The 72,089-nt window shown below is 37.4% G+C and overlaps 3 protein-coding genes and 1 long non-coding RNA gene across 8 annotated transcripts; 1 reads left to right on the forward strand and 3 right to left on the reverse strand.

The window, feature by feature from the left end:
- Positions 1–26,782: 26,782 nt before the first annotated feature.
- LOC149240671 (uncharacterized) lies at positions 26,783–37,784 on the reverse strand. 3 transcript variants are annotated; one of them, XR_016246539.1, is made up of 5 exons: positions 37,573–37,784; positions 28,547–28,574; positions 28,238–28,345; positions 27,447–27,827; positions 27,161–27,285 (listed from the first exon to the last, which is right to left on the reverse strand). XR_016246539.1 is itself a non-coding variant. In XM_089373773.1 (4 exons), exons 1-4 carry the CDS (start codon positions 37,782–37,784, stop codon positions 27,154–27,156), a joined length of 480 nt encoding a protein of 159 aa, XP_089229899.1. In that variant the 3' UTR covers positions 26,783–27,153. The 3 variants fall into 3 exon arrangements, 1 of the variants encoding a protein (XP_089229899.1); XR_016246538.1 differs by having other exon boundaries at positions 27,447–27,850; XM_089373773.1 differs by lacking the exon at positions 27,447–27,827 and having other exon boundaries at positions 26,783–27,285.
- Positions 28,599–30,708, forward strand: LOC149240672 (uncharacterized). The gene is made up of 2 exons (XR_016246540.1): positions 28,599–29,581; positions 29,720–30,708. It is a non-coding gene; the product is annotated as an uncharacterized LOC149240672 (long non-coding RNA).
- A 2-nt stretch (positions 37,785–37,786) lies between the features above and the next one.
- LOC149240673 (cysteine-rich receptor-like protein kinase 2) lies at positions 37,787–43,592 on the reverse strand. Of its 2 annotated transcripts, XM_089373772.1 has the most exons (7): positions 39,554–43,589; positions 39,171–39,305; positions 38,938–39,077; positions 38,617–38,827; positions 38,285–38,519; positions 38,060–38,204; positions 37,787–37,948 (listed from the first exon to the last, which is right to left on the reverse strand). In XM_089373772.1, exons 1-7 carry the CDS (start codon positions 40,404–40,406, stop codon positions 37,787–37,789), a joined length of 1,881 nt encoding a protein of 626 aa, XP_089229898.1. In that variant the 5' UTR covers positions 40,407–43,589. The 2 variants fall into 2 exon arrangements, with proteins under 2 accessions (XP_089229898.1, XP_089229897.1); XM_089373771.1 differs by having other exon boundaries at positions 38,938–39,305; positions 39,554–43,592.
- A 679-nt stretch (positions 43,593–44,271) lies between these two features.
- Positions 44,272–47,293, reverse strand: LOC149240674 (cysteine-rich receptor-like protein kinase 44). 2 transcript variants are annotated; one of them, XM_089367349.1, is made up of 8 exons: positions 47,096–47,293; positions 46,378–46,691; positions 46,051–46,188; positions 45,818–45,957; positions 45,497–45,707; positions 45,165–45,399; positions 44,934–45,078; positions 44,272–44,819 (listed from the first exon to the last, which is right to left on the reverse strand). In XM_089367349.1, the coding sequence occupies exons 2-8, from the start codon at positions 46,643–46,645 to the stop codon at positions 44,484–44,486; spliced, it is 1,473 nt and encodes a 490-aa protein (XP_089223475.1). In that variant the 5' UTR covers positions 46,646–46,691; positions 47,096–47,293; the 3' UTR covers positions 44,272–44,483. The 2 variants fall into 2 exon arrangements, with proteins under 2 accessions (XP_089223475.1, XP_089223474.1); XM_089367348.1 differs by having other exon boundaries at positions 46,378–47,293.
- Positions 47,294–72,089: the final 24,796 nt, after the last annotated feature.

A 72,089-nucleotide genomic window follows, 5' to 3' on the forward strand; every position in this document is an offset into this window, starting at 1 on the left:
AAATGTGGCACAAGTCAAATATCAAATGTTATTTTCATGTGCAGAAGAGAAGGACAAGGAGTAAAGGTTTTCTCTAGGGATTATATTTCAATTATTTTGGTATTAATCCTATCCCTAAGTTTTCAAAAAACCAAAGTTCCCACTATGCTCATATTATCCTCCACCCACTTATCCCTAAGTTTTAACGCCCCTCTCATACACAAAATATTCCCCTTACGCATTAAGTATTTAACTCCCGCCGGCCCCACCAAGTGTCCTGTCACGTCATAAGTTAATCCTATGTAACTTCTCACTTCATCTCCACCCATCTCCCAAGATCCAATGGCCCACATGACGTTCCCCCCCCCCCACCATCTGAACTTTATCGTTGAGGGGGGGGGGGGGGGGGGGGGGGGGGGTTCCGAAATGGGTGTTATACGAAACCGCGTCTTCCCCTACGTGTCAACAATAGATCTTGTTGGACCCCCCTCAGATGAAACTACTAACCACCCTACCTCTCTCCGAAAAGTTGTTTCCCTCACTCCCGATACTGCTCTCCTACCTATTGCGCTCTCGCCACTTACCTTCTGCCACGTCATTCGCCCGTTAACTCCATCAAATCACATCCACTCCCTCCATAATTAAGCCATTAAGAAATCAATTGGTTTAGCCATTAATCCAATGGACCCGTGCCACCTTCAACAAAAAAACCAAATTGATTATATAAACCTCCCTTCCACTTGTGAACAGGTTACTGAATTCATGCATTGTCATTGTTATTGATTTTTCACAGGTTTTTTGGACTAAAACTTCGACTTTCTCACCTGCCAGTGACACTGTTTGCTCATTGTTTTTAGCCTATTGCCTCTGTTCTTGCCTCCAAAACTTGACTCTTTTATGTGTATTCAAACTCCCAATTTAGTTTTCACTCTTGTTCTTTGCCCTATCCATGAAGCCTCTAAAGGACAAAGGACCAGAGGAACCTATCAGTCCTCTGATCTATCCTACCATAAATCTTCATCATGTTCCTTTGGCTGATAGAGACTATAAAATCCATGAATTTCTCAGTGAATTCAACCTTTTTGAGATGTATTTCTGGCTCGAGGACAAGTATGTAGACAAATCTGATGACATTGAGTAATGGGAGTCTAATTTACCCCACTATATTTTTCCTCATAGCCACAATACCCCAAAGTTTGTTAGAAAGTGTCATACATCTTATTTTCCAAGCCAAAGGGCCATCAGTAACCCCACTGGAGAATTTTTTTTTACCATTACTCCTTAGGCCATAGACTAGATGATGCAAGCCCCCACAATAGAGAATTATACCCCATTTTGCTATGAAGCACTAATTGAACTGTACCAGAAATTGGACTTTTCCAAGAGGGTCAAAATCTTGGAACTTTTCTTGATAGGAGATGCTTCATTGCCAAAGAAAAATCCTTCTTACCCGTCCTCCATTTTCCCTAAGAGATCCAAGAATATTATCACAATTGTATCCTACCTCCTTGGCTACTACTCATATCAGTGAGTAGATGAGGCCATCATAGGACTTCTGTCCATTTTCTCTGTTGATTCTAAGCCCTCCATTGTGTTTAAATTCAGCCAATTTCTTGCAGAATAGATTCATCAGTAGCTTATCAAATTCCCAACTGAGGAGGTATTCAAGTATGCCTCTGTATTATTTTATATGTTCTTATACTTTCATGGAGACAACTTCAACCTTCCTTTCTAAAAGCTAGATGCAAAAGGGAACCAATAGTCATTCATCTTTCGGACTACTCTGGTGATGAAGGAAGAAGAGGAATATACATATAAACAATTTACAAAAATGTTTGTTCATCCAACAGTCAGTCTCCTAAGCAACAGAAGATGAACCGAGGATCAGTGAGGAAATAAGAAAGGTTTTGTAGCTATCAGACCAAGTTCAGACAGGGGATTGGTACCTCTACCAAAACTATACAGAATTGATAATATTTGGATGTGAGCTTGCACCTTACAAGATGCCTAAATTCCTCCCAATGAGGATTTTTGCTCTGGAGTACATAAGGCAGATGCTCAATATGGATGAAATACACTGTGTTGCTGCCAAGAAGAAGTCCGAGTTCAAAATCAAAACATAGATTAGGCCTTTCACTTGCAACATCAGGGTAGCAAGGGAAGAAGCAGATAAGTTATTAAAGGAAATGCAGTTCAGCCTTAGCTTTTCCTGGTCATATGATCCATTAGGGACCATTTCTAAATTAAGAGTAGAAACCAAGTCTACTCCTTATTTTCACATAGCTAGGCCAGAGATAGAGAAATACAAAAGCCAGCTAGAATGGGTTGAGAATACCCTACAAGAGGCAAATGAATAGTTGGTATCATCATCTACAATGCAGACTCCTACCATGCAAGAGAAAAAACCCAAGAGAACTAGGGAAGAAGAGTCCCCTTGAGGGGTTGAAATTTTCAATGAAGGATTCAAGATCATGTATAAAAAGAAGACCAAGCTTAGTTCCAAACTAAGCTTCAGGAAGGACTTAGAGTAGGAGAACATTCTCACCGCTAATGAGCCACTTGTTTCCTCATTAGTGGGTGATCAGACCACACTATCTCCTAGTATCTCTACGACTTCACTAGAGCATCAACAACTTATGCAGACCAACACATCTACTATAGGAGAGACAAAGAAGAGTATAATGGACATCTCCAAGGAGATAAAAGTAATAAATGAAGCCTTGAAAATTAATGCCTACAATCAGTTCTGGAAGTAGACTTTCGGTGCCCAAAGCAAGTTCCTGTCAGCCTTTGATTCAGAAAAAGGTAAAATGCAAATGGAATTCCTCCATGCACAAGTTCCCTAGCCCAAGGAAACACCAGACTACAAGAAGATAGCTTTTGAGTTTGATGTAAAAGATATACATCCAATTGACCAAATGGAGATGCATAAGAAGACTGGGGAAATGTTCTTTTCTACTGTCGCCAACACTACTATGAGTTCGTCTAAACTGCAAGTTACATTAGCAAACATCCAGTCACAGCTGAAGATGGAGAAGGTCTCTGCACTTTCCAAAGACACTAGGATTAAAACCCTGGAGGACTTGGTGATCAAAACCTATTATGACCCTTCAAACATCAATACTAAAGAGGAAATTGTAAAGAAAAATAATTTAGACATAGTAGCATTAAGGAACGAATTAAAACTACCAGCTACAGAAGATCCTCTAGCTAGGGATATTGAAGAGATAGAGACACAAAAGGTAGATATGATGAAGCCCATCATGGAGCAGAGTGCACAACTCAAGAAAATGGAGACATAGATGGAGAAGTTGATTAAATAAAATGAGAAAGTTTCTAAAAAGATTGTTGCCCCTTTGGAAGCACTTCCTATCATAGCCATTCCCACAACCATATCTGCTACAACTAATATAAGTGATGCTACAGATTAGTTGGTCTGTGCAGTACAAAACATGTATGTCCATACTGAAGAGATCAAAAAGTTGTAGGATCAAGTCAAACTTCTACAGGATCATCAAACAAGGACTGAAAATTTTCATGCAGCAGAGCTACAGAGAGCTCAAAATCAGATAAAGGCATGGAAGAAGTCAACATCTGAGTCTTCTATTGGCTACACACTAGGTCATGTTAAATAAATCATCTGGAATAATATCATTGAAGATATAGATGAAATCTGGCCATGTATCCAGATTATATTTGAACAGAAGGAACTTATGGAGAAAGCTAAGAAGACCATTGTCACTATCAATGCTCAATTGGGAGAAATGCCTGCTACAACCAACATCATCATAAAGTTCCTCAATTCCAGAAACAGATATGAGCTGGATGATCTAGGAGTAGATGATAGAACAGGAACCATCCTAGAGATGAAGAAAGTTCTATCAAAGAAGAACTTGTTTGTGCAGCTGACAGAGAAGTGTCACACTCTAGAGGTAGCAGTTAATACGTTTTTCAATAGATTAGATGCATTGAACAAGAAAGGTCTGCCTTCACTGTTTGTAATCAATGACAAGTTAATGACTAGAGAAGACTACATGAAGAAGCTTCATGACATTGCCAAGGATACAACTAAGTCTTCCAACATCAAAGGTTCTATGACCGACAGAGCTTTTTATAAATAAGCTTTATCCAACATGAGATCAAACACATTTTTACAGTTAAACCCACTTTTGTTCGGTATACTGAGGTAGATGAGATCTACCACAAAGTAACAAAAATTGTTATTCCAGATGAAGAGTGGTGGGATAAATTGTGTGAGTTTCAGGATTGAAAGACAGGTCAGCTTCACCAGCGCAACACCCAAATAGTGGCCACTCAGCAACTGTTCTCCTTCAAAGCAGGGCCAGATGTTCCGATTCATTCCTTTTGATCGTATTACTTATTTTATGTTAGTTCTAAGTTAATAATAGAATGTCGTGTCACTCAGGAATTAATTGTAATATTTTTGTAATTTTGTTTAAATACTTCATTATGTCGAAGTATTCAGGGTTGAACCCTTGAACCAGTTATCAAGCAGATTTGTACTGAGTTGGAGAATTTTTGAGATAATAAAAGATTCTAGATTTACTTCATATGGTTTGTCTCTCAGTGAGTTGTTTTCATCATGTTTATTCATTATGTATTCTTCATATAAATTAATTCTTTTACAATCATCCGATTGAAAATTTAATTGAATATCAATTTCATTTTGAATCCTTTGTGAAGTTGTAATTTAAATAAGGGATTAATTTACAGGACTATCTGTTATTGTAAATTCCTCTTTGAACCTAAATTACAGTAGATCTCTGTAATAGTTTAATTATATTTTGTTGATTAAGAAAACATAGTTTTCTTAATTTCTGCTTGTAAATGGTTAAATACTCAGTTTGAATATTAAATCACTTATACTTCTCCATATTCTACTTATCCATTCCACTAAAATCAAAATAACCATGTGCATTTAAAGAAAAACCTTTATTTTATTAAGAATCTATCTAAGTTTAAAGCACCCATTTATAAATAGTTCATTGGTCATCCAATCATTTAAACAACAAAACATTATAGGTGCTTTGGCATAATGAATTGACCTTAGGTTATCTCAAAGGACAACAGGTTCAATAGGACTTCATTAAGGTAAACTCAAGCCAATACATGGATCCAAATGTTCAAGGGGTAAATCAAGCTAACCTCAGAGAGAAATGTCTGGCTCTGGCGGCCGAAACACAACAACAAGCAACTTAATATTGACGTTGCAGTAGAGTGAAGAGGAGGAAATGGAGGAGGAGATTCGGTGTGTAGGGCTGATTGCAATACAAAATCCTAAGCAATGATCATTCTGACAGAAATATGGAAGAGGGAGGAGATGAAAGAGTTGAAATAGTGGAGTGAAAATTAAGGTTTCATGTCATATACCTCATGGGTACCTTTATCACCAAACAACATGAGTAAATTTGTGCTCATACAGGTACTACAGGTTAATCAAATAACGCAAGTAAGTCTGTTTTATACACAGGTACTGTAGGTTATAGACTAACAGAAGTAAATCCGTCTTATACATAGGTATTGTTCGCTATTTAGCAACCTAGATAAATCCATGAATCAAATAGAAAATGACAACTTTACCCCACTATTTTAGAGAAAGAAAAACATATATGAAATGATATTTACAGAGGGGAAAACATAATGCGCATTGCCATGATTGGAATCACCAAAGAGTTTCATTAATATTCAAAATGGGTTTCATTCACCAATCCATTTACATCCAGAAATCTACAGCTCAAGTCCCTCATGAAAAAGAAATTGGAACTGAAATGGAACCAAAGAATTTGGGCCACTGCGGGTTCAGAATTCCAGAACCCTTATTAAGTGTTTCTTCCCCCATTTATATAGAGAAGGGGAATGTTTGAATCAACATTTACCAAATATCTCATCCAAGGGGCCCTCTTTTTGATTGGCCAGTTGCCTCAGACTGCAATAGCTCTGCTGCCTAAAATGATTCTAAAGGATTCGATAACTTTCTTGAAAATACATAAAAATTATAGGATAAACAGAAATTACAGTGAAATAGAAACGAGGGAAACTAAATGATGATGGAGGAAAATGTCCTTCTATTGTTCCTGTGAAGGCACTTGATCGAGCCACGTCTCTCTCACAAAGTGTCCCACTATTTGCTCAGTCAGTTGTTGTTGCCTTTGCCATAACTACCTGCCTTCTCCACTCTCTGGAGTTGGTAGCGATCAACTATGTTTTCTTGTCATAGAGCAGAAGTAGAGTTTTTCTGGGCATTCCTTTACATTTATGATTGAGTGGAGCTCCACGCTGAGGCATTAAGTCTTCCTAAGTGCCCATACTGATTTACCACTGCACCATGCCTTCATTCAATGCCTCAGTTTCTGACCCATCCACCTTCAAAGCCCTGTACCATACTGTCGGGGCATCGATGTATCAAGACTTTTACTCTAAAAAGTGTTATAGAATAGTGAGCCCTGATCTCCTTAGGCCCCCTTTGGTTTAGCCCCTTTCCTTTTAGTTCCTCTAGCGACCACGTGCTTAGCCAAATATCAGAGCTCCTCTTCATCAGATGTTTCCAGTTGTGGTTTTTATATTGGAGCCGCAACATGTTTGTGATCTCCGATTGTGATAGCCCTTCAGTGCTTACCCCTTGGTTCCTTGGCTCTTTATATGACTACGGGCTAGCCCCCTTATAAGAGCCCCCTAATTGTAAGTTCGCAATCGGTGATTCCTTTTTGATGCACAACACACCACAACTATCAATCGTCGATCGTCGATCACCCTTCGTGCTTAGCCCCTGGTTCTTTTAGATCTTTATGTGATTATTGGCCAACCCCTCTATCAGAGCCTTTTTATCGCACTTTCTCATGTGTGCTATACGTTTCAAAGTGCCGATAAGCCTCAACCTATGATTTGCAATTGCTGATGTGATGTCGTCATCGTCATGTGGCACTTCCTGAGTGGTGACATGTGTCACCTGGATATGCCCTCTTTGGACCCTTGAAAATGCCATATCTTCATGCGACGTGTCCTCCATACTACCACGTCATGATGATGTTAGCTACCTTGTATCTTTATTGGATCCAATCCTGTGCTACCATGTAGCCCCTGGAGGAGAGATAAAAGGCTTGCATGAACTTGGTTTTGCATTGAATTTATTTGTTAAATTATTTTCGGCCTTTCCCTGCATTTTAACACCAACATATCGCAACTCGAGATATCAGAACATTTTGGAGTTATCACCCTATCGACCCGCCGATATGTCGATGTCTCTCTAGACCTCTGATGTGTGGGCCCTTAATGCATGATGTATTTGTGTTGTTGTGATCGTCGATCGCCGATTCACCTTGCCAATACAGGACCTTCAATATATTAGACATCTGACATGCGATGTGCTGATATGCCATGTGCCATGGACCCCCAATCGTCGATGTGCGATGCTGCTTGATCCTTCTGATATGAGAGTTGTGATGTCGATGATCACTCTGTTGTTGGTCCTCTGTCATTTGTGATCACCGATATGCGGGATTGCTAGAACCTCCGATCTCCGATGTCAGTGATCGCTGGTTTTCTCTACCCTCCCCTGCTGCTGCTTTCAAAAAACTCAGATTGAAATTTGCGATATGCTCCTGAACCTCCGATCTGCGATTCTTTCCTCCTTTTAAAGGTGAAAAAACCCCCATCTTTAATAGGCCATATCTTCTGATTCTGAGGTCCATTTGAGGAGTTTCGTATACCGTTAGAAAACTAGTTCCAAGCATTATGCAATAGAGATGGTCCAATTTAGCTTTGAGTTCTTTTGTGGTTTTGGAGATGACTGATAATGAAAAAATGGCACACGTTCCAAAATAACGTCACCAATATGGATCCGAAACTGAATTGTTTCAGCCTTCCTGACTTACACTTTGTAAGTTGGAACTTCATAGGACCAACAAACCCTAACACCAGTTAGATACTATGGAACTTAGACAATCGATTGCGTACTGGAAATGAGATTTTGTTGCTTCGTGCAACACCTGAGCCCCAGCTATTTGGGCCATAGTATGCAAAATTGTTGGTAGTGGGAGATTTTTGATGGTCTTTAAATCGATCTTCCCACTTTGGGTCTTTTTAGTCCCTCTGAAATACCTTGTAATCAATGTGTCTTTGCTCTCCCCAAAATCATGAGAACCAGATAGCTGAATATGTTCTCCTCTTCTGGATAATCCAATGATGAAATAAATGTTTGTGACATCTGTTTCCAGTTCTTGGTCACCAATCATGAGTATTTGGTGATCCACATCCCACCGGCGAATCAAATGTTGTAGTAACTCATGCTAAGATCTAATCCCAGGAATCCTAAAGAACTTGAGCAACTCGCATGCTCGTAGGGCATCAATACAATTTGGATCCCAAGCTGCTTGATTGTTTTCAGCTTTTTGTACTTGTTCTTTCCATTCAATAGCCATTTTAGACTGATTATCCTATGGAAAATCAATAAAGCAACATTTCATGAGATTCCATGGAGACAAAATTGAAGAAAAACCATTCAAGATGGAGGATTTCACAATAAATTTTTACCTCAGTGCCAATATGACTATGTGTGAATTTTTACATGCTGCTAGTGCAATATCCTAGTTGAACGCAGTGTGATCAGCAGGGGTTCAATGGGTAAAACACGCATTGATTGCCCTCGACATAAATTTTTTGCAAATCTTATTTGCAACTTAATCTATTAATGAAAATGCATGAAATGAGAACCAAAATGAAGGGAAGGGACAAATCTCTAACCTGCAACAAACAGCTTGGCGAATGGTGTCTAGGATTGATCGTACTCCTTGCCTAAAAATCGAGGTAAAATGAGGTAAAATGCTCTCAAATTTGAAAATTGGTGAAATGGTAAAACTCATTTACTTTTTGGGATTTTTATAAGTTTTAAAAAGTATTTTTTACCAAAATTAGGGCATATTTCACTCATTTTTTAATATTTTTCCTCAAAATCAGTAATGAGTATTCCTTGTGCAGTGACAGGTCATCCATACTCGGTGAGAGTAATTTTTTTCTTATTCAACAAGTTTTGTTTTATCACTTTTTCGAACTAGTAAAAGACAAATGAAAAAGTGACCCGTTGTCGTCATCTTTAATGTCTTTTCTAAAATATTCCTAAGGAATATTTACAGTAAATAATAAATCAAACAGAGACATAAAAACCATGAAAATCAAACACATGAATCAGTCAATGCAATTGCACAAAAAACTACTTTGTTGAGCCATTTTAATATAATATGAAGAGGGTACAATGAGATGTTGGAAAGAGTGCACCTGGGCTTGCTCTAGGCAAGCTAGCTATGCCTAAATGAATAATAAGAAGTCCTCCAAAATCTGATGTGGCTCTCTCCTGGCTCTGCGCTGAAACTGTCAAGGAATATGTTGTTGGTTGTGAAGAACTGCTACTAGTGCCTCCTCTGGTGCTTGGAAAAATCCAGAAAATTAACCCCAATCTCTCCACCAAAAATCCATGAAAACCCACGAAGGAATTAGCCAAATGTTGACCTAGAAATTTCGGCCCAAATTTCCCCTAGCTCTTCTTGCTGTTAGGAGAGTTAGGACCCCTGTTTGACCCCTCAAATATGCCCAGAAAATTCTGTAATTTTGAGATATGATATCCTTATCAAAAACCCAGAAAAACCCAAAAAGGGTTTTCGTTGGTTCGAAACTTAAAAAATTGACCCTTCAAAGCTTGGCCCTCCACCAAATTCAAATTTTGTTATGATGGTTTCTCCTAGCAATCTATGATCTCCAAAATACAACAATCCTCCTCTAATGTCCCTCCAAATGAAATCCCAACAACTCAACTCCTAAATCCTTCTCTCAAGCCTCCCCGCAATCAGCTCCACCAATGATTGTGCAGTCGTAGGACAAGTCTGCATAGGGTCAACCAAAGAAATATGTCTTGCTGAGAAGGGAACCCTCAACTCCCATAAACCATCTTCCTTCACATGCAATTTGGACAAGGAATTTCCTAGTAATGGTATAGAATCTAATTCATTACCCCACTTCACCCAAGAATTGTGTGGTTCTTCTTCTACGTCCAGGAAGAAGCTAAAGTAAGTCCTACCACCTGATATTGGTCACCCAAGTCTCCACAAAGTCGTGAAAATACCTCCCTGGGTGAGATTTACCCTTGGAAACCTCTCGTTCTAAAAAACACTTGTGACTCAGCTAAACAACTAGAGAAACAATGTGTAAATGTCAAATTATCAAAAGGTCCACAATGTTGCCTTCGAAACTCTATTTATAATTGTTGCCTCACCTTTCCTTGTGGGTTCCTCATCCCAATATTTCGACCTCCTTTCCACAAAATAAATTTTTCCTCCAAGGGGTGCATATTGCATAAGGGGCAGCCTCCGTATTCCATTAATATTGAAGTTTTTGATTTCTCCTAAGTCCCATGTACCAAAAATGTCTCCAATGCTTAGATTACAAAATTTTTCTATGCTTAGAACTTCCCAAATAAACTTAGTTAATCCTATTAAATAAAAAATAAAAATTGGGGATATCACAGTCCTCCCCGCCAAAAGTTTCTTGTCCTCAACCAATTCCTGAACAAGCACACCCTTTGGTTATTGACCCCCACTTTCACTACAAAATATGCTAGTGTCCAAGATGCGCCACTCAATCATCCTCGACCTCTGCATTGTCCTGTCATGAAGGAATCCCTCAATACCAGGATCCCAAGCCATCCTGTCCAACATGAAGCTCCCCTTGCTCCATTAACTACCCTTCCAGGTATAAGTACCAAAAGCCCTCTGCATACCATCAATGAGTAGGAAATCTTGATAATGTCGCACCATGTCCAACCCCTCATGAAGCGGCCCTACCAAGTAGTCCATCTCATACACTCCAAGAGTAAACTCCTGAAGATGCCACCCAATCCCTATCGAGATAAAGTCTCGCTCACATGAGCTTCTCCAGATATCATCCTGGTGACCAACCTTCCATGCTAATGAAGTTACTAACGCCATCAATGACTCATTAAAGGCCAATGGAAAATCTAAATGATCTCCCCATGTAGTATCCAACTCATCCCTAAAGATTGCTGAGCTGTGAAGTACTCTATTTCTTAGGTCCCCTGCTAGTCTCAAAAGGGTGCCACCATGTTGGCGTTGCGCCACTCTAACTATGAAATACTCCCCATCGTAACCAAACAGTACCCTCCTCTCCTGGGACCCAATGACAACAAATCTGTGAAGGCCAAGCTCATCTTGCCTAGGCATCTCCATGATGCCAATGTCTACCCATCCATTTCCAATCTCAGTCCTAAGCAACAACATGATAAATCTACCTCGCCATATAATGGAGGTCTCAGTGATCCCCCATGTGTCAAATCCAAGGTGAACTAGATCACCCTCTACCATGTCTCTGATCATCACAAAGTGGAGTGACCTATCAGCTCGCTGAATCCCCGGATCCCATAACAATATTTGTTGTGACATAGTCCTGATGACTATTGGAACCCTACTATTCCATATCTTTGCTCCCTGTGTGTAATCAATGTATAGACTGAGCATGTCATGAATCAACCAGGTGAACTCAAAATTTCCCTGCGCCTGCCATACCACATCATGAAATCTATGATCCTGCCTCCTCAAAGCGCACCCTGATATTTCCTAGAGTCCAAACATATTCCTGTAGATGAGGTCTACCATCCACTGCACCTCATGCTCATATAACGCCTCGGATTGTCTCGCTACAAGTGCACCATGCAACTCCATCGCAATCATTCCCCCAAGTGTGAGCCCAAGGGTGGAACATATGCTACCTCAGCAGTAAACCATGACATCTCTAAGTTTGTATCTCTCAGCTCGTGCACCCACCAAATGTCTCAACTAGAGAGTCTCCCTCTTGCCCATGACACATTGTGTCTCATCCATCTGCCTAGGGTGAGCGTCCCATTTCTTGCTTCCTATACTGAGAGCATCAAAGGGCAACAACCAAATGCCCTGCGACTGTAAGCAATACTGGAATGTGATATGTGGGTAAGTCCCCAAGGGTATGACCAAGATTTTGTTGGGATACTGAAGAGTAACCCCATGGACATCCCTCCCTTCACCTTGGATATGTTGATAAGCTAATCGAAGACCTGTTCCAACTGAACATGTTGTTCCTAGATGCTCAACAACATCCCCATCGATCCAGGGTGAGTTGCTCCTGATGATAAATACAACGTCCATGCCCATAAGTCTCCTTGGAGGTAACACTCCAAGAGTCCATTGTGTCCCACCGTATGTCACTACATACCACCAATTATCCCTATACTCAATGTGATGTGAGTTGCTCCTTCTACTCCACAATACAATCCAGCACACTATGACATGCCACAATGCACCTCCATGTCCACCTACCAACCACTGCTCAACATTGGATGCTCTTACACATCCTTGGGTGTCATGGCCTAAAGTTGTTATAGTACACTTCAGCCTGCACCTGAATGACATCATCACATCTATAGTCACATCACCAAGTCCTTTGATGAACGGATCTCCATAATCTTAGATAAGTGGATCTCTCCTCCTGATCCTCCCTAAGATATCTAACATGTGAATCTCCCTATGTACCTGTGGGGGTGCCCTTAAGGTGATGCTCCTCGGTGACCATTGTGCCCCATATATACATGGGAAATCCTCCTCTCCATACAAGGAACTATCTGGTGGCTTTTCGATTCCACCACCTCTGACAACCTCCTGCCAAGGTACACTGATCATCCTATGCCCCCAGACACGACCAACATGCCAAGACAACTCATGGAGTCTTCTTGTCCCTCTGTTAGCTCGACCCTTCATGGGTGTTGCCCAAAACTCTGGTGGGAATATGAAAATGGGGGTGATTCCAATCATTGGATCGACCATCCTGCTACTACCCTGACTGACGCAATCCATGGAGTGGTGGGGAGTCCCACCTGGGTCCCAACGATGAACCAAATGTCTAGTCAATTTAACGTCTTAAATTGCTCTACATAAATTATCAATCCGGGTATCGTAAACTGATGAAGTGTGGTGCATTATATGTGCTTAGCTAACCTTTCTCTTACTTCGTTGTTTTATAGTTTATGTGCAATAATCAAATAATGAGAGAATGACTATGAGACCCAGTATCCTTGCTGCTTCAGCAAAAGGACAAGATGATTCTATCACGTCATTAGTTCATTAAAAGGCTATGTGCATCACTAATCTACAATCAACTTGAAAGCAATTTATGTACAATAATATACATGTTAAAAAGAAAATAAAATGCAGTAATTCAAACTGTACATTAATATACATGAAAATCAGAAAAAGAAATGCAAGAAATTAAAGTGACAACTATACAAGGCAGGGGCCCCCTACCACCTATGAAATCAAAGGCTTAAAGGAAAATAAAGACATCAAATAAAGAACTAATGACATCGGCCCAGTATCTATGCTGCTGATTTAAAATGAAAATGAAATGTGAAATCTAAGTGACACTACATAAAGGAGACAAATCACACTACTTTAACCTTTTCTTAACCTTTTTGCCTTTCAGCTAGATTTATCATGTGATTACAGTTATGAACAAGTCAGCAATGTGAGTCTTAAAGCAAACTAAACCAAGCTGTACTAAGTGATATTTTGGCTCCAATAAAGTTATTTGATTATGGAAAAAGAACCATCAATAGATGAACAACTTGATATCTAAGAGCAGAAAGTAAAGTGCAAGTTAAAGAAATGATACTAATGAAAATCAAACTAGAAAAAAATAAAGGTCAGCAACATAGACAAGATGATCACATATGCCATTAGTCATGAAATCAAAGCAAAATTAAACACACTTGCATGAATTAAAATTACATGAATGAAAAATCTAATCTACCTTACATTCTACAAAGCAATATTTACAAAATGAAATCTACTCTACTTACATCCTAATATGCTCCATGACATCTACTTCACATCTCCTTCTATGTTGAGAACATCAAAGCTTTATTCAGTTTCTTCAAAAGTACAAAGTACAAAAGCTTTCAAAAGCCATGGGACTAACAAGCTAAAAGGACTAAGAAAAGACTAAAGGAAAGACTAACAAATGAAGGAGAGAGATCTCCTATTTATACAAAAAGATGAGAGCCATCTCATTAATGAGAATCCATGAATCTCTCCCTCTACCTCTAGAGTCCTAATCAGAATAGGAACTGATAAGACACATGTCTTTTTAGAGTTACAATACAATTAGGAGATGTGACACATATCCTCATGATCCCATGATTCTTTCCAACCAAATTCGAATTTGGCCTTAGAGTGCCACATAAGGATCTTCTAGAAGCCTCCTTTCAACCTATACATGTCAACAATCTCAACCCATTTGTTAGGTATAAGCATATGCACATTATTTTCTAATGTTTAACCACAAATTCACTTAAAAGGCTTAGAAATAATAAATATTGGAAAAACATAAAGGTGGCCCAATGATAATGAAAGTGGGATGAATGTGGTGACATAATAGTGAAATGGAGGTGATATAATGGACATAATAGTGAAATTATAATGCAAATGAATGACATTTTCAAGGCTCAACATACCCCCCAACTGAAGCTATTGCATGTCCTCATGCAATATATATTACATTAACTCTTTTGATCCTTGAGCTTTGGCTTAACTTTGCATGATATCATTTGATAACTTCATATTTCTGCAAAGTGTTTCACTTGAATTGCAACATGGTTGGTTCTTGTGTTACAACCATTTTTTTTTTGCCTTCTATTCTGATCTTTGAACTTTGCATAATGATATTTTGATTATTGTTGCAAAGTATATCTTTATTGGATTGCATGATGGTTGGTTCTTGTGTGACAACCATGATTTTGTTTGTATCCAATTTATCCTTTAAGCACTTTTTCAAAAGCCATTGTATGCTCATAATAGCAATGTAATAATTAATATATGTTGGAAGTATGTGAGCTCCTGAATATGATATGGACATGGAAAGATATGAATATGAATGTATTCCCCCCCCAACTGATGGTATTGGCAATTTTATGAAATGAGGAAGAGAAATGTTTTTCCAACAATTATCATTCTAGCTTTTTATGGAATTCTATGGTTAAAAGTTAGAAAATGCCGTACCTTCACTTACCCTTTGGAATGGATGAGTTGTATGTGTGGTGGCTGAAAACTTCTAATCATATTCTTCTTCAAGTGGCTGAACAAGAGGAGTCATGGATAGAGAGATAAGATGGCTTTTTATTGCTTCTACTAAAACTTGCTGAATCTGCTCCAAAATGCTGAAAATAATAGTCTTCATGTCTTCAAAACTCATTGGCACAATTCCTACTATGTGAAAAGATGTTCTGATGTCGAACATAGTAGGAAATTGTTGGCTTAGTGGCCATTAATGGACGCCACTAGTCAACACGAGAACTCTCACCATTGATGACAATGAGAGTCAAGATGCCCAAACACATCTTGCTAGGTACGAATGAATTTGCTGATGTCGAGTCACCTAGAAGATCTAACGAACAAGGGACATTAATGTATTCCCATTGTTTGTCAGCATGAGGACTTGCCATTAAGGCATGCAAGCCTCAAGGTGTTTTTACAAAGAACTTAGACTCAAAGGACTATGGACTCAATAATTTGCATTGAAGCAGGGCTTATTTGCGGAATGAAAATGACAAGGAATGGAAAATGAAAATGGAAAATGGCAATGGCAATAAGCATGTGAATGAGCCTCTTGCTTTTATTTGTGGGTTATGAATGGACAAAAAGAGATGGAAAGTGTATGTGAATGTAAATGGAAAATATGGAGGAAAATGGGATGAATGGTTTATTATGAAGTATGGATGTGATGGAGACAATAGTATCTGAAAGTTTTTCAAGTGTTTGGATCTGATTTTACATCAGCATCTTTCCTCTTTGTTACTGATTATCCTTTTATGAAACAAATTGGTCTCTTAGAAAGACACCATTCTCTTGTAGTCATTTGTCCTTCCTCCTGAAACCTGCAAAAAAACTAATACTTCTTCTGCAATGGAATGTAAGATTATCAAAGGAGAGAGGTGATCAATCTCTCTAATTATGATATTTACACACAAAACTAAGAATTTGTATTAATGAAACAAGTTCTCAAAGGAAAAATCAAAAGAATTTATACATGCTTTGGAATTAGTGCCTCAAGTTGATGTTGCTTCTTTTTAGCAATTTATTTCATTATTTGCCATTTCAAACTCTAATGATATATTTCTCACTGTATAGATCTTGTTGAGATCTTTCCAATGGTACTTAAATCATCAAAATCTGATTTTGTATGAGAAAGATAAGCTGATTTGAACAATGAGGTTTTTCTGGCTGCGGAATTAGGGAACAGCTCTGTAGCTAAAAATCTTGAATAAAAAGTTAGTCATTCATCTTTCATTATCAGTCCAAAATTAATCAATACCTTCAGAAAAGTGAGAAAATAACTTGTTCATTTCATTGATTCAAAATTATTATTTTTTCTTGATATGCAGCGACTTAGTGTGGCGACTTTATGATAACACACAATTTGACTTCCCTTTGACCGGGGTATTTTTCATCAAATTTGATCGAATGAATAGGACACCATCCATGTACTGACATTTCTCTAGCTACCCATGTGACTTGTTTTGCCTGATGACACCTGCAACCTAGAGTTTAACAAAACAACTGCGGAATCTAGGATTGGCTGCGGAAACGCTGTATTGGCTGCGGAAAGTGCAGAGTGTAGAAAGTACTGTGAAATGGAGTGGCTGTGTGCGTGGAAGAGGAAAAAAAAAAAAAAATGTGTGGAGGAGTGAAGGCTGTAACAAATTGCTGTCCAACCTCAATAGATACTTCATATCCAACAAGATCTTGCAATCATTCCAAAACTTGTGATGACTCTGTTTACAAGATCTGGTTTCAACATGCGTATAAACATTGTCTTCTGGCTATAGGCTCTAGCCCCTCCCTGGATATCTTTGCATATGATCCTCAACATATTTAAGCCAGCAATGAGACCAGCATCCTTGGTCGCCTGCCTCTGCGAGTCATTGAAATAGGCAGGAACAGTAGCCACAGCATTCTTTACAGCCTGACCAAGAAAAGCCTCTGCAATCTCCCTCATCTTGGAAAGGACCATAGACGAAATTTCTTCAGGAGAGAATTGCTTCTTCTCGCCCTTGTAGCTGACCTCAATCGTAGGCTTATCCCCAGGGCCGGATAATACCTTAAAAGGCCAGAGCTTCATGTCGTTTTGCACAGGGGCATCGCTGAAGCGCCTGCCGATCAATCTTTTAGCATCAAAGACCGTGTTCTGAGGATTCATGGCCACTTGATTCTTGGCAGCGTCCCCAATTAGACGCTCCGTATCAGTAAAAGCAACATAGGAAGGAGTCGTTCTGTTACCTTGATCATTGGGAATTATTTCCACACGGTCGTGGTGCCAAACACCCACGCAACTGTAGGTTGTTCCCAGATCGATTCCAATCGCCTTCCTTTCGCTACTAGCCATCGTCAGAACTTCAAATCACAGCAAAATCAAAACAAACCACACAAATACACAAGAAAATTGAAACAAGACGTTCTGTATTCTTCGCTTACTTAGCAAAACAACGCTGTTGAACTATGCAATTTACATGTTTGAGCTGCAAAACGGTTGCGGATATTATGGTTACGTCTCAAGAGTACAACGAATAATTAGGTTTGAACAACAGCACATGGATGACTCCTATTTGGATTTCTCCTCCTCAGACACGCGGAGTTAATTAATTAATCAAACTATCAGTTAATAACTCAACTCCAGTTTTTTTTTCACGCGGCAGCAAGAAAGAGGCTCCAAAGAACCGAAGATTTCTCCCAGACCGCCATGAATTTCCTCAAACGGTTTCTGGGTTATCTAATTAACCCACCTGGAAAAAAAACCCATGTTTTAGTTTTTTGAAATTCATCTCTGTTTGGGCAAATCGAACGTTTAAAATATGACGTTTTTTAGCTGTTTACGTTTTTCTGAGTTATCAATTTTTACTGTTCTGAATTGTTGCATTCGGCCTTTGAAATGGTGGTTTTATTTGCTGAACCTCACGCCATGCAGCACTATCGATATCAAAAGTCCAAACATTCAGAGCATCCACAATCACGCCTTCAAGGATATCTCACAGGCTTCATTATTTGAATTACGTGGAATATTCTGTACAGAACCATTCCGAATTCCATTTGCTGGGAAGGTGGATATATGTTGCTTTGACAAAACTGGCATTCTTACAACAGATGACATGGAATTTCGAGGAATTGTTGGTCTTGATGGCAGTTTGAATTTAGAAACAGACATGAATAATGTGCCAGAGCGTACTTTGGAAGTTTTGTCTGTGTGCCATGCTCTGGTGTTTGTGAATAACAAACTGGTTGGTGACCCTCTAGAAAAGGCAGTACTCAAAGGAATTGATTGGATATATTCTTCTGATGAAAAAGCAATGCCTCGGAAGGGTAATGGACAACCTGTGCAGATATTGCAAAGGCATCATTTTGCATCTCACTTGAAACGAATGGTTGTTGTAGCACGAATTCAAGAAGAATTTTTTTTTCTTTTGTAATGATCATTTTCTGCTAATTTTTTTTTTTGTCTACACAACAAACAAACCAAAAAACACATGTATAGGGATAAACAGTATGCAATGTTGTTGCATACCGCTGCTCTCTCTCTAATTTTAGAGCCCACACAGAGATGAAATTGATTTGATGCTGCTGTTTGCAAGAGACATGAAAAAAACTAAAGGGGACGTAATGCTTTTGCAGGTTCGTTTTAAGGCCAAAGCTTGATCAGGGAGGCAGATTTTCTATTGAAGCCACAGCGAAAACTAGGAATGGAGATAGCCATAGATTGTTTTTCTTTTTTTTTCTTCTCTGAAATTGTAAAATTTTATAAAAAGGATTAATGATTTTCAATTTCAGGCAGCAAATACTTCAAGAAAAACATGTTAAAAACAAGACTTTGACTGAGGTCTTAGGCTGGTTTTTCATCGATCTGAGCTGGATGACTAGGATAGGATCCATGTCGGGACAATTCTGGAGATGCCCATGTAGTCGGTTTTTTCATAGGTGCCTGTAACCTGCTAAACCTTGAAACAGTTGCGGAATTCACAGCTAGCTGCGGAATCAGGGCAGTTTCCGCAGCTAAGTTGCAAAACCTTATTAAAACAGGATACAGTGTTTTGAAGACCACTACAAACCATAACCAGGCAATTTTGGACAATTTAAACCTATCAAAGCAGTTGAGTTTCATTTTTTTATTTTGTTTTTTCATTTTTTTTATTTTTTATTTTTATTGAATCAATTGAAATGTTTAAGTTTATTTTGTCTCCTATTTTATTTTTTTTACATAATAATTATTTTTCTGATCCTCCAGATCACACAAAGTGCAAGAGGAGAGCATACTCAAGAATCATTAACTTTTTTTTTTACATAACAATCATTTTTCTGATCCTCCAGATCATACAAAGTGCAGGAGGAGAGCATACTCAATAATTGTTAATTTTTTTTCCAGATATAAGAAATAAGGTCTCCTAATTACACTTCCCCGGCAACGGCGCCAAAATGTCTAGTCAATTTAACGTCTTAAATTGCTCTACATAAATTATCAATCTGGGTATCGTAAACTGATGAAGTGTGGTGCACTATATGTGCTTAGTTAACCTTTCTCTTACTTCGTTGTTTTATAGTTTATGTGCAATAATCAAATAATGAGAGAATGACTATGAGACCCAGTATCCTTGCTGCTTCAGCAAAAGGACAAGATGATTCTATCACGTCATTAGTTCATTAAAAGGCTATGTGATCACTAATCTACAATCAACTTGAAAGCAATTTATGTACAATAATATACATGTTAAAAAGAAAATAAAATGCAGTAATTCAAACTGTACGTTAATATACATGAAAATCAAAAAAAGAAATGCAAGAAATTAAAGTGACAACTATACAAGGCAGGGGCCCCCTACCACCTATGAAATCAAAGGCTTAAAGGAAAATAAAGACATCAAATAAAGAACTAATGACATCGGCCCAGTATCTATGCTGCTGATTTAAAATGAAAATGAAATGTGAAATCTAAGTGACACTACATAAAGGAGACAAATCACACTACTTTAACCTTTTCTTAACCTTTTTGCCTTTCAGCTAGATTTATCATGTGATAACAGTTATGAACAAGTCAGCAATGTGAGTCTTAAAGCAAACTAAACCAAGTTGTACTAAGTGATATTTTGGCTCCAATAAAGTTATTTGATTATGGAAAAAGAACCATCAATAGATGAACAACTTGATATCTAAGAGCAGAAAGTAAAGTGCAAGTTAAAGAAATGATACTAATGAAAATCAAACTAGAAAAAAATAAAGGTCAGCAACATAGACAAGATGATCACATATGCCATTAGTCATGAAATCAAAGCAAAATTAAACACACTTGCATGAATTAAAATTACATGAATGAAAAATCTAATCTACCTTACATTCTACAAAGCAATATTTACAAAATGAAATCTACTCTACTTACATCCTAATATGCTCCATGACATCTACTTCACATCTCCTTCCATGTTGAGAACATCAAAGCTTTATTCAATTTCTTCAAAAGTACAAAGTACAAAAGCTTTCAAAAGCCATGGGACTAACAAGCTAAAAGGACTGAGAAAAGACTAAAGGAAAGACTAACAAATGAAGGAGAGAGATCTCCTATTTATACAAAAAGATGAGAGCCATCTCATTAATGAGAATCCATGAATCTCTCCCTCTACCTCTAGAGTCCTAATCAGAATAGGAACTGATAAGACACATGTCTTTTTAGAGTTACAATACAATTAGATGATGTGACACATATCCTCATGATCCCATGATTCTTTCCAACCAAATTCGAATTTAGCCTTAGAGTGCCACATAAGGATCTTCTAGAAGCCTCCTTTCAACCTATACATGTCAACAATCTCAACCCATTTGTTAGGTATAAGCATATGCACATTATTTTCTAATGTTTAACCACAAATTCACTTAAAAGGCTTAGAAATAATAAATATTGGAAAAACATAAAGGTGGCCCAATGATAATGAAAGTGGGATGAATGTGGTGACATAGTAGTGAAATGGAGGTGATATAATGGACATAATAGTGAAAGTATAATGCAAATGAATGACATTTTCAAGACTCAACACCAACCCTCGAGCCCCTATAGAAAACCATGACCCCTGCTAAACTATGCTCCTGACCATGGATGTATATAAAAACCTATTCATCCCTATCAGGTACCAACTAAATAACTCGTGCCACCCAGCCCCATAAGAGGTATAAAATGAAAGGGTACCCAAATAGTAGCAATTCCATCATGCAAGTGTTGTGCCCTACGCAACTCATGTCACCTAATCTCACTGCCGGTCAACATATACAATATCTCTATGTAACTTAGGCACTCTCTCTCCAACGTGCATAGGTAGCCTAACAGTACACTACTGTAGGCCCCACCACAGATACCTCCTCAATCATAACTTCCTCATCTAGCTCACGCTTCTCAAGGAGCTCTCCATGTTGTTGTATGTAGCTCTCATCTAGGAACTCTGTCACAGATCTGGGTACCTCTATGCCTACTAGCACCTCGTCAATGGATGGTCCCATGGGTGTGTGCTCAACTATCTCGAGCAATGTGTCAATCGGGTCTAGCAAAGGAAACTCCCATAAGGGTGGATCCTGTGTCACGCTATGTGTATCAACATGCTCCTCAAAACCTTGTGTGGCCTCAACCTCATGTTAGACCTCCTCATTAGTCTCCTAATGTCTAAAACCAAGTGTCCACCAACAAAATCGCCTCCGGGTTTCATCCTCTAACTTCCGCCTCTACATGGTGGTCCAACCCTTGAACTATACTTCTCCTTCTCCTATTCATCCCAGTAATGAGGCATGGTAGGATGGCCAGACTAACCATACGTGTGGGTGTTTTGTTGCTAGGATGCGCGTGTATGTACTTGGATTCTATGTTGGTTATGTATCAGTTGTTACATTCCCTCTAGAATCTGTTGGTTCTGCCTCACCAATTGTTGGATCTACCTCATTAACTCCTCGATGATCTTGTTATCCTCCCCATAGCTGGCCAAGATCATGCTTTGATATGACTATAATATTCCTAGGGAATCTTTACAGTAAATAACAAAGAAAACATAGACATAAAAACCATGAAAATCAAACACATGAATCAGTCCATGAAATTGCACCAAAAACTGCTTTGCTAAGCCATTTTATTATAATATGAAGAGGGTACAATGAGGTGTTGGAAAGAGTGCATCTGGGCTTGCTCAAGGAAAGCTAGTTAAGGCCAAATGAATAATAATAAGTCCCTCCCAAATTTGATGCGGCTCTCTCCTATCTTTACATTGAAACTATCAAGAAATATGTTGCTAGCTGTGAAGAACTGTTGTTAGGGCCTCATCTGGTGCTTGGAAAATTCTGGGAAATTAACCCCGATCTCTCCACCAAAAACCCACAAAAACCCACGAAGGAATTGGTCAAATGTTGACCTTAGAATTTCAGACCAAATTTATCCTAACTCCTCTTGCTGCAGGCAGAGTTGGGATGCCTGTTTGGCCTCTCAAATCTGCCCAAAAAATTCTGCAATTTTTAATATGAGATCCTTGTCAAAAACCCAGAAAAACCTAGAAAGGGTTTCCCTTGGTTCCAAACTTAAAAATTTGACCCTTCACAGCTTGGCCCTCCACCAAATTCGAATTATGTTACGGTAGTTGCTCCTATCAATATATGCTCTCCAAACTACAACAATCCTCCTCCAATGGCCCTCCAAATAAAATTCTAGCAACTTAGCTCCAAAATCCTTCTCTCAAGCCTCCCCACAATCATCTCTACCAATGACTACATAGTCCTAGGACAAGTCTACGCATGCCCAACCAAAGAAATTTGTCTTGCTAAGAAGGGCACTCTCAACTCACATAAATTCTCTTCCTTCACCTGCAATTTGGACAAGGAATTTCCCAGTAATGGTAAAACCTCTAATTTCAGTACCCCACTTCACCCCAAGAATTGTGTGGTTCTTCTCCTACATCCAAAATAAAGCTAAGGCAAGTTGTACCACCTAAAACTGGTTCCGCAAGTCTCCACAAAGTCGTGAAAATACCTCCCTAGGGTGGCACTCATGGTCCACTGAAGAAGAGGGCGAGATTTACCCTTAGAAACCTTTTTTGCTAAACAACACTTGTGACTCAGGTGAACAACTAGAGCAACAATGTGTAAATGTAAAATTATCAAAAGGTCCCTGTTGTTGCCTTCAACCCTATATTTATAATTGTTGCCTCACCTTTCCTTGTGGGTTCCTCATCCAAATATTTCGACCTCCTTTCCACAAAATCGATTTTTGCTCCAAGGGGTGCGTATTCCATGAGGGGTGACCCCCATATTCCATTAATATTGAAGTTTTCGATTTCTCCTGAGTCCCATATACCAAAAATGTCTCCAATGCTCAGATTACAAAAAAATTCTATGCTTAACACTTCCCCAATAAACTTAGTTAATCATGTTAAATAAAAAATCAAAATTTGGGATATCACATTTCCTGACTCTCGAAAAATGAAAATATTGTTGAGTACTTGTCATTTCGAACTCATTAAAGTAAATGAAATGTTGTCTACTTAGTATAATTTTAACCCTTCTATGGACTAAGATAGACTATTGTATGAAAAATAAATACCTTAGTCGAACATGTCTAAGAGGTTCTCTTAGATATTGTTTTCTACCTTTCCCAGTTCAATAGACTATCTACGAAAAGGGAAATTTGGAGTTTTCTTTTTCACCTCTTTTTCAATCGCTCTAAACATTAAAAAGACATCGTGTTTCACCTCCATCAAACTTGTAAAACTTAAACAATGCAGGACTTGTCACCATGACAAGACCGAGTTTCTCCTTCATAAGGGCTTGTAAAACTTACTAGGATGGATTCATCCAAAGGATGAACTTATATGGCAAGCGTATGCTATCCCCTTCAAGGTTGTAATAAAAAATAACAGGGTAAACTAGAAATGGTGGGGGAAAAAGTGAAAGCAATCATCTCTTGTACTTTGTAAAGGCAGCATGTCGCTCTTGAACATGACGTTCATATGTTTCTTGTGTTGGGTTTTGGACATCCTCACTTAGTCACTTTCCTTCCTGGGTTTGGGAAATCCATTTTGCGTCTCGTCTGATTATACCACTTCGTCATCAAGACCTCTAATCCTATTTTGATTTAAACATCACTAAACTCTGGATTTGTGTCGCCAATATGTTCAAGAGAAGTCCTATCTACACTTCTTTACCACTTATACACTGTTTGACTTTCTGCCACAGTCTTGGATCACACTTATCTACTCTACCACATCCTTTGATTCGTGTCGATGATGTGGGATTCATTATGGCCCTCCTTCGATGGATCAATTCCTATTGACTTTAGCTCATTATCCAGGAATATGATCTAGAAAATCCCTTCTAGTAACTTAGAGTTTGAATGCCTCAATGGCAAGTTCTTCGCATTCAATGACAGGTTTACATCATTGACCTTCGATCGAATGATTCCAAAAATTTTCGACTTTAGCTTCACTTTTCACATTCGTGGATTGTGCTGATTGTACCTTGAGAGCCATTATCATTATTGGTGGTTTATCTCGTGCATGTTAATAATTTACATTATTGACCAATAATGAGGTGGTTTTCTATCATGTTTGACTTTGACACATATATTCACATGTTAGAATCCGTACAAAGATTGGGTCAAGACAGAGCGCAAGACCTTGGATTCTATCTGATAAAATCTAGGTTACATGGAGTTATGAGTTATTCATGATTGTACACATGTTTTCCTCTATACAGATGGCTGCGACCATACCGTGGATCCATATATATGATCCTCTTTATTCGGATGACTACGACGATACCATGGATCCATACACATGATCCCTTATATTCAGATCGTTGCGTCCATACCGTGGATTCATGTATCATTAGATTCCTATTCATGTATCACTAGGCATTTTTATCAGAGATTTTAGATATATAGATGCCTATTCATGTATCACTAGGCATTTTTATCAGAGATTATATATATATATATATATATATGTGTGTGTGTGCTTGATTTACATGTCTCATGACGATGTTGTTCTACTCCTTACCTTGGCTTGTAAAGCTTCTCAACCATCACTCCCTGTTTTGCTTTCATGCTTTAGGTGGCATATGTTACACAATACTTTGTCACACCTCTTGTTCACTTTCTGTTCCATATCCCAAAGTGAAAAAATGTTGACAACTGTGAAGTATATCCATCATGATACACAAACAAAAACATTCGTGAAAATCCAAAGGAAAATTGCCCTGAGTCAATTCTGAAGAAGATTAGCTAAAACCCTAATTTTTAGGGCCAACACGGTTTGCTCCAATGCCTACCCATGGTGATGGCAAGTTGCACTACTTTACCCTAACGCTGCCAACGCGGGTTTTGATATGAAAACCCGCATTGAACCTCTTCTGGCAGGTTGAACCTCTATACTATCTATACTAACCTAACGCTATAAAAAACCAATTTCTTTATCCAAACAATTCTTCAAATCTATTTTTTTAATTATCCATAATTATAATTTAAATATTCAACTAAATCTCATAATATATCACATCCTCATTCATCAATGCTACTCTTCCCTATGCCACTACTTTAGGATGTTTCATTTTCAACATGTGGTGCAATTGCCAATTTACATGGAATATCACAAAATATTTTTAATAGTAATTATGGATAAAACATTGAGACTTATTTCAAAAATAGTTGTGTTTTATTTTATTTTCAATTTAATTTAAAAAATATCATATTCACAAGTGTCACATTTAGGTTAGTTTTTATTTATGATATTGAAGTGTTTTTACTTATTATTATTTTATTACACTTTTCTTACTACATATTTTTTTAATCTTTATATGTTTAATTCATATATTAGTTTTTATGATCTTATTAGTGCTTTTAGTGATATAATATGTATTCTTTTTTTCGATTGGATTGAGCCACTGAACTTTGAATCTCATAATGTACATAATGCTTCATAATAACGAATTTAAAATATAAAATGTATTATAAAATAACTATCTTAATATTTAATATTTAATATTTACTATGAACTGATACCATTTAATATTGATTATAAATTGGTACTATTTAATTTATTAATTTAAAATATTAGTTTTGATTTATTTTTTTTATTTCTATTTTTATGTTCATACATATTTCGAATTTAAACTAAATGATCCTATCATGATATTTAGTAATTAAGGTAATCTGTTCTTCGTTACATTAATTTCATTGATGCATAGAAGATTAATAACATTTTAGGATAATAAGGAAAAAAATCATAAATTCAATATAATAATTTATAAATTTATATTTATTTTGTTTATTTATTTATTTTATATTTTGAAAAATAAAAAAAATCAATAATTAATAATTAATTAATACATTTATATAAATAAAATGATTTGTAAATATCAATATATATCAAAACAAAGTTGTTTTAGTGTGATTTTTTGGAAGTTTTTGTTATGGATTTTTTTCAGTTTAATTTCTCTAAAACCCTGTCGGAATTCATTGAATTCACAAGATTGATGGATAAATCCTGCATAATAAAAGTGCCTTAGAGGTTTTTCATGAGATTGAATCCATATATACAATAAAAAAAACTAGCTTAAATAACACAAATCAAGATTTCACCTCAAAATTTTCCACTAAATTAAATTCCGACTGGAAACTCCAAAAAATTACACTATAAACAATTTCCATCAAAACACTTGCTTTATAATATATTGGAGTAGTCTACCTAAGCGCAGAAATGACTCGGTTTCCGTCATCCCCTGAAAAAATCTCCAGCTCCAACCGCCGACAATTCCTCTGCCCTTTGCCACCCTCAGCAAACTCCACCCAGCGCCTCCGCATTAATGTCGACAACTGACAAGGTCCTAACATACAGCCCGATTTCCATCGCGTCTTGCTGCATGGGAAGTTAATTCAACATGGAATTTGAATTACTCCAAAAACCCGCGGGCTGCTCCCTCACCAATTCGACCCGGCATTCTAGAAAACTCACTCACCAATTCGACCAGGCATTCTGGAAAACTCATTCCGCTTTCTAAGCTATGCTTTCTACGCTCCGGGGATCAGTTGCGTGCTCAACGTTTGGGGTTTGTTGGTGATTGCTGCTGGGATCGAATTCAGAGAGTGGCCTAGTTTGCTGAGATTTGTTGTGTCTTCGGATAAAAAAGTCAAAGAGTGTTCCTGCAAATTATGTTTCTTAATAAATTAGATGAAAACTCAAGTTTAAAATTTGCCATCGCTCTAAGCGTTTGAGTATTGTAAATTAACTCGAAAAAATTGGGTTGGATAGATCGCATAATTGGACATGGGTAATAATCCTGATTATCACAAACAGTACTCACCTAACCTTTTTTTTCAGACGAAAGAAATCAGCATAGTATTATATTGAGCAGATATAATGAGTGTTACATATGAACCAAAATATAGCAGCGGCCAGAAACGAAAGCTGGGCATGTTCAAGCTGAAAACTGGATATATCCGAGGGAGATCATGCCCTAACCCCATTGAGACACTGCCCTCCATCCCCATTGAGACACTGAACTTGAAACAAGTTTATTTTAGTGTCTGGGAGAGCTTTTCTCTGTAATTATATTTTTAGATAATGCTTCGTTGAAGATTCCAAGACCGATTCCCGTGATCGATTCAGAAAGAGTACGAACTCAGCGAAGAAATAGGAGATTATATACAGGAGCTCTGCGAAATGACAAACTTTCCCACATAACCTGCACAAACCCCAGTACTGGGACTAATGTCTGAGTTAATTATTAAGATACGATTTGTCTTTAGCTGAGAAAAACAGTAGTTACAGAAGAAAAATTGCAGTTCGTGCCTATTGGCAACAGGCACTCTGCTTTGAGCTTTGGGTTGGACAGAACACAGGAATGAAATGGAAGCCAAAGAAGCTTTGAAGTGCATGGAATTCACAGTGTGTTATAAAATGAATTATATATGTACAATTGAGCGAACCATAAATATATTAGGTTGATGAGATGAAAGAGTATGTAGATCAGGAGAATTATGTTTATGACTTTATACCTCTATCAGTAGCTTAAAAGGCCTTTTAGGGGTGACCCTGACTGTATTATGTCGATGAGAAGAAAGAGTATATAAATCAGAAGAGAAATGTTTATACCTCTGTCAGTAGCCTGAAAGGCCTTTTAGGGGTGGCCGTGACTTGTTTCTTGTGTTGTTCTGCTCGGTTCTTCCATGTTGGTGATCCTATTTCAATGGAACCAAAACTCTGAGAAGAACGCAAAACCAAACAATTTTGTCAGTCCATATTGATAGAAAGTTCATTAAACCAGTGTAAATGAAATAAGATAACTCAGTTCCTTCTAGAAACAATTTATTAAGCAGAAGCATCCAGAGACTCGAGTCTATAAATATACAGAAATATGTCCATAAAAAATAGTAGGGAGATCATAGATGAATTCGCTCATACTTTTTTGCTTCTTCTTCGGCTTCCAGAACTGCAAAGGAAAAAAAAATAATGATTCAGCACGCTTCATTAAAAGAGCTAAAGCGATCAATCATATTTTCCAAAAGAAGACATAAAAAGCGCTGGTTGCCTCAAGGAAAACACAAAATATGTCCTCAGCACTGATTCTTAAAATACCAGGACTATTTGGGTTTCTCTCCAAACACTAATGATCATGATTAACTATTCTTCAATTAGGATTTCAGACAGGGTTCTCGCAGAAGCAAATAGAATGGCCTTTCTCATCAACAAGTTAAAGATCAGTACTTAGGATACTCTCAGACAGAGCAGCCTGCATAAAGAACTCTGAAAAGAGAGGAAGCAAACCAACAATGTGGTTACTAAACTCTAAGAAAGTGGACAAGAACATGCCTTGGAACTGAAGGTCAGCAGGGTCAAGATTAACAAAAGGGAATCAGTGAAAAACAACCCATTTCATTAACAACGTTGTCTCAGAGGTTGCCAAATAAGAACAATTAGCAGACAGAAGAAGGGTAACAATAATCTCATCACTTTCAAAAAACAACCAGAAAGAATCCTTTACCTGTTATTACCATAAAGGCCCACAAGCAACAAACATGATTCCAGTAGTCTCCAATTATAAAAGTTGGAAAATGAAGATGAATGAAAAGTGTTCTTATCTATCAGAGTGAGGAAGACTTCAGATCTTATGTAGGATATGTTCAACCTATAGGCTGGTCAGAGAAAATGATGGGATTCAAGAGGGGCATAATAATTAACATCAAAGAACCAAGAGAAGAAAAAAGAATAAAAAACAGTCATCTCGAATAGAGCCAATTCAATTTTGTTGAAGTAGGGTTTATCCTGCATAAATCAGGCAATTCTTATTCAGCATTATTGCCAACTAACTATTTTCTAATTTCATCAGGCCCTAGACTGGTTGTTTTGAAGAGGCTGAACAACTTAGTCCGGTTTCTGTCTTGGACTCCCCTTTTGAGGATACTCCAGGCTTTGAGAATACATATGCTACTATCCAGAGTAAGTTCTAAAGCCATCCTCAATCTTTTGTCACATTTTACTTTCCATTCACATTTTGTTTATTGTTTTCATGGGTGTTGTTTTTAGTTCCCTCCAATTTTGCCAGTTTGAGTATGATAAGTTTTGTTTTGATGGCAGGGGCCAAACGACAGCTACTTAAAAAAAATTCTGCATATGAACAGCTTGCTTACATGGACCCTCTTCTTTTGGAAAAGAGAGTAGCATCATGGAAGGATTCATCTGAAGATGAAAGTGGCAATTGTACAGAGGAGGACGAGTCACAGAGCATGGGTATAGATGTTGATTCTACTGATATATCATCATCAGCTCAGACAAGCCCCTGTACAAGTCACGATAATGAAATGGATTGGGAAGAAGATGTGGGGACAGAATATCATATGAAACAAGATGTCCATTTCTCTCAAACAATTCCAGAGTGTCTTCCTCCTGCGTCCCCATTAACTTCATTATGGGGTTCTCATCATCCTTCCTTAGTTGCAGCAAGGCAGGCGCACAAGCTTCTGTTTCATAGGGTGAATGAAGAGTTACAGTCAAGCAGAAAATGCCATGGCTGTGGGTTTATGGCAGGGGTAGAGCCATGGCTGAGAGAACAGCAACAGTAGGCTCAGGAGCAATTGGTAAAGAAGATTATATGTGGACAAATATCTCCTTCTTCTGCATGGAAAGAAGAGATTGATACCGATAGTCATGCAGACAGGATTGTTGAGCTAGACTTTAAGAGGGGGAGACAAGAGTGGAAAATATTCAGAGAGGAAGCAGAGGAAGTAGGGGTTAACATAGAGCTAGCAATTTTTGGAGTGCTAGTGGAAGAGGTGTTGCTTGACCTTGTTCAATTGTAGCCCTTTTCTCTTACTCCGCTCTGCTCACCTGCTGCTTCCATACTAGAGATAAGGTAGAAATGGTCTATAGATAGAGATATTCAGAGTAGCAGTCACTCTCTGCTGCTTATGATGAGGATTCAAATTTTCAATAATAGAAAGATGGCACCATCTCGTGCCTGTAGCTCTGAGATAGTACTTTTGAATCATCTCTACTAGAGATGGCCATATCTTGTATTGCCAAGAAAGCATCTCTAAGATAGATGACAACATGTTTCTTCTGTTTTTTTCCCTTGCTTTAATTAGATAATAGTGCCATAAATTAAGGACTTCAGGCTTCTTATCGATGTAAACGGATTTTTTAAGGGTTAAATTTAGCGGATTAACTGATTTTTTTTTATATAAATATCCTTGTAAAAAAATGTGTCATTTTCAGAACCATCCATTAATTTCACATAAAAGATATCATCTATATTGCAATTCTCAAAAAAAACAGTTTCAATCAGTTTTCAAAGCTTGTGAGTATGGCAGGAAGCCAAATGAAGTTCATTTGAAGTCTGACAATATATTGCAGAAGATAACTCTTTATTTCCAACCTTTAAGAATTTGATCCACATGGTTTCTTGGTGACTCCAACATTCTCTCAGATGTTTTTGGCAAATGAACAAATGTATGTTTTAGAATGGTCTTTTCAATGACGAAAATGACTTGTCGATAAGCCCTCAAATACATTTCAAGGCAACTGCCATATTTGGCCCACATATACCTCCCTACATGAATATTTCTCACCAGCAAACAAATGCGGACTTGATTGATAAACTCCAGATGACACAAGTATGAATGAATAGTCCCAATGCTAGCATACAATAAGTTAATTCTGTGCACTTTTCAGGTGTTTTTGTGTTACACTGTTGACTTAGAACACTTCCTATTTTTCTTTCACAGAAAAAGCTTGATGACACTAACGAAGTCTTGAAAGATTTTCAAGAGAAACACAGTCAAGCTAACTGCACAATCAAGGAAAAGGAGTTCATTATCTCAAATTTGTTACAATCAGGTAGGTTCTCAGCTGTCACAAGTTTAAAGTACCCCGAGACAGTTAAGGTGGTCTAACCACCTCATAACCTAATCAATAATTAACGATATTGTCATGTTATTATAATCATGCTCACTTAATAAATAATGTTTATATTATTAACGCCATTAACAATGAACCTCATTGTTTGCTTCTCCATTACCTCCTTTCAAACAACAGTTATAATAAAGCTCCTAAACCCAGAACCGCGATCACCTTGAATCTGCTTGCACATTTTATTTTGACCTCTACGCCCCGTCAACTCAGGAAAGCAAAGATATTCCCAAGCTAATCATATTCACTAATGGGGCCTTGGCCTTGAGCTTGCTGTAGGAAACTTTACATGGTTACATAACTTTACTAAAACGACATTTACAATACATTAAGTTGACCCTTTATAAGGTCCACATGACATAGCACTTAGGCACAATATTCATAATCACAGTCCATGTACAAAAATAGAGGTAACACAAAGCTTGGACTGCAACAACTTATCAATGCCCACCAGAAAATGGGAATCCAATTCCAGGGATTTCATCAGTTGTTTGCACACTACATAGAAAAAAACATGACTATTTTTGTTGTTTGCAAATTCTAAAAAAATGACAGTTTTTATTCCTTGTAAAATTAGATGTTCCGAAAGATGCATACATGGCTTATCATCATCTTTGTCATCATGTTGCTGCATGTAAACCCATCTTCACATTTTTTAATCAAACAGAACAGACTATGTAATCCATGAATTCACTTGGTCTCTGAATATGAGGAGGTCCATCTACCATTTAAGACTGGTACCATAGGTTGTTTCTGATGAAGCAAGAAGTACAGCTACTTCTTACCGCAGTTCAGTAGCTTCTTACGAAAGGATCAGTGCCACTCTCTGTAAACAGGGCATCTGAACGTTGATCCTAAACAAATCCTCCAAGGGGATCATCTTTTGGAGATCCAGATAGTCAATCTATCTGAAGAAAGGAGAGCTTTCTCAAGAGCTAGCACCCTCCAATCAAACCATGATCTGGAATATGAATCCTGCAAGTCCTTCCAAAATAAGATGCCCTGCCTGCTTAGCCTGCTAGCTTGATACTGAGGAATCTCCAGAAAGCATTGGCCATGACCCTTCCAGCACCAGCTTGGTTGTATCACCAAATCCCAATGGCATCCAGTGCCGGTATAAATCCAATACACACATTTGGCAACACATTTCCAAGTGGACCAGATGCTTTTTAACATAGAAGAACCTCTAAATTGGAAAAGGTGTGGAGAAGAGATAATCTCAATCAAATCTGCCAAGTGGCTGAACCTTCCAAGCACATCACAATCATTTTGCTGCCAAAATCTTGCAGGCTTGCCCTGAACCACCATATCAATCAGCCACTTGGAAGGTTCAGCCATTTCTCAAAGTAGTCCTCCCCTTTTTAATGTTTTCATTAATTTCACTTATCGCATTTATCAATGTTAATTATAATCCTCACCTTCTTCAAAAAATTCAATACATGCATCATCATACATTATATCTTCAGATCTTGGATACTTCCAATGTTACTGTAGGCTCCACAGATACTTAAAAGTTATTATCGTATTAATTCACAACCTGCATTATGTATTGTTAACTTCACATCAGAGTACCACTGCACAACTGTCATTGTGTCAAACCTAATTCAAACACCTTAATAAGCAGTACAATAATCTTTGCTCAAAGCATTGTCCTAATCTAATAAACCTTAAATTAAAGTTTCAAACCTAAATATCATCAATTTTCTTTGTTAATGAACTAGGATAGTATTCAGTCGATACAACTGCTGTGATATCCTCATCAATGATTGTATTATCAAATTTCAATCAAAGGCAAACTCTGTGAAACATGGTGTGAAAATAATTGTATTTGCATCTGCAGCTTCGATCTCTCTTGGGTCTGTGGCTCCGAATATCGCTCGGGCACGCAACTTGTTATTTCTGTGGCTTTGAGTCTTGCTTGGCGTGCCAATCTTATGAACTCTGCTACAATTCAATTCATTCAAATCTTAGATTTTCGACTACTCCGAGATCATGGTGATAGGGTCAATATGGATCATGCAACTGATTATATTCGAGAGTTCAACCACTGATAGTACGGACTCACAACATCTGGATGTCTTACATAGATCGGTTTCGGATTCAGTCTCACAACAGCAACAGCAGCTAAGAAGTATGGAAGAACAATTGCAGGCTTTTGTTTCTACTAAAAAGCAGTTAACAGTGAACACAAGACTGTAAACAACAATTTGACTTTTGGTTTTGGCTCCATTTCCTTGTTAATGTAAGCAGTCCTCATTTACAATGTCATTTTATAACACACTGCCAAAGGTTACAGAAAGACTAACAGAGAGAGTGGGGAAATTGAAGACAACATACAGTTCTGGCATCAAAGATACGCGTAATCTAGCCCCTGCACTTGATGAAACGTCCCTGTCAAGTTTTGAGAAGCTCAACTTAACAGTATCTAGATGATGTAAGATTCTGCTTTGTCACAATTCACAAAGTAGTGAAGTGAAGAGTGGATTTATATATATTTTACTTGTGTGCAGGTTTCGGGCATTGCTGTTTCAGAGGCTGATGCAATGCTCTAACCAACTCAGACTCTGTAATCAATATTACCAGCTATGCGTACTCTAATAGAGTAATCCTTTGACACGAAATGTTGTTGCTTTGATTTCCTTCGTCTCTTTCAAGCTACCCTTCAATATCATTTTAATTTTACTGAAAACATGGAACATGCTTATCATTTGGGTTACTAACTATATCTATTTCATGTATTTTAATTGATACACAGTCACCGGGCAATTCCTCTGCCTGGGTAGACTACTCCATTTGGAATTTAAAGCAATGGTCAATACCCGTTTTACAGTAGGGTTAGGGTTTACTGTTACAGACTGACAATCTCTTAAAATAGGGCTGATTATTCACATTTATATCAAACCCTGCCCTCAGACTTCTCCATCTAAATGACATGGCCAATTTGGAATTTAAAGCAATGGTCAATTCCCGTTTTACAGTAGGGTTAGGGTTTACTGTTACAGACTGACAATCTCTTAAAATATGGCTGATTCTTCACATTTATATCAAACACTGTCCTCACTTTTCCACCAAAATGCCATGGCCAGTTTGGAATTTAAAGCCATGGTCAATTCATATATTAGCAAGTCTTTTCCTGAAAAAATATGCAAAATAAGGTCAGACAGGTAACATGTACTCGCAGTAACTGAGTCAAATCATCACCAAATGACTGATTGGGTCAAATATTACTTAGAGAAACACAAAAAGATGAAACAGATTTTGTATCCCCGAACTTTTTTTTATATTTCTTAATATAACGAACGATAACAAAAAGGAACACAGGTATGTATACACATAAAATTATATATCCGTCCTTCAAAATAAGGGCTGTCTGCTTTTTATCTATGGCTGTTGAGCCATTAGAGTGCCTACATACAGTAATAACAGCAGTACAGAAACATATTCAACATCATATCTCTTTATGCATGGGCTTACAAAACTAGTTGGAAAAGATGGGTGGCTTGCTGCCTTTGATGATTCGGAGCTGCACGAACTGACACCGTGAGGAATTATTATACCAGAGCCTTCATAACAAAGCCCCGGTCTATTATTCCATAGGGCCAGGCGCTTTCCCAATCTCCTGCAAAATATCTCAGGAAAAACCATTGTGCCTGATAAATTATTTCCATTGAGATATAATGTATTCAGGGAAGGAATGAATCTCCGCCAAATTCGATGGGATTTCCCCGGTGAAACGATTGCCATTGAGAGCAATATATCGCAATTGCTTGGATGAACCCAGAGACTCTGGTATTCTTCCCTCGTATCTTGAGGTCGAGAGATCGAAACTCATTAGCTTTGGCAGCTTATCCCATGCTAGAGAAATATTGCCCCCAATAGGATTGGTTCCTAGATAAAGCTCCTGTGGAAGATTGCCATGAAGCCCATTGTTGCGAAGTTCCAACAACGTCACATTTTTCAAATCGCCCAACTCTAGCGGAATCTTCCCTCTGATAAAATTATCGCTCAAATCCGTCTTCATGAGAGATTTTAAGCCCCCAATTTCAGAAGGTAAAGTACCATTCAACTTAATGAAACTCAGGTCCAGGATTAGCAGATTCTCCAAGTTGCCAATCGAAGTTGGAATTTGGCCACAGAACTGATTCCGACTGACAACGAGCTTTTTCAATTTATACAATCTCCCCAGCTCCTCTGGCAATGGACCCTTCATGTTATTTTCTTTCACAACCAGATTTTCTAAGTTTCCCAGCTCACATAGCTCAGACGGGAGCTCTCCAACCAGGGCTTCATTGCTGCGAAATGTGAGGCTCTGGATAGAGTTGCTCAGATTTTTCCACCCTCGAATGGTCGAATTGGTGAGTTTTCCAGAATGCCGGGTCGAATTGGTGAGTGAGTTTTCCAGAATGCAGGGTCGAATTGGTGAGGGAGCAGCCCCCGGGTTTTTGGAGTAATTCAAATTCCATATTGAATTAACTTCCCCTGCGGCAAGACACGATGGAAATCGGGCTGTATGTCAGAACCTGTCAATCGTTGACATTAATGCGATGCTGGGCCGACATTAATGCGATGCTGGGTGGAGTTGGGTGGAGCTCGTGGAGGGTGACGGAGGGCGGGGAATCGCTGGTGGCCAGAGGCGAAAGTTTTTCCAGGCGATGACGAAAACCTGGTCATTTCTTAGCCTCGGTAGACTATTCATGCCTCGGTAGACTATTCATATATTTTATAATATTAAACATAAAAAAATCATAAAAAATTAATACGAATACTACAAGTCCAAAAATCATATCTAATATTCAAATTAATATAATATTTTTTAATTAATCAATTTAATTAAAAATAAAAATAAAAATCTATTTACTTTTAAAACCAGTTTCAACCATTAAATTATTAAAAATATTTTATAGATATTACATTTATTATAGCATATTATCATCATATCAGTCATAGCCATAACGATACCAGTCATAGTCATGCCCTAGAGGAGGATCCCATATCCCGGCAAGTGACCAATCATAGTCATGCCCAAGAGAAGGACCCCATACCCCCCCGGCAATTGAATTTGTGCAGTGAATGAACAATTGGTTTCTTTCTTTGCTATTACAAGCAAGGCGATCCGTTACCTACCCAGCATTTTCACCCTTCAAACCGCCTACCAGCATTTTCACCCTTCCTTGGCGGCCACGCTGACTAGTTCAATTATAAGCTTCTCGATATAAGCGGGCAAGAGCTCGTCCACCGATCTTAGAAAGAACGACGGTGAAGCTAATCAACGTCTGTCGTAATCGGAACCCTGTATACAAGTTTGAAGGGATCACCTGGGAGTTATCCGCAGCAGTCACGTGCAAGTTTGCATCATCACTTTCATAGAAAACACTCCCACTCTTGTTCGCATCCTTATCTCGATGGCAATCAGACGGCCATTTAATTGACGGTGCCTATATCGGTTCGATTGCCAAATATTCCGTGAATTAGTAATTGAGATAAATTTATGGTGCAAACTAAACGTCCCAGTTATGGGGGGGGACTTTTATTTTATTATTGGTATAAATGTTTAATAATTAAATTAAAATTTTAAACTTGTCAAAATTAAATTTATAATCAATGTAAAACCATTAATATCAATCAGGCTAGTGTATGTATTGAAAAATGATTTTATCAAAAAACAAATTTATTATCAATCTAAAACCGTTAATATCAAGCGGGCTTGTTTATGTATTGAAAAACGACTTCAATACATGAAATTAAATGAAATCGCATGTCCGCCAAAAAATTATACATAGTCTTGGATTCAAAATGAACACCATACGTTTTAATATAAAATAAAATATCTTTATTTTCATAAACCACATCAGTCCTTACTGAGTAGACGATAACTGACCTTCCATGGTTTCCGCCGAGAAAACGATTTTATTGATCCTTAAATTTAGTAATACAAGCGCATAATCTCCTATGGAGTGGTGTAATTAATACACCAACAGTAAACTAGGATAATATAATGCAAAAAACCATTTGCAGATTTTCACCTCGACTCTATGATGCATGATGAAGGATCGGCAGCTGCAGAGTAGATATCGGATGGTGTGCTAGAAGTTGCTGTACTGCCCACACTATTCAGATCTATGAAAAGGGGTCTTGTGGGCGAAGGAAGATGTTCTTTCTCAGAGGTCAACATCGTCAGATCTATGAAAGGCGGGGCTGTGGGCGAAAGAAGATGTTCTTTGTCAGAGGTCAACATCGTCACCACACGACACGAGACATTGAAGGCCTCAACGCTGGAGCTGCTTGAATGCACAGAAGACCAATTTTAATGATCCTAATCCCTTCCTCCCAAGAATAACTACCCTCCAATGTGGGATCCATAACTTCCAAAGCTCTCTCTGCGTTATACAGTTTCCATGTCTGGTAATTGACCAATATCAACCACGCATACAACTTTAGTTAGCAACGAATCATAATTATAACATGTTCGAAAACATCTACTTCAAAAGATGAGATCCACAATGCCTATACCTGTTCGATGAGAAACTCCGTGTCTTGAGCTGAGCTCTGATTCTTTCTTCCGCTGATAATCTCAAGTACCAGCACTCCAAAGCTGAATACATCCGCTTTCTCTGTTAGCTGACCGCGGTACACGTACTCAGGTGCCATGTAACCACTGCACTAGTACAATGAAATCTCAATATCTTAATAACCCTCTGAAAGTTATATGAATCATATTGAAGAGAGAATACTTACAAAGTTCCTGCAACTCTAGTGCTGACATGGGTTTTCTCGTCTTCAAATAGTTTGGCTAGGCCAAAGTCTGTGATTTTGGGTTTGTGTTTATTATCGAGTAAAATATTACTGGCTTTAATATCTCTATGAATGATTCGAATTGCAGATTCTTCGTGAAGATAGGCCAGCCCTCGTGCAGTTCCAACCATGATTTCGAACCTCTGTTTCCAATCAAGGAAATGGCGTTTTTCTATATCTGCAAAACATACACCAAAATGATTAGCAAGGTACAAAACACACTCAAAACTAGAACAAGTCAGGATCGGTGCAGCCATTAAAGAGGGAGAAGGTACCGAATATAATATTGTCGAGGCTACCGTTCTGGAGGTATTCGTAAACTAGTAGCCTTTCTGAATTTATCACTGAGCAACCAAGCAGCTTCACTAGGTTCCTGTGCTGAATACGACTGATCAAATTTATTTCATTCAGAAATTCGATATCTCCTTGACTGGAGCCTATTTTCAACCGTTTGACTGCAACCTCTCTGCCATCTGGTAGATCCCCCTGTTTATCAAGAAGCATCATGCCCAGTCGAGAATATTTCTATGGTTTAATCATTAACAATGTTATCTACATTTAAATAAATTAAACTGGATGTAAAACCAAACCCTCACTTTAAGGACGGATCCAAAACCGCCTTCGCCAAGCTTTCTCTCTGCTTGAAAATTAGACGTGGCACCTCTTAAAGTCTCGTAGTTGAAAATAAGTTCCGGATTCGCTATAGTCGCAGACAAGCTAATTGCTCCTTCCTCTTCTGCGACGACAGTTCCAAAGCGTTTTATTATCTTGAGAAAATGAAATAGGGAAACGGTTAATAATATCATTGAATCATCTACAATTACAAGACCTCTCATTTGAGAAATATGTTCCCAATTTTTCCCACGAGAGAAGATTTTCAGCTTGCAAAGGGTTATCGCTGCAATTAATCCAATCGTAGCGGCTGCTACTCCCAGAATTACCCGAAGCACGTTGGATCTTTTTGCTTCAACAAATTTGCACAAGAAATCTCAGATAATTCGCACAAGGAATCTCAGATAATTCGCACAAGGAACCACAGAAATCACCAAAATGAAATTTTTACAAAATCCCCAAGATATTCCTGTTAATGATAAACTATGTGAAAGAAGATAATTATAAACAACGTGATACTACGTTAAAGAAGAGACTATGTTGAACTATGTTGTATTTCTGATAATTATAAACTATGTGATACTATGTTAAAGAAGATACTTGATACTGGAGGACTTTCTGTCGGCGAGGGCAACGGTGATGGTAATGGCGACGGCGAGATAATTGGAGGATTGAAAAATGGATAAAGCTCGGAACGCAAGTAGCATTTCACAGATCCGAATTGTGATCCAACAGCTCCAGCTGTGCAGTTGTCATATATTTCGGACAACGCAAACTTCAGGCACGCCTCGCAGTCTTCTTTGGACAGAGCGTCCCAACACTGCGCCAAGCTGTAGATAAGAAGTGTGGAATTATAGGGCGCAACCTCTTGCTCCGCAGAAAAAAGATTGGGACTCTTCGCAGCTTTATAAAGAACATTTTGGAGCATGGCCCTAATAGTAATTGCGAACTCAGGCTGACTGTTTACCCCGCCATTGCATATAAGAAAGTTTTCCGCGCTCTCATTAAAATTGTTGGAAAAACTATGATTGTCGTAACGTAATAAGCAGGCATCTAGTATAATGGACGCAGAAGTTTTGTTGCATTCTCCAACAATCCGAGTGTCGTTACCAGTGCCGGATATAAGCGCGGCTTTTGCAGTGGCTACGCACTGTTTGCAATCGGAGGAGTTTAAATCTCCCCTGCATTGGGCAAACCCATAAACCGTACTGTGGCTGTTTTGCCCCTCATCAACACTAGATGTATTGAATCCACTGGTAGAAACGTTCCCCACCAGTGAATCCAGAACCTGGTTTAGATTACTCTGAAAAGCGCTACCGTTGGTATATTCGCTATTCTCACAAAACCGTTTAACGGGAATATTGAACGGATCAGCAGCTGAGAGGGGCATAAGGATAGACACACTTACGATAAGGAAGACGCTGCTAATTACCTCTTTCATCTTCATCGCCATTGTCCACGGGTTCCTCTATTCTAATTAGATGAGTGGAGGTGGTTCAAGTTATAGCATTCGTCTTCAGTCTCGTCTTCCGTGATCCCTTCAAGGTCGTCAATGAAGTTTCGCAGATATCGTCTAATGCTTTGGTGAGAAAGTCTTGTCTTTACAAATATTCTGTGGTCCAATCTAGATAGAACAAAACAAAATTATATATATTTAAAGGCAGCGCGAAATGGCTGACTCTTGACCGCCAGTCGTCGCGGATGTGGCTTCCGTGGAATTCGCAGACGAACGCGGGAATAAATTGAGAAACCGGGATTATTATCACTACATAGCCAAGGATCTCACTATCTATACAACTTTAAATTTGCCTCGCCATATTGTGGAGGTCTTAGTGATCCCCCATGTGTCAAATCCAAGGTGAACTAGATCACCCTCTGTCATGTCTCTGATCATCACAAAGTGGAGTGACCTATCAGCGAACTGAATCACTGGATTCCATAACAATATTCACTGTGACATGGTCCTAATGACTGCTGGAACCCTTCTATTCCATATCTTTTCTCCCTATGTGTAATCAATGTATAGACTTAGCACGTTGTGAATCAACCAGGTGAACTCAAAGTTTCCCTGCGCTTTCCATACCACATCATGAAATCTATGATCCTACCTCCCCAAAGCGCACCCAGATATTGCCTAGCGTCCAAACATATTCCTGTAGATGAGGTCTACCATCCACTGCACCTCATGCTCATATAATGCCTCAGACTGTCTCGCTGCAAGTGCACCATGCAACTCCTTCGCAATCATCCCCCCAAGTGTGAGCCATGGGTGGAACATATGCTACCTCGATAGTAAACCATGACATCTCTAAGTCTATATCTCTCAGCTCGTGAACCCACCAAATGTCTCAACTAGTGAGTCTCCCTCTTGCCCATGACTGTGTGTCATCCATCTGCATAGGGTGAGCCTCTCATGTCTTGCTGCCTGTACTGAGAGCATCAAATGGAAACAACCAAATGCCCTGCAATTGTAAGAAATACTGGAGTGTGATATGTGGGTAAGTCCCCAAGGCTATGACCAAGAGTTTGTCAGGATACTGAAGAGTAACCCTATGGATATCCCTCCCTTCACCTCGGATATGCTGATAAGCCAATCGAAGACCTGTCTCCACTGAACATGTTGTTCCTATATGCTCAACAACATCCCCATCGATCTAGGGCGAGTTGCTTCTGATGGTAAATATCACATCCATGCCCATAAGTCTCCTTAGAGGCAACACTCCAAGAGCCCATTGTGTCCCACCATATGTCACTGCATACCACTAATTATCCCTATACTCAATGTGATGTGAGTTGCTCCTCCTACTCCACAATGCAATCTAGCACACTACGACACACCACAATGCACCTCCATGTCGACATGCCAACCACTGCTCAACTTCGTATGCTCCTACGCATCCCTGGGTGTCATGGCCTAAAGTTGTGATAGTACACTTCGACCTGCACCTGACTGACATCATCACCCCTATAGTCACATCACTAAGTCCTTCGATGAATGGATCTCCATAATCTTAGATAAGTGGATCTCTCCTAATCCTCCTTAAGATATCTAACATGTGAATATTCATGTGTACCTGTGGGGGTGTCCCTAAGGTGATGCTCCTTGGTGACCATTGTGCCCCATATATACATGGGAAATCCTCTTCTCCATATAAGGAACTATCTAGTGGCTTTTCGATGCGACCACCTCTCACAACCTCTTACCAAGGTACACTAATCATCCTATGTCCCCAGGCATGGCCAACATGGCAAGACAACTCATCGAGTCTTCTTGTCCCTTTGTCAGCTCAACCCTTCATGGGTGTTGCCCAAAACTCTGGTGGGAATATGAAAATAAGGGTGATTCCAATCATTGGATCCACCATCCTGCTACTACCCTGACTGACCCAATCCATGGAGTGGTCGGAAGTCCCACCTAGGTCACAATGATGATCCAACCCTCGAGCCCTTATGGAAACCACGACCCTTGCTGAACTATGCTCCTGACCATGGACATATCTAAAAACCTAGTTAGCCCTATCAGCTACCAACTACATAACTCGTGCCACCCAATCCCATGAGAGGTATAAAATGAAAGGGTACCCAAATAGTAGCAATTCCATCATGCGAGCGCTGCGACCTGCTCAACTCATGTCGCCTCATCTCACTGGCCCGGTCAACATATACAATCTCTCTATGTAACTTAGGCACTCTCCCTCCAACATGCATAAGTAGCCTAATAGTACTGCAGGCCCTATCTACATAAGCCTGAACAGAGCTACCAAATGGAAGTATTTCAACTCTTCCTATGCATCTATCTTCTCCACACTAATGGTAGACCCAAAATATGATTGTCCATCCTCCTCCATCATGGACTCAATCAGAGTCTCGAGCTACCCCACCACAGATACCTCCTCGATCATAACATCCTCATCTAGCTCATGCTTCTCAAGGAGCTCACCATCTTGCTGTATATAGCTATCATCTGGGAACTCTATCACAGATCTGGGTACCTCTATGCCTATTGGCACCCCGTGAATGGATGGTCCCATGGGTGTGTGCCCAACTGTCTCGACCAATGTGTCAATCGGGTCTAACAAAGGAAACTCCCATAAGGTTGGCTCCTGTGTCACACTATGTGTATCGACATGCTCCTCAAAACCCTGCATGGCCTTAGCCTTATGTTCGACCTCCTCATCAGTCTCCTGATGTCTAAAACCAGGTGTCTACCAGCAAAATCGCCTCCGGGTCTCATCCTCTAATTTCCACCTCTACATGATGGTCCAACCCTTGAACTATAATTTTCCTTCTCCTATTCATCCAAGGAATTAGGCATAGTAGGATGGTCAGACTGACCATACGTGTGGGTGTTGTACTGCTAGGATGCGCGTGTATGTAATTGGCTTCTATGTTGGTTATGTATGAGTTGTTGCATCCCCTCTAGAATCTATTGGTTCTGCCTCACCAATTGTTGGCTCTACCTCTTCGACTCCTCCATGATCTCGTTATCCTCCCCACAACTAGCCAAGATCATGCTTTGATATGACTGTAACATTCCTAGGGATTCTTTACAATAAATAACAAAGCAAACATAGAAATAAAAACCATGAAAATCAAACACATGAATCAGTCCATGAAATTGCACCAAAAATTGCTTTGTGGAGCCGTACAATGAGGTGTTGGACCAAATGAATAATAAGAAGTCCCTCCCAAATCTGATGCGGCTCTCTCGTGGCTTTATGTTGAAACTGTCAAGAAATATGTTGCTGGCTGTGAAGAACTGTTGCTAGGGCCTCCTCTAGTGCAAGTTTGCCTCATCACTTTCATAGAAAATACTCCCACTCTTTTTCACATCCTTATCTCGATGGCAATCAGATGGCCATGTAATTGACGGTGCCTATATCGGTTCGATTGCCAAATATTCTGTGAATCAATAATCAAGATAAATTTAAAGTGCAAACAAAACGTCCCACTTATGTGGGACTTTTATTTTATTTATATCACTTTTATTTTATTATTGATATAATGGATTAATAATTAAATTAAAATTTTAAACTTATCAAAATTAAATTTACAATCAATCTAAAACCATTAATATCAAGTAGGCTAGTGTATGTATTGAAAAATAATTTTATCAAAAACAAATTTATTATCAATCTAAAACCGTTAATATCAAGCAGGGTTGTTTATGTATTGAAAAACGACTTCAATACATGAAATCACATGTCCGCCAAAAAGTTATGCATAGTCTTGAATTCAAAATGATCACCATGTGTTTTAATATAAAATAAAATATCTTTATTTTCATATACCATATCAGTCTTTACTCTTACTCAGAAGACGGATCCATTTGATATTAAAATAGTACATGTCAAATTGACTGACTAGACGATAACAGACCTTCCATGGTTTCCGCCGAGAAAACGATTTTACTATCCTTAAATTTAGTAATATAAGCGCATAATCTCCTCTGGAGTCGTGTAATTAATACACGGATAGAAGTCCAACGGTAAACTAGGATAATATAAAGCAAAACACCATTTGCAGATTTTCACCTCGCCTCTATGATGGATGACGAAGGATCGGCAGCCGCAGAGTAGATATTCCGATCTATGAAAGGGGTTGTTGTGGGCGAAGCAAGATGTTCTCTCTCAGAGGTCAACATCGTCAGATCTATGAAAGGGGGGGCTGTGGGCGCAGGAAGATGTTCTTTGTCAGAGGTCAACATCGTCACCACAGGAGACATTGAAGGCCTCAACGCTGGAGCTGCCTGAATGCACAGAAGACCAATTTTAATGATCCTAATCCCTTCCTCCCAAGAATAACTACCCTCCCATGCGGGATCCATAACTTCCAAAGCTTTCTCTGCATTATATAGTTTCCATGTCTGGTAATTGACCAATATCAACCACGCATACAACTTTAGTTAGCAATGAATCATAATTATAACAACATGTTCGCAAACATCTACTTCAAAAGATGAGATCCACAATGGCTATACCCGTTCGATGAGAAACTCCGTGTCCTGACCTGAACTCTGATTCTTTCTTCCGCTGATAATCTCAAGTACCAGCACTCCAAAGCTGAATACATCCGCTTTCTCTGTTAGCTGTCCGCGGTACGCGTACTCAGGTGCCATGTAACCACTTCACAGTGGTGTGTACAATGAGATCTCAATATCTTAATAACCCTCTGAAATTTATATGAACGATATTGGAGAGAGAATACTTACAAAGTCCCTGCAACTCTAGTGCTGACATGGGTTTTATCGTCTTCAAACAGTTTGGCTAAGCCAAAGTCTGTGATTTTGGGTTTGTGTTTATTATCGAGTAAAATATTACTTGCTTTAATATCTCTATGAATGATTCGAATTTCAGATTCTTCGTGAAGATAGGCTAGCCCTCGTGCAGTTCCAACAATGATTTCGTATCTCTGTCGCCAATCAAGTAAATGGCGTTTTTCTATATCTGCAAAACATACACCAAAATGATTAGCAAGGTACAAAATAAACTCAAAACTAGAACAAATCAGGATCGGTGCAGCCATTAAAGAGGGAGAAGGTACCGAATATAATATTGTCCAGGCTACCGTTCTGGAGGTATTCGTAAACTAGTAACCTTTCTGAATTTATCACTGAGCAACCAAGCAGCTTCACCAGGTTCCTGTGCTGAATGCGACTGATCAAATTGATTTCATTTAGAAATTCGACATCTCCTTGACTTGAGCCTATTTTCAAGCGTTTCACTGCAACCTCTCTGCCATCTGGTAGATCCCCCTGTTGATCAAGAAGCATCATGCCCAGTCGAGAATATTTCTGTGGTTTAATCATTAACAATGTTATCTACATTTAAATAAATTAAACTGGATGTAAAACCAAACCCTCACTTTAAAGACGGATCCAAAACCGCCTTCGCCAAGCTTTCTCTCTGCCTCAAAATTAGACGTGGCCCCTTTCAAAGTCTCGTAGTTGAAAATAAGTTCGGGATTCGCTATAGTCGCAGACAAGCTAATTGCTCCTTCGCCTTCTGCGAAAACAGTTCCAAAGCGATTTATTATCTTGAGAAAAGGAAATAGGGAAACGGTTCATAATATCATTGAATCGTCTACAATTTCAACACCTCTCATTTGAGAAATATGTTCCCAATTTTTCCCACGATAGAAAATTTTCAGCTTGCAAAGGGTTATCGCTGCAATTAATCCAATCGTAGTGGCTGCTACTCCAAGAATTACCCGAAGCACGTTGGATCTTTTTGCTTCTACAAATTTGCACAAGGAACCACAGAAATCACCAAAATGAAATTTTTACAAAATCCCCAAGATAATGATAAACTATGTGAAAGAAGATAATTATAAACTACATGATACTATGTTAAAGAGAGACTATGTTAAACTATGTTGTATTTCTGATAATTATAAACTATGTGATACTATGTTAAAGAAGATACTTGGAGGATTGAAAAAAAATTGATAAATCTCGGAACGCAAGTAGCAGTTCACAGATCCGAATTGTGATCCAATAGCTCCAGCCGGGCATTTGTAATATATTTCCGACAACCAAAAGTTCAGGCACGCCTTGCAGTCTTCTTTGGACAGAGCGTCCCAACACTGCGCCAAGCTGTAGATAAGAACTGTGGAATTATAGGGCGCAGCGTCTTGCTCCGCCCAAAAAAGTTTGGGACTCTCCGCAGCTTTATAAAGAACTTTTTGGAGCATCCCCCATATAGTAATGGTGAACTGTGGCTGACTGTTTTCCACGTTACTGCACAAAAGAAAGTTATCTGCGCTCTCATTAAAATTGTTGGAAAGACTATGATTGTCGTAACGTAATAAACAGGCATCTCGTATAATGGACGCAGAAGTTTTGTTGCATTCTCTAATAACCGCGGCTTTTGCAGTGGCTACGCACTGTTTGCAATCGGAGGAGTTTAAATCTCCCCTGCACTGGGCAAACCCATAAACCGTACTGTGGCTGTTTTGCCCCTCATCAACACTAGATGTATTGAATCCACTGGTAGAAACGTTCCCCACCAGTGAATCCAGAACCTGGTTTAGATTACTCTGAAAAGCGCTACCGTTGGTATATTCGCTATTCTCACAAAACCGTTTAACGGGAATATTGAACGGATCAGCAGCTGAGAGGGGCATAAGGATAGACACACTTACGATAAGGAAGACGCTGCTAATTACCCCTTTCATCTTCATCGCCATTGTCCACGGGTTCCTCTATTCTAATTAGATGAGTGGAGGTGGTTCAAGTTATAGCATTCGTCTTCAGTCTCGTCTTCCGTGATCCCTTCAAGGTCGTCAAGGAAGTTTCGCAGATATCGTCTAATGCTTTGGTGAGAAAGTCTTGTCTTTACAAATATTCTTTGGTCCAATCTAGATAGAACAAAACAAAATTATATATATTTAAAGGCAGCTACCGACACAATATAAAATTAGATGAGTGGAGGTGGTTCGGCAATGGCGTCGGCAAGAAGTTATAACATTCGTCGTCACAACTGGTTTTCCTCGAAATGGCTGACTCTTGACCAACCCTTTCACACAGCCCATTGAAACACGAAAAGATATTTTAGTCTCCACGAAGTACGTATGTATTCAAGTATGAGGATCCACGGGGATTCGTCTAAAAAGGGGATCGTATAGCTTTCTAAAAATTATTACATATATTTTCTTTCAAAATTACAAAAGTATGCTAAACAATAGTACAAAATATCAAAAGAAACTCAAAATATTAATTGTTATATAAAATAATTAAAAATGTACAAAGAAATAAAAAAAAATTCACAAAAATGTTAACGAGCATGCCAGTCAAAAGAAGACCATCAAAACTTATCAACTCTATCAATTAATAGTTTATAATAAAATTCATAGAGTTAATCATTTTGTTGTTCTTTACTCATCAAAAGTCCAAAAATCCACTAGCATGCTTTTTTAGAAAGACCATATGCTTGATTTTTGAGTTTTCTAGAAACATGAAGCACTAAAAATGAGTAAAAGTATTTCTTAGTTTTGATATTTCTTTCCAAGGTAATAGTCTCATGTTGTGACATTTGTAAGTTCTTTTGACCCAATTTATAACCAACATAGAGTCTCCAAAAAGCTGTAAATGATCCACTCCTTTCTTAGTTGTAAATATAAGGAACGATTTTAAAGATAAGAGCTTTGCATAGTTGTTTGACCTTGTTCCCAAACCCATTTTTAGAGAGAAAGAATGAGTCTCTGAAAAATGAAGTACAAATCCTCCACCGTGGTCTCCTTGCAAAGCCCGGTCAAATAATGCCCAAGGATGTGCTCTATCAATGAATATCAGATTGAGAATTATATTATTATTGTCCTTTTGGTCCTTTTGGAGAAGGCCATAAGTAGCTAAGACATGTGTCGTAGAAAACTCAATAGGAATGAGACAATCTTCAATGTTAGCTCCATTTCTTGTAAGTCAAACTCCCCAAACTATTAAAAGGGGTAAGACTCGATGTGTTTTGTTCTCCCTCATTGACAACCATTGAAACCAGGCCTCCATTAACTCTTCACATGACTAAATACCCATATATCGGAGCTTTGTCATAACATATTGCCAAACACCTTTAAAATAGGGACACAACAAGAACAAATGATTGACATATTCTTCATCAGCTTTGCATAGAGCATGCATCTGTTAGTTCCTTGAAAACATCTCCTTGTCAAGTTGTCCCAAGATGCCATTTACTTAGAGGCTAGTGAACATGACATGAAAAGCGTTGATTTTGCAGGACCTTTAATTTTCCATAAAAGTTTCCACTAGTCATCATGAATATCTTGAAATCAATCAGAAATAAGAAAGGTATATCTAGATTTTGTCGCATAAACCCCACGGGGATCATGGGACCAAATAAACTCATCCTCCTCTTGTACTAATTTGATATGTGATGCATGTAAACTACCAATATATCAAGTCTAGAAATGATGAAGGTGCAAGGGTATGCCTAAATGATTGTTCGAGACCCAACTCTGAGTTCATAGATTAGTTTTTCTTGTATTTGCAAATTAGCTTAGGTAAACAAGGCCATTGGAATTAAGGAATACAATCAATTTTTCTAGAAGTTTGTGACCATTAAGACTTCGAGTCAAAGGATCAAGACCAACCTTTAACTGTGAGCCATCACCCATTTTCTATACGAATTCCAAATCAATCAAAGAGAAAGAGGAGAGAACAAATTTCTAGATGATAGAAACATTGCTTTTCATTTTATTGGGTAAAAAAATCAAGTCGTCTGACTACGAATGGTGTATATATTTCATACACGACTTCCATCCAAAGAGAGTGAGTTTTTAATAAACTCCATCTAGCTTTAGATGCTAAAGATTTTGAAAACAAATGTAAGTCCTTTAAACCCTAGCCTCCAAAAGCTTTAAGAATAGCTATTCTTGCCTAGCTTACCCATGGAAGAAAAGAGTGATCTTATGAACCTAGCCATAGAAATTTACCCTGAAGTTTCTTTATCTTATTTAAAATATAATTTTGACTCTAGGCAAGTGGCATTAATAAACTAGCATTGCATCAAGGACTGATTTGATAAGAACCAGTCTTCCAGCTCTAGAAAGCCATCTTAAGCTCCAATGTTTAATACTTTGCTTAATTTTTGCAATTAATTAAACCTAATCTGTAGCTTTATCTGTGTTAGGCTTTAACCGAAATCCAAAAAATTTCAATCCCACGTCAATCTCAATTACAACAAAGGGACAAGTACCTTGATAAAAAAAAGCCAAATCTTCAAGATTAAACCCACAAATAGATAGAGTTAATATTCATACTTGTAGCAGTTTCAAAGAGTGCAAGAGCATTTTTTATGGTTGTACCATCTCTACTTGTACCATCACAAAAGATAAGGATGTCGTCTAGAAATAGTAAATGTGAGGTGTAGAGCCCAACAACTATACAATATCTTTTCATAGAACCCCTCCTTTTAACCTCCCTAAGAATTGAACTTAACCCTTCAACAACCGATAAAAATAGCAGAGACAATAATGGACCTCCTTGTTGAATACCTCTTTGAACATGAAAAAAAATTAAGGTTAATCCATTAATGTATATAATGAAAAAAATAGAGATTATGCAACTCATAATCTAGTCCAAAATAAAAAGACTAAACCCCAAATGTGTAAGCAATAAATAAATATAGTTCTTACCCGATCATGTTCTTTTGAAAGCTCAATCTTCATAATTGCACCTTTGATATTCCTTAATTTTAGACAATGTAGTCCTTCCTTGGCTATTACAATAGCTTCATGGATTTCACACCCTTCAAGGAAGCAAAACTACTCTTTTCATATCGCTTAAGATAAGATTGGCTTGAAACGAAAGGCTATGATGTTAGCAATGACCTTATATAAATAATTTCACAAAGATATGGGCCTTAATATATTTTATATTATAAATTTAATTCTATAATTTATTAATAATAATGATAATTAATTATTTTGATAATAATATGTTTATTAATAATAATATATTTATTTTGAAATGTAAATATTAATAACCATTAAAGAGATGGTAATGGATTAATTTCTATGAAATATTTTAATAATAGTTAAAAATAAAATTTTGAGATTATTTCAAGGGTAATTATGCTTTTTATGTTTTTCCATTTAATTAAAAAATTGTCATGTTTACGAATGTTAGATTCAATTTGGTTTTTATTTATGACATTAATGTTTTATTATTAGTTCTTGCCCAAGCAGTACTCTAGCAATTAATTTGATTGTTGACCACTATTAGTTTGTTAGATTCAATTTGGTTTTTATTTATGGCATTAATGTTTTATTATTAGTCAGTGTCTAAGAAAGACTCTAGCATTCAATTTGCTTGTTGACCATTACAAGTTATATTGTTTAACTTTATAAATAATTAAATGTTTTTTTAATTTCAATTAAAAAATAACTTGTTAGCATTTCATTGAATTAAAAATTTGTATGTTTTATTTTAGAGTTCTTGTCCCATGTTGCCCATGAAATTTTCTCCACTATAACTCACTAGTTTTCACAGGAATCACCAATTTTCACGAGAACTTGTAATCTAATTAGCAAATTAATAAAAGTTAATACATATATGAGCATATATTATTTACTTGACAGTTACAGTCTTATCAAATTTTGAAACAAGAAGTCGTTATTTATATATTATTAACTTGACAGTTACAGTTTTCTCAAATTTTGAAACAAGAATTTGTTATTTATATATTATTAACTTAACAGTTATAGTCTTCTCAAATTTTAAAACAAGAAGTCGTTATTTATATATTATTAACTTGACAGTTACAGTTTTCTCAAATTTTGAAACAAGAATTTGTTATTTATATATTATTAACTTAACAGTTATAGTCTTCTCAAATTTTAAAACAAGAAGTCATTATTTCTTTAAAGTAACTAAAGTCTATTTCCTTCATGTCAATCATGAATCCAAAGGCGTTCATCAATGCTCTAAGTTATCAAATCACATGGAGATGATGAAATTTCCTTTAAGCACTAGTTTGAGTTCAAATACCAATGCTTGTTACCAACTTATTAAGAGCACAAAACCATGAATTTGTTAAATACTTAAAAAACTACCAACATTCTTTTTATTGGTAATACTTTTTAAATGTAAAAATATATATTTATTTTTTATAAAACAAAATGAGAAAGTTTATGGCTGATGTTATTTTATTTTATTTATTATTAGGAGTAAATAACTCAAGAGTGTAAGAGGTGCACACACCACTTTAAGTACAATTATGAAGTTCAGAGCATACGGGAGGGATGCCATTACCTGTGCACCCTCTCGTCCACAGTGGCTGCTGACATGGAGACACCATCTCTATCGTATGACAGATATTGACTGGGTTTGGCCACCTGTTGCAGTAGGTGGGTGCATTAAATAGACCAAAGTTTTTGCCATCTAGGGTTTCAGTTAGCGTGTTTTGTGGCATGTCTTTGTTGCCCTATGTTATTTCGTTTAGGTCTGGTGTGTGGGCAATGTGCTCCGCCAGTGATGGCTCCTCTCGGCTCCAATACTAGTTCACCTTGTCTGCCATTCTAGTGCCGCTCGTTGGGAAATGTTGTTTGTAGTGGTTTGTTTCTTGTTTAGGGTTTAGGGTGTGGTTTCTTTATTGTGCCAGGGAATGTTGTTTGTAGTGGTTCGTTTCTCGTTTAGGGTTTAGGATGTGATTTCTTTACCTGTTTTGAGGGGGGATTTAACATTGTTGCTGTTGTTATTTGTTCTGCACTGTCGGGGGTTTACAAATACCTTTTTTTTGTTTTATCCTCATAGCCCGTTCTTTGTGAAGCAGGCAATGGGAGATTATATCAAGTTCGGTCATCGACATGCAGGTTTCGAGGTCCATGAAGCTAAATCTCGAAATTCATGGGTTTTTTTCGAATTTGTTGCAATTTTTTTTTTAGGTTTTTCACCAAATGTTAATTTTTTCCTCTGTTTGCAAGTTTGTGTTCCAGGTAATTTGTATGGTTGTCACATAAGATGTATGGTGATGTCTCAAGGGAACGTTTGGACATGGTGGTGGCTTCTGCAACTCCCCTGTAGGATTCTAAATCCTACCAACCACTGTGTTTTTCAACACTTAAATTTGTTGTTGGGAATTTGGGAATTTAGCTCTTGTTGCACTGTTGTGCTTTTCAACACTTGAATTTGTTGATGGGAATTTATCTCTTGTTGCATGGTTTATGGTAGTAGGTCTATGGCTATTCATTCATTGGTTTAACTCAATTTGTTGTTGGGAATTTAGCTCTTGTTGCATGGTTTATGGTAGCAGGTTTATGGTTATTCATTCATGGGTTTAGCTCAATTTTTTGTTGGGAATTTAGCTCTTGTTGCATGGTTTATGGTAGCAGGTTTATGGTTATTCATTCATGGGTTTAGCTCTTTTTGATTCCATGCCTATATTTATATGTAGTCTTTCTTGTAGTGTTGCTTGTAGGGTTGAAAACATGTTTATGCTTGCCTCTGTTGCGTGCCACTGCTTCTGAGAAGAGTTTCCTACACTTTCTTCCTCTGTTACAATTTATTTTTCTTGTAGTGTTTATTTTAATGTTTCTTATATAGTGTTGCTTGTAGTGTTACTTGTAGGGTTCAAAATGCTTTGTTGCTTGCCTCTACTTTTGAGAAGCATTTCTTGCACTTTCTTCCTTTATTACGATTTTTTCTTTCTTGTAGTGTTGCTTGTTGTGTCATTTTTTATAGAAGGACATAAAAAAGCTCAGTGATGCCAAGAGAATTATCCCTATCTAATACACGGTTTAAGTCACCAACTTGGTGTCCGTTAGAAAAAAGAATGGCAGTACCTTACAAATATTTTCCTTCTCTTTTGTGAGGTTGGATATTATTACGTTTTTACGAAATGCATGATTGAAATGTGATTTCAGTAGCATATGTAGTAGCAAGTAGAAGGATGTTATGCTTTCTAGTTATGCTCATCATGGTAGAATAGATGAAACTTGCTAAACTTTTCATGAAATGCCTTAGTGAAATGTGGTCTCAGTAACATATGCAGTGGCCAGTAGAAGGACTATAATTTATGTATTGTTTGGAATAAAGTCTACGATAATATGCAAAGATTTCACATTCGAACTTCTTAGAGAGATACTTTAAATGCAGTGACAGCATTAATCTGTGAGATTCATTTTCCGATTCCTTCTTCTATAACGAAAGGAAATAGTTTTCTTATTAAGAAAGGATCCATATACACTTTATTATTGAATACAAATGTAATATTGTTCATAAAATAAGCTCAAGGGGTTAGCTTATTTAGTTATTGCCAATGTTGTTGCATATTTGGCTTTTCTATATCCATAGGTTCTTTGTTTGAATCTCCTTGGGTTATGTATGCCAGTTTACATAGACGGGAAATGCCATCAACAAATGTGCGGAAGCATCCTATGCATTTTTCCACTAGATTTTCCATAGAAGAAATATTTTTCATAAAATGTTATCCAACCAACAATTTTGTTTGCAATACTTTTGTTCCTTTTTCTCCCATACATTTTTAGTACCTTAAAATTATTTTCCTTCTCTTTTATGAGGCTAGATATTATTGTGTTTTTTTATGAAATTCCTTATTGAAATGTGGTTTCATTAACATATGCAGAAGCCAGTAGAAGGATGCTATGCTTTATGGTTATGCTCACCATGGTAGAACAGATGAAACTCACATGAAATGGATTAGTGAAATTTGGTCTCAGTAATATATGAAGTGGCTAGTAGAAGGATTGCAATTTATGTATTGTTTGGAATAGACTCTGCGATAATATGCAGATATTTCACACTTGAACTTCTTAGAGAGATACTTTACATACAGTGATTGCATTAATATGTGAGATTCATTTTTTGATTCCTTCTTCTATAACAAATGGAAATAATGTGCTTATTAAGAAAGGAGCCATAAACACACTAATTCAACTTCCAATTAATAACTTCAAGCATGTGTTTTTAGTCAAGGACATTATCAAGCTATTGCATGATATTCCCCATACAAGATAATATCAAACATGAATGTACAATTAAAAGATGTAATTTTGCTTTACATGTTTCTTCCTCTGTTACGATTTTTGCTTGCCTCTAATTTTGAGAAGCATTTCCTGCAATTTATTATTGAATACAAATGTAATATTGATCATAAAATAAGATGAAGGGGTTAGATCATTCAGTTATTGTCAATGTTGATGCATATTTGGATACTCTATATCCATATGTGTTTTGTTTAATTCTCCTTAGGTTATGTATAGAAGTTTACATTGACGAGAAATGCCATCAACAAATGTGTGGAAGCATCTTTTGAAATTTTCCAATAGGTTTTTCACTCGTTGAATCTCCTTCGGGTGCTTGTTGATTTCATTATTCACTCACTTGTCATTTGATTATTCTCTTGGCAAGTAGATGTTTTATTTGGCTTTTTAATGCTTCACCACACATGAACTCGACTTGTCTTCTAAGTTAATTTGCAGTAAATGAGGTTTCATATAAGATGTGAGGTTAGGTACTTTTACTGTTCATTGCTTTATGGAATTTTCATATTAAAGCAAGTTACTTGTTCAAGATTTCATTATTTACTCGTTTGTCATAATATTTACAATTTAGTTGATGATTGTTGATGTTTATCATTTAATTAAAAATGAAGTTGATGCTTGTTGATTTCGTTATTCACTCATTTGTCATTTAATTATTCTCTTGGCAAGTTGATGTTTTATTTGGCTTTTTGATGCTTCACCACACCTAAACTTTGTTTGTCATCTAAGTTAACTTAGAGTAAATGAGGTTTCATATGTGGTGTGAGGTTTTAGGTACTTTTACTGTTCACTATTTTATGGAATTTTCATATTAAAATAAGTGACTTGTTCAAGATTCCATTATTCACTCATTTGTCATAATATTTACAACTCAGTTATAAATGTGTTGTAAATAAATTGGTGTGTAGATGCATAACAAAAATTCCCATTTGCATTCTCAAGTAAGATTTCTACATTATAATAGACTATATATGTTCTTTCTAAAATGTATTTTGGTTACAATGCCACAAACAATATGAAATAAAACAACCTAGGTTGTATTCCAAAAAAAAATTGTGAGAAAAAAAAGAGACAATCTATCCAAAATCCACATCATAATGTGGTTACAACCAAAAACATATGACACCCCTATTCTTTATGGCGTTTAGAATCTTCAGTGCCAAAACTCCCTAAGTTACCTACTTGAGCCAAGTAGATTGGCCTACCTAAAAAGGGCTTATTAGGAAATGGTTGATCACTGCCATATGATTAGGTCCAATTTGCACCTTCCAACCATGGAGGAATTGAGTACCCATGCCTCACATTTTCACTACTAACCCCTGCATTAAGTGGAGGTGTGTGATGAGCATACATAGAATTGACACCTCCTCTAGTAGGAATAAGGAAAGTGGGTAAACCCCCATTTTGATAATGAGACACTTCAATGTTTATGAGGTCTTGGAATAATGGTGTATTATCTGCAATATTGTCCAATGTGTTTGACATAATCTTGGTTTCATCAACTATGCTTGCATCATTTTCAACCATATCGGTCATCCCTTGTTCCTTTTCAAGTATTTGTTTAGCCTTTCTTGATTCCTTTTTCTATCTTTCCATTTGTTTTTGTTGGTCCTTCTCTTGTCTTGCTTTCTTCCTTTCAAGCCTTTCATTTGCTCGACATTGTGCTACAACAATCCTTGTTGCCACCTTCTCCTTGTCTAGATCCTTCTTTTCCTATTTTAATTCCTAAATTTCAAATTTCTTTTCTTCAGACTCAAGTAATAGGTTTATATAGTATTCTGAGGTGAGTAACTGTGAACTTCAGCCCAAAATAAGACCACTCGGTGTTCTTTTATTTTTTTTCATTGACACTTTCTCTACTGGTAGCTTTAGGAACTGACCAAGTAACTTTTCCACCCCTCCCACCTACATGTCATTGCTTGGTACTTCCATTTTAGTATCTGAGACAACTGATTGAACCATATTGTTATCTTTGTTTTATGACTCATTATGTGCTTCATCTTCTTCCATTGATCTATTGTCCACAAAAAAATGAATAATTTCATTGTTCAATTATGCTGGTTGTGAAGGCATGTTCATGCTTTGTTCATTAGTTCTTGAGACACTATGGTCGTTCAAATTAATCATGGCTTCTGCCAGCCATGACTATGGGGTTACTTGGCTTGGCAATGTCAATTGGTCATTGTTTCTTCCTAGTGCAATATCGATGATGTCATTTTCAAATACATATTCATTGTCATTTGCATGTTCAACAATGTCATTAACAATATCCGCAACAACAGTTTCATGTGCTTGAGTTGTTAGAATGACCTCCATGTTACTGTGAATTTTTTCATGATTATACTGTGTTTCACATAGATGTTCATCATCATCACCATATAAGTGTCCTTGAGAGAGGGAATTCATAATACCAACTGCAACCACATCATGTTGTTCATCTACTTCTTCTTGAACTTCAACACTTATTTCGACATGCCCTTCTTCCTGACCAACCACATGAAATGCTTGGCTACAACCAGTATCATGGATAAGAGCAACATAATTCAGTGGCAAGATTCTTGTTCTCCTAAAGCCATCCTTGATATTTGATGGTGTTAGAGCCCTTCTAAACACTTTACTTGCAAGTTGTGCTAGCTTGAACCTTTTCACCTCTACCCCTAGATTCTTTTCCATCCATGCAACACACTCTGACTTGAAATATTTCTTGAAAGGGCCAAACACACTAACATCAAGGGGTTTCAATCTATGAGTGGTATGAGTGGGCAATGTTGATAGGTCAATGCCCAAACTGTTTGCTTCCTCAATTGTTTGTACAATAATGTGGCTTCAATGGCCATCTAATATCAATAGGTGTATGTTATTAGGTGAGACACCACCTAGTACAGATGAAGCAAAGCGACAAAGCCAATTAAAAAAAATTTCTTTAGTCATCCATGCATGGGCATGTGGAAGTTGGAACCATGCATGCACCTGGTTCATAGTTTTGTATATAGGTTTTTAGTTAATTTTTACCTTTGAATAGATAAAATCCTGGGATTGAAGTACCAATTGCATTGACACAACATAGAATAGTTATCCACTTCGTGTTCCTAGGAAAAGTATTTGGCATGTTTCTGCTCCCTCTCTTGGCAATTACCCACATCCCACAATTCATTCCTACTTGTAAACCTGTTTCATCACAGTTCCATATATGGTCTGTACCATAAGAGTGTTTATTGTAAGTACTAGAAAGAGTGTCATAGAACTTACATACAAGACCAGAAATCATGCAAAAAATAGGCCTAGTGGCTAGATTTCAAGCCTACCCCTGTGAAAGTCATGTCATTGCTGTCAAAAGGATCTTCAATATATGAAAAGCACAGTAGACTATGGGTTGTGGCATGCTAGGACGAGAGAGTTCAAATTAAAGGCCTATACTGATTCTGATTGGGAATTCAGTATTAATGATAAGAATAGCACCTCGGTGCAACATTATGTTTGGGAAACTTCTTAGTGTCATGGGTCAACAAGAAACAACACTCCATTTATTTATCAAATGCTAAAGTAGATTCTATTGTAGTTTCCACTTATTGTTCATAGATTCTCTAGATGAAGCAAACCTTGAAGGAAATTAAGGTAGAGTTGTCTGATCCAATTCCAATCATGTGTGATAACATTAGTGCTATCAACATCTTTAAGAATCCTATCATGCACTCAAATACCAAGCATGTTCCTATCAAGTTTCACTTATTAAGAGAACATGTTACTACTAGTATTGTTCGTCTTGAGTATGTGACTACTTAAGAACAACTTGCAGACATATTTACTAGTCCACTTGCAAGAGAAGCCTTTATGTATCTTCGATAGTAGATGGGAGTTATGACTCCTCCTTCCAAATGACTCATTTTCAATTAGTATTGGAAACTACTAAACTTGAAGGATCATAGTAGACTGTAGTGTTTCAGGGGGAGACTTCAGAAGGATCATTTCCCATTGATGACAAAGGGGGAGAAGGTTAGTAATGCCAAGGAGAAGAACAATGATGGTTGGTTTCATGGGGAGCTTAGTTTGTTTCCATAAACACCAAAGGGGGAGATTGTTGAGAATTTGGCATTGTCTAAATGGTTGGTGGCACTTGGTATGTTGGAAGTGATGTGAACCAGACTACCATTCAGGTCAGAGGAAACATATGTTGGTAGTGAAGAGCATGTTATTCAGGGGGAGTCCCATGATTGCTGCAGTGCTCTTTAGAGAACCATCATAGTAGAAGGATTAGTTGAGAAGCCATAAAGTTATGGATATGATGGTTGGAGAGTCCTAGAATTTGGAGGAGTTATGCCTCAAGAGATCATCGTAGTTTCTCTTGAAAGTGGCATAGTTGAAAGTGTCATAGAATAGCTTTCCAATAGTATGTTGAAGTCTGAAAAATTTCTTTTGGATCAGTAGTTATTTCCAGTTGATGTTTGTAGAAAGAAAATCCCTTTCACTCAAGATTTAGGTAGATTTTGAACCAAGATTAGGACTTAGGTGATTCGGGCCTAGTCGGAGGTCGAGCCGCACAACAGAGTTTGTTAGGAAAACAAAGTCTCGACCCTGACCTCCGAAGTTGTGAAGAACCAACTACCTAGTCATAGGTTGGGTCATGCAACGAAATTTAGTAGGAGAAAAAAGTCACGGCCCCCAGTCCCCGAGCTATGTGGGACCCAGTACAGGCAAACAATTGGCAGTGTGATTGGCTCATAGTGATGTGTTGGAAGAAACATGGAAGCTGACATCAACATGACGTGGAAATACAAAGGACACGTGGCCGACATTTTGGGAATTTTTTGGTGGCCTAATGGGCCAAATCTAGGTGACACGTGTCACAATGCAGAAGGTGCCATGTGGCCTAGATGATGTTAGAATGACATAAGCTGATGATGTGGAAAATCCTTGAAGTTTGTACCAACGGGTTTTTCTGTGAAGTTTTTACTTTGTATTTTCTTTTTGGAGTTTAATGAATGTAACGGGCCAAAATAGTGAAAAAGGACCTAAGTCAGACCTATAGGAAAATCAAACATCCGAACTAGTCAGGCCTATGGGAAAGTTGTGGTTGATTAAAACAAAAATGCATAATAGCTGGTGTGGGCCAACCCACGACCTTCCGACCTCCCAACCAATGTTGAAAGGTGTGCCCAATAGTTATTTTTACGATGTCTTTTAGTGTTACTGGTGACTTCACTAACTATAGAAGAGGACTAGAGTTGTTTCCAGTATTAATGGTGATTACAAAGAATGAAGACAAATCAGTGAGGACCACGGTTGGCATAGCACATTTATTGGGACTGGCTCAAACAAAACAAGCCATCCTTAATCCATATTGAACATTGTTAAGAATTTAATGGAAAAGATGGTTGGGTGCAGAAGAGCTAATTACAAAATAACAAATCCATGCTGAGGTACAAGTTGATCTTATGATCAGTTTGTAAGCATGGAAGGCCTCATTGGAGAGCACAATTGCAATTAGAATTAATTCACAGCATATGGAAACACTCAGAAGGCCATTCTATGCATTAACTCAGTTATCGTGACTGAGAAATTTTTTTATAGTGGAATGGGGAGCATTGTTGAAGTGTGTAGAATGACTAAAAACTCATCGTCATTATGGGGGGCACCTAGATAACTAGTCAGCAATTCAATACAACTGTGATGGTTGAGTGAACTAAGTCCATATATAGAATTAAATATGGTTATAAAGTGTAGACAACCTGATGGAACACGAACATACCATGCCATGTTGTAACACACTATTAGGTACAGAGACTGTAGAGACAACATCATTCCCAGCACAACAGAGGAATAAAACAATGGATTGCAGTTGAGAAAAGTGGGGGAATATAGAATTGTTGTGAGTTACAGAGTGCAGCGCTGTGAGTGTGTGACTAAGCCAAGTGTTAACAGAGATATAGTATATCAGAGGGTCGAGACCAGAACTAGTTGAGCAACAGAGAGAATAGTTCAAAGGAGAACTGTCGAGTTGAAGTAAAGGAGTTGGTATTGTAGTAGATTGGATCTATATTTATGTGTATATGTATTAGCCTTTGTTTTTAATTTGAAAATTGTATCAAAAGTATAACAGTTTCTCGAGCAGGTAGTTTCTTGCATTCATAAGAGGTCGGTGCCTCTTAGAAAGTAGTGGATTGTTATATGAAGGGGGTCGGGGCCTCCTGTGAGTGGGTGCTCACAAAACAATTTATGGAATTAAGTAGGTGCCTAATTTACATCATAACAATAAATGAATTGGTGGTTTTATCCCTTTGGGTTTCCATGTAAAACATATATGTGTCAATATTTGTGTGTTTCTCATTTGATGGATTGTATGTACATATGAATGAATGTCCTTGTTGTTTATTTATATAGTATTATGAATGGACTCACAAGTGACTGGCATTAGTGAAAAGAAATAAAGATTTGTTCTTAAAACTCTAAGAACCTTACAATTACTAATTCACTCCCCTCTCTCAGTATTCCTTATTCCAACAAATTTCAATTTCTAATATTCTACAATTTTAGTAAATATCATGTTGATCTTTGACATAAATTTGAATATTTTATAGTTTTATACATTACCTACCTAACTCGAGGAAATAAATTAATCTTTTGTAAATATAATATAGTAAATTTCACAAGATGAAATTCTATAGGAATGAATCTTGATTAGAAAAATATTTTTATCATATATAAAAATTAAAATTAAAATGTCCCTAAACTATATCATTTCAGTCTATAGTTTCATTTTAACCGAAATTTTAACATGAATTTTCATTTATCTCTTTGTTTTAACCTTCACCCAAAATTTAATCAATACAAAACATTGAAACACATTGTATACAATAACATATTCAAAAAAATATTAGAGGAAATGATATATTTATTTTATAAATATAGATTAATTTATTTTACAAAAATATCTCCATAATAAATCCTATAACATGAAAATAATTTGCATAATGAATCCCTACACTAATTATCTATAACGATGTCATCATAAATATGTGTGATTTTCTTTCTCAAAACATGTTTGTAAGAGTTCCTAATTCTTAGAATCTATTATAATCGTTTGGAGAAGAAGATAATTTAGAGAATTTGTAAACTTGGTTATTTATTATTTCTTGACTTTGCAAAATAAACTATAGATTAAAAATCCCGGATGCGGGTGACAATTAAGGATAGTGAGGTGGCCACCAACTGGGTTGGCGTGTGGTGAGACCACATGGCCCCCCGCAGGTTGGCACAATGGTCCAAAAATGACATTTACAATCACCATAAATGCACCTTATGTGAGTGTTGCCTCCAATCTGGTAACCACCATCAACCTTGGCTCAAGGCAAACATGAATTCTCGAGAGAATATCACCTCTACTCTTGCCTATCCACCCTTGCAACCTTGGCCCCTGCAATGCCTCTGCCCTCATGCAGTGACTGCACCCAGCTCTCGCATAACCATAGGGAGACGCTGCAACCTCCTTTGCTGTATTGATTTTGGCTCGGGCATCCACTTCACCCACAGCCTAGATTGTCATTTTATCATCCCTTCGGCCCTGGTTTCTCATCCCTCTACTGAATTGTTCGCAAGCTCCATTGTGACGTTGCATCCCATTGTGCCCAATTCTGGACGAAATTCGCATCCACTTGTAGACAACATGGTGCGACATAGGATGCACATTCGTAGGGGTGGGAACCAAGGGAACTTGAGTCACCCCCAATGCTCTTCTGCTTCGGATACCACTTCCTCTCTGGCTGAGAAAATCCCAGGATGTTACCCAAATATGCGTAGTGGAAGAGGTCACCTCCACTCGATGGCCTCTGCCTCGCCTCCCAGCAGCTTCCCCTCCATTTCTGACCCATCTCCCAGAGGCACTCCACCCACTCCTCAACTGCATTCCCAGAATGCCCAATTCACCTTCCGCTCCACCCTGAACAAGCCCCTCATCATAGCCACCATAACCATATGCTTTCAAGAGGAAGAGCAAAGCTCTGAGGCACAAGCCACTGAGGCTAGTGGATGCATCATGACAAATGAGGAGCAAGGAACAATGGGAGGTGGCCGCACTAGGGCAATTTGGATATCGAACATTGCTGGTGGTGGGTGCACCATAGCAGGGTGCAACCACACTAAAGCCAAACTAGAACTGGCTCAGATGAGCATTCAAGGAATAGGGAAGCGGAACCAGGAGCAGCATAATAGACGTGCAGGGAAGGAAGTGAATGAGGCACCGCAAATAAACAGGGTAATGGACGAATACTAGTGTCTCATTGAGGAAGAACACCCGGCATTGCTCGCTGGCAACACATAGACATTGCTGCTGGCAAGTGGTGACATTGATGAGTATAGATGCTTCATCATGGAGGAGCACCCTCCGTCGCCGCCACGTCCCTAGCCTGCCACCTTGATGCCGTGTGTCAGCCTCTTTGTCTGCCACCTTGCTGCCACTCAGTGTGCCATGCGTCCGCCACATAGTCTGCCACTCAGCATGCCACGTGTCTCATGTTCATTGGGATTCTGTTCTTTAGCTTTATGTTTTCAATGGGATTTTAGGGAAAAACTATAAGATTTTCGGCTCTTCAGCTGGTTTTTCTTTTTTTGGTCTCATTAGATACAATGATACAAAACTGGATGCTTTGTTGGTTTCCCCTGCGTGGGCAGCAAGCTAATTTTCTAAACTTTTGGTTACAGACTGGTTTCCCTTCTGGGCAATTCAAATCTAGACTTTTGCTGGTTGATGCCATTCCTCTGGCATGGTTAAGTACAGGGTTCAGCCTTAGTGTATGATATCTTTTTTTCATTAATAGAATTAGTATAACTTTGAAAAAAAAAACTATACATTAAAAAAAAAAGATTTAGTAATATGTGGAGGGACACTATTAAGAATTAATTAGTTGTGAAAAGTTGTGATACCTAGAATTAAATGAAATAGATGTACAAAACCAACCCTCCTGAAAATTGCAAATTAGTTATTGACAAGATCATCTCCCTTCTAACTAATTACTAATAGGAAATTACATGTATTCAAAATACATTCGAAATTACATATATTTAAAACAATAATATATTCAAAATATTTGTTAGAGGAAAAAATATATTTATTAACATTCAAAACAATTATATATATTCAAAACTACTAACAGACAATACAATAATATATTTTAAATATTTATTAGATGGATAGATATATTAATAATCAAAAAAGAAAAAACGTCTCTTATTTTTTTTATAAAAAAACTACTAACAGACAATACAATAATATATTTTAAATATTTATTAGATGGATAGATATATTAATAATCAAAAAAGAAAAACGTCTCTTATTTTTTTTATAAAAATGCTATTTAAGATCTCTTTTTAAGATGTATACAAAATGGAGATGCGATAATTCAGAGAATTTGTAAACTTAGTCACTTGTTTTTTTCTTTTTTAAATACATTGTTTCTTCACTTTGACTTTGCACAACAGACTATATAAAAAACAATCACCAAAATATTCTTGAAGGAAATCAATTATTTGAAACATTTACAAAGACAAAAATTATTTCAAGAGTAATCTCGAGGTTGTAAATTATTGACAATATTTTTCAATATATATTTAGTAATACCTTGAGGGACACTATTAATAATTAATTAACTTTCAAAGGTTATGATACATGGAATTAAATGAAATAGATGTTCAAAGTCAATCCTCCTACTAAGTGAAAATTAATTCTTTATAATTTCGTCTCCCTTCTTGATCGCTAACTAATAACTAATAAACAATTACATATACTCAAAATTACTAACATATATTTGCAAACAATAATATATTCAAAGTATTTATTAGAAGAAAAGATATATTTACAAAGGATAAAAAATTACAAATATTCACAACTACTCATAAAAAATTGCATACAATAAAATATTTATTAGCGGAAAAGTTATATTTATAAACATTTAAAAGAAATTGTTTATTTTTTTATTATCAAATTGCTATTCAAGATCCATTTTTAAAATATATAGAAAATAAAGGTGATAATTGTTTGGAGAACCAGATAATTTAGAGAATTTGTAAAAGTGACAGCTCATTAAACAATTTTAAAAATACATTATTTTCTCACATTGCAAAACAAATTATAGATAATAAAAAAGAAAAAAAGAAAAGAACATCAAAATATTAGGGAAATAAATCAATTATTTCAAACATTTGCAAATAAACAAATTATTTCAAGAGTAATATTGAGGCTGTAAATTATTAAAAATATTTTTCAAGATATATTTAATTTTACATATGGGGACACTATTGATAATTAATTAGCTATCAAAATTTGCAATACCTAGAATTAAATGAAATAGATGTACAAAATCAATCCTACTCCAAAGTGAAAATTAATTCTAGACAAAATTATCTCCTTTCTTCATCAAACTAATTACTAATAGACAATTACTTATACTGAAAATTAATTCTTGACAAAATCGTCTCCCTTCTTCATCAAACTAATTACTAATAGACAATTACATATATTAAAAATTATTAATAGATAATTGCATACGTATTCAAAATATTTATTAGAGGAAAATATATATTTATAAACATTTAAAACAAATTCTCTCAAAGAGTTTTATCAAAGTGTTGATGATGATGATGATGGTGGTTAACGTCCACCGAGACCAAATTGGTCTATCGGACCTATAATTCTCTTAGTTTTTAATTGTCTGGATCCTCCCTATTCAAGGTCCATTTTTACGATATGTGTTTCCTCCTAAGAGGTCATAGGTTCAAAACCAAAGAGGCTTAGAGTATGTATGCCTTCCTAGATTTAGCAATGAAATCAGGCTTAGAGTATATATAACTTGCTAGACTTAGTAGTCAAATCACTTTGCGGAAGTAGATCTCTTGTTCCATAAACAAGGAGGTCTCATAGTGTCATACACCAATGTGGTGTGGTTATGACTTTAAAATTGAATAAAAAAATTATTTAACTCTAATAAAAATATACTTGAGACTTAAGTTACACCACAAACAATCAAACATAAGCTCTAGCATTGTGGCAGGGTCTAAGAATAGCCGTCACAAATGGAATTAGATTGCTTGCAATGTTTAGTGACTCCATGATCACAATTCAAAAATATTATCATAACCTTTAGGGGAAGATCAGAACCTCCTTGAAGCAAGAATACGAATGCAGATGGGATAAATTTAACATATCAAACTCTTTCATTTTAACTCTTCCACATAAAATGAGGAAACAATACAGCCGTTGATGACCAAGAAAATAGAGGATGGCAGGGTCTAAGAATAGCCGTCACAAATGGAATTAGATTGCTTGCAATGTTTAGTGACTCCATGATCACAATTCAAAAATATTATCATAACCTTTAGGGGAAGATCAGAACCTCCTTGAAGCAAGAATACGAATGCAGATTGGAAAAATTTAACATATCAAACTCTTTCATTTTAACTCTTCCATATAAAATGAGGAAACAATACATCCGTTGATGACCAAGAAAATAGAGGAATACACCTTGATGAGGGGATTCTTTCCCTAGACGAAGGCACTACCCTAGTAAGTCATATCCCATGATCTTAATGCCGCAATCAAACGGGTAATTAAAGGTAATTATGAGAATGAGCAATTAGATTGCCCAGAGTATCAGAATTATAATTAATGTATTAACCGTTGAACACTTGATAAGACACCCGGATGGTGCGTCGAACAAGAAAATGCTTTGCGAAGAGGATTACAGATGGGGATGTAGTAAATTATGTTTCATGCAGAAGGACAGGTGGAGACCAGGATCAGTCCCTATTGATTCAACGTCATAGGAATCACAAGTTGGAGCCGCTGAAATGTTAAATAATCTTAGTTCGTTTGAATCTGTTCGTTAGGAGAAGGATTTTTTGCAGAGATGCGGTAGATTACTGATGAAGTCACTGATCAGAGACATTAAATTGGAAGTGATGGCCAATGGAGCCTTAGGAGAAGAAGCAAGGTAGTATAAAAGAGGAGTACATCCCCTAAACTGTGTAATGGTGTATGTGGAAGTCTTAGTGTTGGGAAGCATGGCCTCTCCCAGCACAGAGGATAGCAGAAATGGCAGAAAATATCCTATGTCAAATGCAATGGAGGTGATTTTAGGCTCAATCTCGAAGGTCGGGGGAGAAAATCAATTCGGAAGCTCGTTCTCACTTCTCACTGCTTTCTCGAAAGATGGGAGAACTGAAGTAGGAAGTCGAATGCCTCCAGAGTATGGTGACGACGTTGGAAAAGAAGGGGGACACGTTAAATATCAAGGTGGACTGTATTGAAGTCAAATCGGACTTGGTGATTGTTTTTATTTTGAAAGAAGTTTTTGGTCTTAGCGACCCTCCCTCTCTAAACATCAATGAAGGACAACAAACTGGTGACCCTCATGTTGTTTTGTTGAATTCTATAGTGTGTTTTTTTGTCAATATATAAGATAAATAATGTAAAAATCTTTATATGGAAGTGACCTAGCAGAAATAGATGGTTTAGTATGTACTTCTGATCTATTATAAAAGAAAAATTATTATTATAAAAGAAAAATTATTATTAGATGCAAGGGTTCTGTTTTCAGCTGAATCAATATAATATAATTGTTTTATATATATATATATATATATATATATATATATATATAAATAAATAAATAAATAAATAGGAGCGGTCATAATTGTTAGGAGAAATAGACAATGTAAATATTTTCTAAATCTGACTTATCAATTAAAAAAAATTCAAAAATAAATTATTTCGACTTTGCAAAACACAATATAGAGAAAAAAATTATCAAAAAAAATAAATTCAAGAGCAATGTTGATCAAGTAAATTATTAAAACTACTCTTCGAGATATATTTAATAATTTATTAAAAATTAATTAGTTGTTAAAAGTTTTGATACATAAAATTGAATGAAATAGATGTACAATATCAATCCTCTTGCAAACTGTTGACAAGATTGTCTTCGTTCTTCATCACCAACTAATTGCTAACATACAATTACATACACACATAGAAATATAACTAAGCGAAAATTCACAAACATTACCATCCAAATCCAAACACATAAACACACAAACCACTCAAAGCATCCAAACACAGTCTTACAAACCATTTTAATATAAAAATTTAAAATTTGAATTTATTTTATAATTACAAAAATAGAACAAATATAAATAATTAATAGTTAATTAGTGTAACATTATCTTTTTCCCGTAAGAAAAAATCGTAATTTTATTCATATTGATAAAATTACATTTTGTAGATGCTTGAAGCATATGCATATGGTTGTTCCTGTAATGACAGGCAGCAAACACAAAGTAGCAAAAAACTGTTCCTGTAATGACAGGAATACAACAGAAATGATAGAAAAAGTTTTGTCAACAGGCCTATATTTTCCTTCCTTTTTTCTTCTCCACTTTACGCCAGACTCCAGTGTTGGTAGTGGGGACAATTATGGCAAGTTGGTTTTCCTCTGTGTGCCCTGGTTGTTCTTTATCCGAGTCCGATCCTTCGGAGCTATGTGCTCGTTTGGCACCACTTATTTCCAGCTGTAATTCTTGCTGCCGTACCATGCTATTTGGCTCTAATTTGGGCCCTTCGGTGTTCTCTTCCTGCATTTTTTCCTGTCTCCTTTGTACGTTTGTGGGTTCCGTGTTCAGTGCCTCCTCCTCCAGTGGTTCGGTATGCTGCCAACCTTTTGGCTTTTTCTGTTGTTTCTTGTTCTTTTTAGGCTCCTTACTAGTCAGTGGACATGCATATTGAAGGTGCCCTGTCTGCAAGCAGCCGCGGCATCTGAAAGCCGTGTTCTCGTAGTCAAGTTGTTGCATCCACAGTGAATTATTGAAATTCAATGTGATGTGATCTGGGAGTCCTTGACTTAGATCCACCTCTACACATATTCTGGCATATGTGAAAATTCCCCGGTTGGCTCTGTCCTCATCTATTTTGAGATGTTTTCCTAAGGAATTCCCAATGGCTGTTAAAGCTTTTCGATGCCAGAAATGCAGTGGTAGGTTGTGTAGCCTTACCCAAACTGGCATCGTCGATACTACCATGGTACTGGCGTCAAATTTCGGGAACCAGGGGGTGATAAAGAGACCCGCATTGCCCCAAAACCAAGGCCCCTGATTAATGATATTGTCTCGTTCCAGCTCTGTGCTAAATCTGACTATGAAGAATCCCTTAGGGCATAGATATATTTCACATTTGGATGTCCATGATGTATAAACCCATTGATGCAGTGCATCAGCTTTGGGCCAATAACCGTTAAATCTGCATATAACAGCATTGTGAATTAAATTTGTGTATAGATCTGTTACCTCTGGCAATGATACAGTAAGCATAGGTGATTCTGGCTTCTGTTCCATAATATATGGCCCTGGAAGCTCTGGTGTGGGTGCTGGTCTGTGTTGCAAAGGTTCCTTTCCTTTGACTGCATCGCGGAAGGAGCCTGTATTTTTTGAGCTGGTTCCCTTGCATCCACCTCGGAGTCTCAGATTGAGGATGATGGTTGAATCTTTAACAACTCCATAGTGCTGGAGAGTGTGTTGGTCCTGCATGCAGATTCCTGAGAATAAGAGATTTTGGTATGCTGCCGGAGTTCCCAGTTTGATCTGGATCTGCTTTTTTAACTCCATAACATCCATCCCTTCCTTGATTTGTACACAACAGTCTCTGCCTTCTACCAATCTGATAAATATATTCAGATCTAACGAATCAGCCTTAATCAAACCTCGATTTTCATGATTGTTCTCCAGATCTGGCGGCTCGTAAGAGGGCTTTCTTCCTTCTGTTAACAGTTTTCCAGAGGCATCCGTAGTGGTTCCAGGGACCTTATCCATGCCCCGCTTTGCTGTTTTGTTTTCCAGATCTGGCGGATGGAAAACATATTTGGGGATTTTTTGATTTTCCTCTGCATTGAATTCGAGTCCCTCGGAGAGGCAAAGACTCAGAATCAACCGTATCCCACGCTGAATCTCAGGCATCTCAGCCAACGCATGATCTCCGGTAGACTTCGAATACGCTCTGAGAAGAATTATCCACCAAAACCCAGAATCCACAGGCGCCACTCTCCCAATCGCGCTCTCTCCATAATCCACAATGAGGATCTCCGCGTTCCTGACGGGATCGTGGATGGCCTTGAGAGAAGCCGGCATGACTCCTTCCCCGAGTGTAAAACAGTCAATCCGCTTCTCCCACCCTTGAAAATACAACATCTTCAGTGGATCTCCTTCCACCTAATATCCTATCCAAAAATTTAATAAATCATCGGTTATATCATATTTTTCTTTACCTTTAAAGATTTTTCATTTTTACTTTATAACATGTTATAATTTTACCAAGGGAACAACGGTAAATACCATAGTTACCAAGGATTCAAACATCATTAATACTTTGCGATACTTCCGACTAAATTTCTTCTCAAAATCAAAGGAGCATTGACTATTTGTCAGCAACACATAAATTGGACCAAATTCATCGCATCTGCTGGGCTCCACACGCAGTATCCTGTAGGCTGCGCGGCGTATGCTCTGCAACTTTGACACGCATACAAAGAAAAAGGAGAGAGTAGGTTAGATCAAAACTCTCCAACCAACCGCATAAGGACACAGATACATATAAAAAAGTGAGATGGTACAACCCACCAACCGATACATATAAAAAAGTGAGATGGTCCAACCCACCAACCGCGTAGGAAAGGAATTTGCTTTACAAGTGCCCGTCGCCCTCTCAAAATCAAAAGAATATTGACTCTTTAATGTTACTTCTTTATATATTCCACCCGTTCACACTAATCTATTTTCCCCTCCTCTACTTTATAAATCTTTTTAATATAAAAATATCATTTCCTTTATTTTAGAATTCTTTTTAATATAAAATTAAAATTTCCTATCATTTTCTGCCACTTTCCATTGAATATTCAAATAATAATGATGTCTATGAATTTCACATGGGAGAAGATCGTTGATTGGAGCAAAGCAGAGAGGAGGTGGTTCGGCAATGGCGTTGCAAGTTCAAGTTATAACATTCGTCTTCAGTTTCGTATTCCATGACCCCTTCACGGTCGTCACAAGTGGTTTTCGTCGAAATGGCTGACTCTTGACCACTTCCGTAGAATTGCAGACGAACGCGGGAATAAATTAAGAAACCGGGATGTTGTTATTTGTACTATGATGAACTGAGCTGGTGGTAGTCAGAAACCCTTTCACACAGCCCATTGAAACCAGAAAAGATATTTTAGTCTCCACGAAGTTTGTGATCTATATTTAACAATGGCTTCAAATATTACTTTAACAAGTTCCGTGCCTTGACTGGAGTTTGACCGTTGTTTTTTTATTAAAGCGTAATTTTATTTAATATATTAAAATTACATGACCAAAAGAAGGCTGTCAAAACTTAGTAGTTCTATCAGTCAATGGTCTATGATAAAATTCATAGAGTTAATCATTTTGTTGTTATTTGATCGTCAAGATCCCAAAATCCAATAACATGTTTTTCTTAGAAACACTATTTGCTTGACTATTGAGTTTTCTAGAAACACGAAGCATTAAAAATGAGTAAAAGTATTTTTTAGTTTTGATATTTCTTTCAAGGTAATAGTCTCATGTTGTGACATCTGTAAGTCCTTTTGATCCAATTTATAATGAACATAGAGTCTCCAAAAACTTGTAAATGATCCACTCCTTTCTCAATTGCAAATATTAGTAGCAATTTTAAAGATAAGAGCTTTGCATAGTTGTTTGACCTTGCTCTCAAGCCCATTTTTAGAGAGAAGGAAGGAGTCTCTGAAAGATGAAGTACAAATCCTCCACCACATCCACGACGGTCTCCTTGAGAAGCCCCATCAAAGAATGCCCAAGGATGTGATCTATCAATGACTATCGGATTGAGAATTATATTATTATTGTCCTTTTGGTCCTTTTGGAGAAGGTAATAAATAGCTAATATATGTGTCGTAGAAAACTCAATAGGAATGAGACAATCTTCAATGTACGTTAGCTCTATTTCTTGTGAGCCAAAATCCCAAAACTATTAAAAGGGGTAAGACTCTATGTGTTTTGTTCTCTGTCAGTGAGAGACATTGAAACCAATACTCCATTAACTCTTCACGGGACTAAATACCCATATATCTGAGCTTTGTCATAAATATTTGCAAACACCTTTAAAATAGAGACACAACAAGAACAAATGTCTAACATATTCTTCATCAGCTCTGCATAGAGCATGCATCTTTTAGTACCTTGAAAACATCTCCTTGTGAAATTGGCCCAAGATGGCATTTTGTTAGCTAGTTAACACCACATGAAAAGTGTTAATTTTGCAAGACCTTTACATTTTCCATAAAAGTTTCCACTAGCCCTCATGAATATCTTACAATTAATCATAAATAAGAAAGATATATCTAGCTTTTGGCATATAAACGCCATGAGGATCATGGGACCAAATCAACTCATCCTCCTCATGTACTAATTTGATATGTGATGCATGTAAACTGCCAATATATCTAGTCTAGAAATGATGAAGGTGCAAGGGTATGCCTAAATGATTAGTCGAGACCCAACCGTGAGTCCATAGATTAGTTTTTCTTGTATATACAAATTGGTTTAGGTAAAC

The sequence above is a fragment of the Pinus tabuliformis genome, chromosome 8, assembly GCF_031772625.1.
Source record: "Pinus tabuliformis cultivar Carrire ecotype Pingquan chromosome 8, CPIR1, whole genome shotgun sequence".
Classification (NCBI taxonomy): domain Eukaryota; kingdom Viridiplantae; phylum Streptophyta; class Pinopsida; order Pinales; family Pinaceae; genus Pinus; species Pinus tabuliformis.

Coding starts and splice junctions, on each gene's coding strand:
- LOC149240671 (XM_089373773.1), bottom strand. CDS start 37,784: ATGTTGACCTCTGACAAAGAACATCTTCTTTCGCCCACAGCCCCGCCT. Junction 28,575..37,572: donor TCATGCATCATAGAGTCGAG/GTGAAAATCTGC, acceptor TTTCCTTTGCAG/TTCTGGAAGCCGAAGAAGAA. Junction 28,346..28,546: donor GCCGAAGAAGAAGCAAAAAA/GTATGAGCGAAT, acceptor CGTTCTTCTCAG/AGTTTTGGTTCCATTGAAAT.
- LOC149240674 (XM_089367348.1), bottom strand. CDS start 47,140: ATGGCGATGAAGATGAAAGGGGTAATTAGCAGCGTCTTCCTTATCGTA. Junction 46,189..46,377: donor ATTTTTTTTCAATCCTCCAA/GTATCTTCTTTA, acceptor GCAAATTTGTAG/AAGCAAAAAGATCCAACGTG. Junction 45,708..45,817: donor GTTTTGGATCCGTCTTTAAA/GTGAGGGTTTGG, acceptor CTTGATCAACAG/GGGGATCTACCAGATGGCAG.
- LOC149240673 (XM_089373771.1), bottom strand. CDS start 40,406: ATGGCGATGAAGATGAAAGAGGTAATTAGCAGCGTCTTCCTTATCGTA. Junction 39,306..39,553: donor AGAAAGTCCTCCAGTATCAA/GTATCTTCTTTA, acceptor AATTTGTTGAAG/CAAAAAGATCCAACGTGCTT. Junction 38,828..38,937: donor GTTTTGGATCCGTCCTTAAA/GTGAGGGTTTGG, acceptor CTTGATAAACAG/GGGGATCTACCAGATGGCAG.